This window comes from Stylophora pistillata, chromosome 2 (assembly GCF_964205215.1).
Source record: "Stylophora pistillata chromosome 2, jaStyPist1.2, whole genome shotgun sequence".
Classification (NCBI taxonomy): domain Eukaryota; kingdom Metazoa; phylum Cnidaria; class Anthozoa; order Scleractinia; family Pocilloporidae; genus Stylophora; species Stylophora pistillata.
The window spans coordinates 21,328,545-21,400,633 of record NC_142520.1 but is presented as its reverse complement, the minus strand read 5'-3'; the positions used below and the strand labels follow the sequence as shown (position 1 = coordinate 21,400,633).

At 38.2% G+C, this 72,089-nt stretch overlaps 1 protein-coding gene, 2 long non-coding RNA genes and 5 pseudogenes across 6 annotated transcripts; all 8 read right to left on the bottom strand.

Annotated features, from left to right (window-relative positions):
* Positions 1 to 5,140: 5,140 nt before the first annotated feature.
* Positions 5,141 to 6,912, bottom strand: LOC148737736 (uncharacterized; annotated as a pseudogene).
* Positions 6,913 to 6,961: 49 nt separating this feature from the next.
* LOC148737735 (uncharacterized) lies at positions 6,962 to 8,633 on the bottom strand (annotated as a pseudogene).
* Positions 6,962 to 12,653, bottom strand: LOC148737734 (uncharacterized). Of its 4 annotated transcripts, XM_088748240.1 has the most exons (7): positions 11,829 to 12,653; positions 11,621 to 11,724; positions 11,314 to 11,423; positions 10,994 to 11,049; positions 10,719 to 10,883; positions 9,783 to 10,567; positions 6,962 to 9,687 (listed from the first exon to the last, which is right to left on the bottom strand). In XM_088748240.1, the coding sequence occupies exons 1-5, from the start codon at positions 11,864 to 11,866 to the stop codon at positions 10,790 to 10,792; spliced, it is 402 nt and encodes a 133-aa protein (XP_088604366.1). In that variant the 5' UTR covers positions 11,867 to 12,653; the 3' UTR covers positions 6,962 to 9,687; positions 9,783 to 10,567; positions 10,719 to 10,789. The 4 variants fall into 4 exon arrangements, with proteins under 4 accessions (XP_088604366.1, XP_088604367.1, XP_088604365.1 ...); XM_088748241.1 differs by having other exon boundaries at positions 6,962 to 10,572; XM_088748239.1 differs by having other exon boundaries at positions 6,962 to 10,567.
* Positions 12,654 to 25,342: 12,689 nt separating this feature from the next.
* On the bottom strand, positions 25,343 to 29,690 carry LOC148737733 (uncharacterized). The gene is made up of 4 exons (XR_015996785.1): positions 29,683 to 29,690; positions 29,107 to 29,219; positions 28,469 to 28,609; positions 25,343 to 28,088 (listed from the first exon to the last, which is right to left on the bottom strand). It is a non-coding gene; the product is annotated as an uncharacterized LOC148737733 (long non-coding RNA).
* A 2-nt stretch (positions 29,691 to 29,692) lies between these two features.
* LOC148737732 (uncharacterized) lies at positions 29,693 to 32,672 on the bottom strand (annotated as a pseudogene).
* Positions 32,673 to 43,275: 10,603 nt separating this feature from the next.
* LOC148737731 (uncharacterized) lies at positions 43,276 to 45,703 on the bottom strand (annotated as a pseudogene).
* A 34-nt stretch (positions 45,704 to 45,737) lies between these two features.
* Positions 45,738 to 49,850, bottom strand: LOC148737730 (uncharacterized). The gene is made up of 6 exons (XR_015996455.1): positions 49,729 to 49,850; positions 49,521 to 49,633; positions 49,316 to 49,375; positions 48,883 to 49,023; positions 46,228 to 48,502; positions 45,738 to 45,942 (listed from the first exon to the last, which is right to left on the bottom strand). It is a non-coding gene; the product is annotated as an uncharacterized LOC148737730 (long non-coding RNA).
* A 344-nt stretch (positions 49,851 to 50,194) lies between these two features.
* LOC148737729 (uncharacterized) lies at positions 50,195 to 51,523 on the bottom strand (annotated as a pseudogene).
* Positions 51,524 to 72,089: the final 20,566 nt, after the last annotated feature.

The following is a 72,089-nucleotide window of genomic DNA, read 5'->3' as shown; positions in this document are numbered from 1 at the left end:
GATCTCTGTAAGTCAAAAGGGAAGACTATTCCTCCTAATTTTAATCCTACAGGCAATGTAAAAGGACAATGCACAGGGAAAACGAAAGTGTTGAAGAGATAGTTGTAACAGTTACTACACTGAAATTATCAGACATATTCACCAAAGTTAAAAAAAAATGTACTATTGTTTAAAATAAAATACCGATAGATAAGGCCACACTTTGTAGTCGTCAATCAGACAATCGTTATGATATCTGTATATATCAACCCAGTCCACAGGTTCTTAGCCTAGTTACCATGTAGTGTAAGTACTATGTAGTACCATGCAGTCATAAAATACATTCTGCTGCATAAAATTGCCTTATGGGTAAAACCTTAGTACTCCGGACACCCCTCTAAACCGGACAGTTCCTCCGGTCCCAACGGCGTCCGGTTTTGAGGGATTCCACTGTAATTGCTCATTATTAGAATGTGTCAGAAATTTTCGTCAGGAAATATAAGAAAATACACTTGCATAAATGTGCCCTCCGAAATTGAAAATAAATCATGGGTCGCGGGGATAAGTTTCCTCATTTTATGATCTCTTGGTGTGGTGTGCCAGGGGAGTAATCATCATTTGTGAAGATTTACGCCTTAGTAAGGTTCGAGAGATGATATTTAGGAAAATATTCAAATTATTGAAAATACTATAACGTGGCAGAATAGAGCAAGGAAATCATCGAAGATGTAGAGACTTGAGATCGGCTGTAATAAACTCATTACAATTTTCAACGCTCACGCAAAAAGAAAGGAAAAAAAAAAAGAACCTTCTTCCGTATTTCCAAAAGAAAAATCGAAAGGTTAGAGTCCTTATTTCGTGTTTTGTAACTCAATTATGCGAATTAATATGATGCTGGTGCTAAAAATGAAAAAAAAAACTATCCCGTTAACCATGAATTAGTCAAAATATCAACCGTTAGCCGTAAAAGCCATCACCCCATATAGCCACTCTTAAAAATGGACCTTCGCATTAGGGGTTAAGTGAATATCGCCCAGATCGAAAAATTCAATTATGCACAGTTCTTGAAAAGCCAATGAGGTTTCGATTAACTTTAGAGTAGGAAAGATTCATGCGCAAAGTTTTAACGAAATCGATTTTTGGACTCGAAATGACCCGGACCACTTCTTCTAACTGGGTGAATTGTACATCTTTATAAAGCCGCACCTACACTTAAAACTAGGAAATTCTAAAAAACATGCAATAGCTGAGAAAAATTCGTTCGCTACATACATCATCATAGAGTACAGATGAAAGACATTTGTAAATTCATTGCAAAAATTGCGAAAATATTATCTTTCCTTACATTTCATAATGGCAAAGAAAAAGCCTCCTTTCCACAGGGTTAAGCTTTTTATTTTGCACGACTGCACAGCGCCTTATTACGAAAAATTGATACGCTATTTCAAAGGCTCCTTGACAAAAAGAAAGGGAAAAAGGAAAGCTTCTGAATTACGCTTTTTTCTGACTCTTCAGTTACAGTGTAACCAGGACTTGGTTACCTTCTTTCCTTTTGTTACAAGTTATTTTGAAGTTTTCTAAGCTTTTTACTTCTAAGTTTTAATTTGACGTGGGACGGTGGGAACATTCAACGTATTCGAAAGGTGTTCAATATTGAACCAGAAATATTTTGTTAAGATTTAGATGAAAACTTAAAAAAAATTGTTTAAAACTAATAGTGGAAAGAATAGGATAGAATAGAATATGGTAGCAGCCTTCTCTAAAACATTCAAACTTTCAGCTTATTCCGATTTCGACAAATCCGTGTGCGAATAATCCTACTTATCCACCCTTAAAAATGAACATCACTAATCATAAAATATGCAAAGTTTGTCCAATAGAGCTTGAATGCAAGACTACTATGTCAGGTTTCTTTTGATTTTGAAAAGCTTCAGCTGATTCCTCAAAAGAGATACATATTTTATTCCGGCCTCCCTGTCTTGGGAAATAAGCCTGATCGTATCATATGAATCTGTGCCTGCACAATAAAACAACTTTTATGTAATCTTTTTAAGTTGAAGGATTGTGAGTACTTTTCAGCGCCACTGCAAAGTGTCGCGTCCTATACAGTACGGCAAGTGCATATTTAAATAGGAAAGGCACTCGCTTCTCAACAAGGCAAAGATGCCTTTGAAAAACATCAGGAAGGACCTAGTGCACAGACCTATATTGCCACTTCTCAGATTGCAGAGTAAAGAATTTAGGCGTTACCGTAGAGCTGGGCATTACGGTCTTCGAGAAAGGCTTCCCATTTTAGTGCTAAGCAGAAGGCCTTCCTAGAAGACAAATTTAAAATAGAACACACTGGAATCATAGCAGATCGAGCAGAGGTTGCTCAGGTTATGAGGCATGGAAATCATGAATATGAAGCCGCAGATCAGTCATTGTAGATGAATTCCTAGCACCCAAGCAAATGATGGTCAGTTGCCCAGGGTTTTCCTCCCGCGACCCTGATGCGCGCTGGCGCAGAAATTGCCAGCGGCAGTTGACACGAAAATTAAAGACTTCTTCAAAAGTGGCGGCAAATAATGACAGCGCGAACACATTAAACAATGTTTAAGGCATTTCGGCATGGAGGATGAACCAGAGAGAGAAGACCGGTTTTGGAATACCAAGGTGAAGTTTTCTGCGGAGAAACAAGGCGTAAGGAGGGTTCGTTTTGCAGAAAATAAACCCAACTATGTGATGAGAGAACAAGAATGGTGAGAAAGTCACGCTCAGTTTCCAAAGTCTCGACACAGCAGAGAAATTTGGTCTCCGGCGAGATTTAAGGGAGAGAAGTTTCTCAAGAAGCGGCACTTGGAGAAAATTCCTGAGGATGGTCGCGTGCTTCAAAGTTACAGCGTCGAGTCAATTATTGTTGTCACGCAAACTACGCCGCTTCAATTTATTTATTCAGTAAAACATCAAAGGGTAACAACCTCATTTTACATGTAGCGCTATGATCGAGGATTTGCAAAGGACTCAAATTTACAAAAGCTATTGAATTTGAATACGATCTAGCATGACAGTTAATTAGGTAAGTTTTTGGGCAGTTTTTGTTTTTTTTTTTCACTATTTCACTCATTTAGGCGGACAAAGAAATGGCTAAATTGAGTTGATCAAATCGCACCTTGGTACATGGCATGGGGTTATGCCAAGTTAATCCAGCGAGGGACAACGCTTCTTATTCACAAAAATCCAATAGAATTTTTGGGCTACTCAAGACTACGAAATTTTAGGACCCCAAATAAAATTGATACGGCGGTCAAAATACGCCATCATTTGTCAGGCAATTGGAGGTGAAAAATCAACAATTCGCGCGTTGAAAAGACACCAGGCCGTTTGGGGGCGAAAATAGTTTTTACACTCGATAGAAAGCTAATTTAGTTCAACTTTCATCGTTTCTGTTGGTCAGGTTACCTGATATTCAAAATGTTAGCGGTTATTTTACAAACAAAACAAGCCTAAGTGCAGAAGTGCAAAAGCGTCCTGTACGATACGGATACAATTTGAAACTGGTAACGAACCGTAAAATTAATGTGTTTGCCATATTTACAATCTAATTTTAGTATTGTTAATGAGTTTGTACATACCATGCATTAGCGCCAAACATAGATTGCGCATTCGCTTTACGAAATGTTGTCGTGAACTGCCTTCTGCTTCTCTCGGATTACACGACATGCGGACCCTCATGTCCTGGGCCACAATTGCAAAGCAAACGTCAGTTATCACAAACACTGGCATTCTTTCCTTATAATTCTTGCTCACTTTTACCAAATGTTAATTTCTCACGCGCGTTATTTATAGTCCTTTTTTATGGCCATATTTTTATCCTCTCTTTTTTTTTTGTTCAAACTGATGGGTTCAGAGAGGGATTCAGTCTTTCCCGACAATTATTTTTCTTTTGGAGAATTCTAAGACATCCTTTTGTTTGACAAAAAGCAGTCTCCTCTTCAAGAAAAGACAGAAGACATGGTTTAAGAAGAGAAGTTGCATCCATTGCCAACAAACACGCCGATCTTTTTTTCTTTTTAAGTTGAAGGATGCGTGAGTACTTTTTAGCACCACTGCAAAGTGTTGCGGCGTTTACAGTACGGCAAGTGCATATTTACAGAGGAAAGGCACTCGCTTCTCGACAAGGCAAAGACGCCTTTGAAAAACATTAAGAAGGATCTAGTGCACAGACCTATATTGCCACTTCTGAAATTGCAGAGTAAAGAATTCAGGCGTTACCGCAGAGCTGGGTATTGCGATCTTCGAGAAAGGCTTCCCATTTTAGTGCTAAGCAGTAGGCCTTCCTAGAAGACAAATTTAAAATAGGAGAAAACAGTGGAATCATAGCAGATCCGGCAGAGGTGGTTCAGGATATGGGGCATGGAAATCATAAATATTGAAGCGTAGATCAGTCATTGTAGATGAATTCCTAGCACCCAAGCAAATGATGGTCAGTTGCCTAGGGTATTCCTCTCGCAGCTCTGATGCGCGCTGGCGCAGAAATCGTCAGCGGCAGTTGGCACGAAAAGTAAGGGCCTCTTCAAAAGTGGCGGCAAATAATGACAGCGCGAACATATCAAACAAACTATGATTAAGGCATTTAGGCTTGGAGGACAAAACAGAGAGAGGAGACCGGTTTTGGAATACCAAGATGAAGATTTCTGCGGAGAAAAAATGCGTAAGGAGAGTTCGTTTTGCAGAAAATAAGCCCAACTATGGGATGAGAGACCAAGAATGGTGAGAAACTCACGCTAAGTTTCCAAAGGCTCGACACAGCAGACAAATTTGGTCTCCGGCGAGATTTAAGGGACGAATTTTCTCAAGAAGCGGCACTTCGAGAAATTTCCTTAGGATAGTCGCGTGCTTCAAAGCTACAGCGGCGAGTCAATTATTGCTGTCACGCAAACTACGTCGCTTCAAATAATTTATTCAGTGAAACATGAAAGGGTAACAACCTCATTTTACGTGCTGCGCTATGATCGAGAAGGATTTGGAAAAGACTCAAATTTACAAAAGCTATTGAATTTGAATACGATCTAGCTTGACAGTTACTTAGGTAACAGCAAGACTTGCTAATGTTTGGTAAGACCTTGTCACGAAACTTTCATATAGCAAAAGAATTACAACCCTGAATGTAATCTGAAACAAAGTTCTGAAGGAAATATGTTTATTGGTACAAGTATATATTTTAAATTTTAATCTTTATATCTTGTAGAAAGAAATACACTGGAGTAAATAAATAGAAGTATGGTTTTACCTAAACATAACAGCTAAAAGCTTGTTAATTATTTGACTAACAGTATGTCTGATTCATCTATGCAATTATCCTATCAGTATAGAGAATAATACTCCTTTAAAATACAAATTTCATTTATCTATGAAGACTTCATCCTGGTCTTAAAACTGTAACGTTTAATAAACCTCCTTTAATACAATTAGCGATGGCGACACTACATCAACACAACAAGATGGCCGACCCGATTTTCCCGCTCCCTTCCTTTTGTCCTGGGGCGAGACTAGCCTCGTTTCCTAGCAACGTTACAAAACTTTCAAGCTGCAACCTTTTGTAGCTTTTATTTAAGAGAAATCCATTACTAAAATAAATGCATTGTGTCAACATAACAAGCAAAATGCCGAGTCATTAGTTATTAACCCTTTGACCCCTAACAGTGACCAGCAGCTAATTTCTTCTTAAAATATTAACCCAAATTAAACATAAAGTCACAACAAAGAAGGAAATAATTACTAACTAAAGAAGCTCTTGATTGTTAAACAAATTCTTCTTGTCAGCACCTTGGAAAATGTATTGAGAACAGTATGGAGAATATTGATACTGTTGTTAGCATGTAAAGGGTTTAGTGGTCAAACCTTTATGTACAAAATTCTGTAAATATATTAGAGCAGAAACCCTGCCTCTAAAATGAAAGTCATTTAAAAAAAAATGGGTTTATAAAGTTTTCTATGTAATATATCAGTGCATACCAAGTGATATCAGTGACAACAGTACTTTTGTATTCCGACAGGTTTAACCTGTCTAGCAAACATAGCTAATTTAAACAATTCTGCACCAATCTTAAAATATTGTTCTTATTTAGTAGGCATATTACTCACATTACTGGTATACAGAATTTGTTGAGAGCTTAGTTATCATTCTCACAGTAAGTGTGCCTTATCGTGCACCAACTTGACCAAGAAAAATACACTTCACATCAAATATTTTGGGAGATTTAAACTGTTGATTAAAAAATAATTCAACTACCCTTCCCAAGCCAATGCACCTTCAAGGCGCTTAACTAGAATTTCCTTATTACCTGCAGTGCTTAATCCTCTACTATGTAAAGCTTCCTTTAAACCAGGTACTGTCATCAAAGTTGGATTGATAGCTACACTTCTTACCTCAGTGGCATTGCAGAACTTTAGATGAGACCACAGTGATAAGTTATCAGCAAAGTGAGTATTGCACTGTTTGCAGACAATGGGTTTTAGTGCACACAACACTGATTCTGTCGCGCCTCTGCTGCTTGCACAAGTCACCAGGTCAATACTAGACAAACAAACTTGACAACTGAGCAAATCATTTTCTTTATTTCCATCACAATTGCAAACATTTGGTTGGTAACAGTGTGGTGGAGAACATCATTGGTAGTGTGAGGTATAAGAAGAGGGCATTGGTTGATGTTCTGGGAGGTAAAATGACCTACATGTAACATAATTACTTCGCATTACTTGCCACCATTTACCAGTGGTGGTGCTTACATTTGACTGGTTAGTTAAGGTCAAATCTTCCCTCACTCCAGAATGTTTGGCCTCTTTAGCCTGCAAAGAGACAATGTCATAACCCACCCTATACCTTGTAAACACCAAATTTGCATGATAGGGAATGACATATCCAACTGTCCATGTTGTGACATTAACACAACAAATGTACCAAACTCATGGGGTACAATATAACTCACGTATTCGAAAATTGTCCTTAACAAATCCTGTTTTATTCTCCTCCTAGTTTTCACAATGTCTCTCTTAATTTCTGCTCTCACACACAAAAACTAATTTATCATCTCCCACGCGTCTCCTGTTACAACCTCGTGATCTAGCCTACACGTGCTTATGCAACTTTCGCATTACATCACCGCTGAAAGCATCTCCTGTGTGCTTATGCAATTTCTGTTCAACTGGATGAAAAAAGTAAAGACACCAATTTAAAATACATACTACACATTTCTTCCATCTCTGCAACCTGGGCAGAATTGGTCTCTATTCTATTAAAAAGTCCCCCTGCATTCTTCAGATACTCACCTATGATAATGGTAATATCAAGCCAATGCAATGGCTTGATTGCCAATAAGCCTAACTGGTAACTTGTTATACCTGTTCTAGCTTCATCACTAAAATGTTCTTTTACTCTTGAAGTCCAGTATCCTAGTTCACACACCCCCCCCCCTCCCTACCTGATGTATGCCTTACATGAGGAAAACTTCTCTTCTGCAGGTATTGCTTTAGGTCCACCTCTGATTTCTGTAACATCCCCTGCTTCCTAGCACGCTCCCCAACACTGTCTGTACCAGAAACCCTCAAAAGAGTCTCTATTCCCTATAGGTGCTCCCAGAGCAGAAACAAAAGGATGAAACTTTCCTCTTCCCACTGCCTCTAAGTACAGGAGATCAATATAATGTTGCCAGGCATTGATCTTACAATGCATGGGTTCTGGCCTTAACCTGTCTGGAAAATGCCCAATCCTAGGAAGACCAAACTGTTGGATGCCATTTTCAGCCGTGAACTGTAACTTTCTGGAATTTCTATTTTTTTCTGAAAGGTTTGGGGGAAGAGAGGCAAGAAAATTGTTTACCTTATCAGTATTAGAGGGTCTCATTTCCTTAGTGCAAGGTTTTCAGGTGTCATCTTTACCCACTCCAAAACTACCCCCATAGTGTTCATGTTTCCTTTATGAACATTTGCATTTGGAGAAAAATATGTAGCTGCCTGGTCGAGTTCATTAGCAGCCCAGCTCTGCCAGGACATGCCTGCTCCTGGCTGAAATTCAACAGTGCACCCTTTATCACAAACAGTCAAAACATTACCTTCAAACATTTTCATCTCTTCAGTGAGCTGCTTCCAGAGGTCATGCATTATTTGATCTTTGTCTTTTACACTTACACCTGATCACCAAAGTTCCAGCATACCATACTTCCAATTGACATTGTCAGCTCATTTGTTTCAGGAGCTCCATCATCTGAGAACTGAAAAATTAAATAATTTTCATTTTCATTGAACCAGACAAGTTTACAAGAAAGATGGGGAACTCTCATGTGCAAATCAATAATCATAAACACCAGGCCAGTGACTGTGCGAGAAACATCTGATGCCCCTGGGATCTGTGTGACATGACCAATGTCTAAACTTTTAAGAAACTTGTCAACATTATCATCTGAGAAACTGAGCTTGGGTAACCTTAAGTCAACTCCAAGACATTTAATGTTATGTACCAGCTAGACTTCTTTTTCAGTATTAAAAAGTCAACTTTGTGTTTTACAGACAAGATTTATATATTGAAGTGGCACAGACTGTTTCAGTACATCTTCTGAATATTGATAATAATTAATGGCTCTCTCAGAAATACCCTGAAGAAATTAGCCCCTCATAGACCACTTTCATAAATGGTTGCCAGATTAATATTCTTTCGTTTAAATTTAAATTAGCCTTTGTGGCCTCGTTCTCCAGTACAAAATTCAAAAGAATACATTATCTCAAGCAAGGCCAGAAAGGCTAATTTAAATTTAAACAAAAGAATATTAATCCGGCAGCCATTTATGAAAGTGGTCACTGGTTTTGTAGCTTGCATTGGCAGCCAAAAAATCCCATGCCCCATCCAATAGCGTATCTTTTGTAGAGGAGTCGTTTCGTGGAGCAGTCAGTCGAAAAGCCTGATTTTTCTTTCTTCTGCCATGGAAGTGAAAGGCCATAGCCACTCAATATATATATAAAAAAAAAAAGGTTGGGAAGCTTTATCCAATGTGAAATAAACGACTGAAAAAAGCTCTTTAGTATAGAGAAGCGCACATAGAATCTCGTGCGACGTCGTTAAAATTATAAGACCTATTAAAGATCTCTAAAGAAGTGTAGGCTCTGGAAAGACCCTCTTTACCATGCCAGAAAAGTGGAGCTTGGGGACCAAGTAAATGCAGCGTGGGAAAAGATGCCCAATTGTGTTATAAAAGATGTGAGGTCAAGGTTTCCTAACCCTCCAGGCATTCCTTACATGGGGCATACAAGGGAATAAGCAAATTCTCATACAAATGCCCATGTCAAGGAGAGCAATTATAAATAACAATTGAATATTAGTTCATGAAACATGCACAGTCATCAATAAAACTGCATGGAAAGTCCCTTGACTAATACCTAATACTCATGAATGCTTCACTACTTAGTACCAGCAGTTGCTGTAATTATTCTTCCCTGGTTACCTCACACCTTTTAGAAGACATTTGGGCTCACATTTATTTAGTTATCACAGGAAGTCAGAATCACTGGTAAGCAGAATGGATATTAGTTATTTAGATTAAAAAAGGTACACCAGATGGTTTCCCTAAATTTGAATGTTTTTGCAGTAAGCACCCTGATCTCTGCCGGACGATTCGGATGCCTGGCATGTTGGTACATCTGCTGGGACAATACTTCTCTATTCACATTTTCATTCTGCAAGAGAAATAAGTCAATAAGAAAGAGTAAGCATAGCATTCAAAAAGTGCCAAAGCAATTGTGCAGAATTAACAACAGCATAAGTCTTTTACCCAATCAAGAAAGCCTAGTTCCATGTGCATGTTGTAGGTGTCATCCCCATAATAGATCCCCTTAGCAGCATAAATGAGCATCACTGAATGGAGAGATTCAATCCAGTGTGTTTCCCTACACTGCAGAAGGTAACAGATTTTGAGTGGCTTTTTCTGTAACTGGAACATGCATTTTTTGCAACTCTTTCAAATCCTTTACTGCAACATGGTTAATTTGGAAAAGGCAAACTTTTTCACGCAGAAACAAAGACATACAGTGGCATGTGCCAATTAATTGCCCGCATGTAATCATAATTTATGCATCTCTATATATTGAGGTGCCCATAATGGCTTTCCTATATGCAGCTACAGCTTCAGGTTTAGGTAAAACCTTTTGCTCATTACGTAGCCATTCTGCTTGCACCGTGACTTCGCATGGCAACTGACATGATTTCCCTGAGTCATAAATAAAGAAAATTATAGAAAAACAAATTAATAGATCAGTATTAATAATAGTAAGTATAATGCTTCTGGTTTTCCATTTTTACAGAAAATTCTGTAATCTTTGAGTTCATGAATTATGCTATGTCTTGTTGGAATTACATAACACAATGTGTTCATAACAACAAAAATTAATAGTAATAATTTTGGTTTCGTGAAATCGTTCTTTTGAAGGAGTAGCCTGAGGAAAACTATTTGTACCTTATGACTACTACGCATTCTCTCAATAAACAGTCATTCAAATTACCTGATAATGGTCAGCAACAATCAGCAGGTTAGCATGGAATTCTTGCTCACTGAGTGGACTGTTCTTCATGCAGAAGTTCACATGAGAAATAAATAAACAAACAAAAAAAAAGTAGAATTACTTTAGTCACACTATAAAAGATTTTCCTGTCCTCCATACTCATATTACATCAATGGTAGGATATTATTGAGGATGCAAATGTATCATACCTTGGGTCTCAGTTAGAAAAGTCAGCAGCTCTTTTGTCATAGGGACTTCACTGCTCACTGCTGAAGTTTCACTAGTCTCCTTCGCAGCTGCTCGGGCCGGAGTCACGCAACGCTCCCCATCCCCACGCCCTACTCCAGTTTACGACCCCTAAAACTTTTTTGGTTCTAAACAGAATCAGTAAAAACAAAAATATTTTTTGGAAGAGCATTGAGTGTATCAAGGTTCAACATATCATACAAAGATTTTAAAAGCATCTTAATAGAAAGAGGCCTACACCGTGATGTCTGCTGCTGATCTACTCGAATCATGCCTTGCATCTGTAATAACACACTACAGGAAGAAATGGTAGATATCAAAACATAACATTGAACATATTTCTGTACTCACAAATCTCTCAGGGTTTGCAATTTGATATCAGATATTGTATGCTTAGATGTGCTAGTCAGCAGAAATTTGCAGAAGTCTACTAGATCCCATGCATCAAACTGACTGCTTGCAGAGATCCTGGCTTGCAGAAAGGAACAATTACACAAAACAAAGACTGGTGTATAAGTATGTGGCCAAAGACAAATTAAAATTGAAACCAACTTGTACCTCTCCATTTGCAACATAACCAGGGGTGTTTTTCACTTCTTCCTGGGCAGCAGACATGGACTGATTGCAAACCCTATTCATAATGGTTGCATAACAATACTTTTTCAAGACTGCTGAAGTAATTTAAAAAAGAGGTATTTTAGAATTCAGGTAAGAGAGAAACCAAATAAGAAACTGCTCAGTCCATTTGAGGTATTTTGGTGGAGAGATCATCATTTGGCTTCCTGTAAACTGTTGTTGACTGCCATTTGCTTGCAAGAAGAAATACAACACGAGTTTAGGAGCATTAGAGAAGTGCATTAATAACCTGTGTCAAAGGTTTTTTCTCCCTCTGACCCAATGTTGGCTACTCGAGAGAAACTTGTGTACTGTGGCTCTGTCACGCCACAGGACAATACTCCATGAATCAATCTATGAAAAAGAGAGGCAGATAAGAGACCAGTTACAACAAAACTCAAGAATACTGAGAGAGCGAATTTCAGAAAATTTCCCGCTGAAAACGAAAAGGTACTTACCTCAAATTTACATAGTACTTTGGAGGAGATCCTTCCATAATAGAGGAGGAGAGCCACTTGAATGAATCTCCACATGCACATGAAACTGTTAAGGACACAACATGACTTTGTCCATTGAAGATTAGTGAATCGCAATCGATGAGTTTTCCACAATAACAGCATACTGTGGAGAGAGTGTTACCAAAAAAAAGAATGCAAAGTTCGCAGAGCTCCCTCGCTGCAGAGATATATGGGGTCGTTCTCTGCTAAAGGCGCAGTGATCTACATTCTTTGTGGTGTATGTTCTGCATGTGGAGTGAAAATTGGAGAAACAGGATCAGAGAAAGGCAAAGAAATACGCGAAGATGGAGTGGAAGGCGCTAAAGGAAAAGAAAAGCGTGTGATAGATTGTGTAGAAACAAGAAAGGGGTCCGGACTAGCTGTGCTTCCAGTTGATGATAAGCTCAGTTGGCTCCATGCAAGTCCTTTCCTCTCCATTTTCTCCTCAAAAGCTAACAGAAGAGCCTCCATCAGCTCCACATTATGTGTACTTGAGGTCGCTTTTGTTAGATTTAACGCGCATTTTGCCATTTTGACTCAGTCTTTGACGCCAAGACGTCTAGTCTGCCCTCTTGAGTTCGAGGAAGCTCTATGTTGAAAGAGAACTGAAGAGCTCGATCTGTTGGCCGCTTTTTCTTGGGCATAGAAGGGTTATTTCCGTCAGCCTTGACGCACAAATTCCACAATAAATATCCTTCAAGCAGCGACACCTAAGAATGTTGCCGAACAACCACCAGAGTTGTGAAATTCTGGCTGCTAATCGCACTTACTTGCGAACTTATTCATTCTTTAGATGTATTGTCACAGACAATATTGCGCATGCAGTATTTATGACGCCGCTAGTTTCAATTTGAATAATCTGAAGGCTCAGCCAACCGATGTGTACAAGGGGCTTGGGGATGTAAGCCGAAGTTACACGGCGCGAATTTTGAAAAGACAACTGTACGACTGCATAGTCGACCGTAGATCGCACTTTGAACGGCCGAGCGATGTGTTGGTGCCAAATGAAATCAAAATAAGCTAAATTCTGGGAATGAGAGTCAACAAGACTCAATATATTCTAATTTTTGACCCAAAATAATACTTTTAGTGTCTTCCATGCACACCGTTTCTCTTATGGTGGGACCGTTGGTCGCAATATTGCATGATTCTTTCATTTGAGCTGAAATCAAGGAGCGGAGCCAACCTTTTTATAGCGCGCCTTCGAGTTTGAATCTGCTCAAGCCGTGAACGCCTCGTCACGTGAACTCTAACTCTAAGATAGTAACGTGAGAAATTGACCTAGCAACGACCATCGTATTTATATAATTAATAAATAAATTAATTTATTGAACGAAGATTATTTTTACTACTTTATATCTGCAACGATTACAATATTTCCGTTTAAAAATTCTGAAAATTATTCCAATCTTTTTTTTTTTTTTTTTTTTTTTTTTTTTTTTTTTTTCACATCAATATCTTTTAAGCACAAAAGCTCACGAATAAAATAGATACCGGGATAGTACGAGAGTGCACGGTGTGTAAAATATGAAACATTTATGCATTTTTTTTCATTGTCTCCTTACTCGGAACTGGTCAGCTCAGACGACCACCACAAACCGTATAATATTATCCAAACTTTAATGATTATTCAATGTAAGAGAAGTACATTTGTAATTGGAAATCAGCAAACGCAAATTTAGTCTTAGTCTCATGGCAAAACTCAAGAAAACATAACTGGAAAGTTACTTCTGTGGCGGGTCGTAAAAACAGGTTTCTCACTTCAGGTTAGCAGATTCGGGTAAGCGAACAGATACAAAAATCGACTTTTCTCTCTTACTGATTCTTCTGAAAAACTGGTTTAAATCACGACAAGCTTACACTTTAAATCGTTGTGAAGAATTAATGTAAATCACGAGTTGTGTTAATTAAAATATATCTATCATGATAGGCAACGCCTATTTACTAAACGAAACATTCAGAATTTATCATAATTGTATACCGTTCACCGTCCCCCATTCAATTCTTCATTTTAAAAATCCCTGTGGTATTTAGTAAATAAACCCCTTCGGGCGGCTGGTATGTCGGCTGATAATGTCTGCGACTGAGAGATTGTCCGAAAAATGAAAATTTAGCCGAGAAGCGAAACTTCGAGGGCAAATATGAAATTTTGAGGATAATCTCTCAGCCAACGACATTATCAGCCGACATAGCAGAAAGTCAGAACGGGGTTTATTTATTTCATAACCTTCCCATGATCAATTTTCATTAATTTTTGAGCAAGAGAGCGCAGGCGCGAGCCTGTGTTCACGTACGGTAATCCTCCGCAGCTTTTTAATCTCTTTCGCCATCTGATTCTGTGACTATGCTGACAGGAATAAAGAGATTGTTTGGATCTAACAATTGTCAAGGGTCTTCGACTCAGGCCTCAATGCATTTCTCCAGAGAAAGGCTTGATCTGAAAATTACTGGAGAAATGATTTATGTTAAAAAACAGAAAGTTTTCATATCTTCCTAAAAAATTCAACCGTCAAGGACCTAGAATTAAACCATCAACCATTAAAATAGAGAACGATTCATCGTAAATTGTTAAAGTTAACGTCTTCTCCCCCTTAATTACAACTCTTTGATACATTCTGTCACCTAAAGAAAAACTCCGTGAAATATTTACATTTGTACTACAGAGACGAAAGGATTCCACAGAACTTTGTTGTCTGTGAGGACGGAAAGTAATAAAGTTTACCTAAATCAATTACGGGTCAAGCAATCATAAATCCTAAGGGGAAAATAAGGCGATGTCCGCAGGTATCCGGAAAGGATACGATATCCTTATCCGGAAATGATACTTTAGAAAGGAATCTAAAGGCACCAAGTTTAGTATCAATATTGCTCTTTCACTTGACAAAGATTCGATCTACAAGATCGGTGATAAGTTCTAAACCGTAATAGCTTCTCCGCGGGGTCATTCAAATGTGCTCACATCCAGATGTATCGCCAGCAGCTGGGTTCATTTTATAAGGGTAGGAATTATCGTAGCCGTATACACTATCTTAAATCTGCAAACCTGGGGTGAACACTCTTGCACATGACCTTTTTATCTACTTGATTAAATTACAACTCAGTGTTAGAATGTGTAATAAATTCTCGTCAGGAAATATAAGAAAATACACTTGCATAAATGTGCCCTCCGACGAAAGGAAAATTTATATTCTAGATACATGTACGCCTGAATGAAATTCACTGTGTTTACTTTCCGGATTGATATATCAAGGAAATATCATATCAAATTTAAAAGAAAAATCATTTTCGCTGCAAATGTTTCTTTTGAAGCTGGAATTGAATCTCGAATTCCCGGGTTGATACACACACGTGCGATAGACCATGAAACCAAGGATCTTTCTTTCTTTCTTTCTTATCCTATTCTTTGGAACGTTCTTATATCAAAGCAGAGAACTGGAATCTATACTTGAAGAAAGTACCAGAGTATTGTGCGAACATATATAGTGTAATACACCGCGGTTAAATTGAAAACCGTTCACTGGCGTCGTTTACACACTGTCTTACTCTTAACCAATGAAGAACGACTGCAATAAATTAAATACATGCTACATGTATACATGCAAATCCGTGGGTACCGAGTGTATTACATCCCTTGCATTCGTTTCCACACGTGAATACTACTACACTACTCATAGATTTAAAAATAGTCTCGACTTTGGAAAAGAACAAGTGACAATTAAAGGAACCAAAAGAAAGGTAAAGTGTCGTTTTGAAACACTATGTGACATAATCATAAACTAAGTTACTGCTTACTGTTGCCCGTGGGTCTTGATTACTTTATCGAGAATTACGGTCTAAACTTGTCTTTTATTCCAAAAAGGAACTTCATTACACGGGGTCCTATCCTGAATTAAACCTTTAACTATCATTTTCTATCTAAAAAGCACTGAGTAAACACGGAAGTGTCAATCTAACCAAACTATCAAGAGACCAAAACGCGATTAGTAAAGTAAACAGCTCATTCGGCTTAAATAAAGACCTCGAAAACCTCATAAAATTCTAAATTAATGGATAAAAATTGGCGTAAACGAAAAGTCAAAAGGAAAAAAAGAAACCAAACTAACTCCGTAATACAATGTATATATGATGTTCATATATTTTTTTTTTTTGAACTGCGGTATTAAATACGTATGATGGACGATCCACGCAGTAGAGAGCGCTATTTATGCAATAGCGAAAATCAGACTTGATTTTCAACAACAACAACAACAACAATAACAGCAATCAAGAAACCTGGCAAACGTCCACGTCAGTTTTAATGTCAAGGTTAAAGTTCTTTAACGGAGGGGGACATAGGGGGTTCTGAATACCACAACACCGCAAACAAAATAGACTCTATTCTGTTTGCGGTATTCAGATCCCCCATTTGTTCGGAACAAACACCGCATCTCCGCAAGGGATATTATCAACACGCCGACAGTGTGATATAGTCACAGGTTTTACCTGATCCGGTTTCAATCATCTTTACCACGCGCTGGTCTGTGGCTGGCCCATAATGCGTGTTGCAGTGGTCCAGAGGTCAAGTAAGATATTAACGAACACAACCTGGGGTTAATCAGTCAACGTTTACTAAAGATTAGCTAGTTTTGCCCGACAATGAACTACAGGTTAAAAAATCTAAGGAAGTTATTCTCCAACACTGGAGCTTGCAACACTGGAAATGTTCTATTTTACCGAACACCGTCAATTTAAAATTACAAACATTGTACATCGTAAGCTTTGAGATCAGTGCAAAACCGCAATGTGAGTTGTTCTTCACCGCAATACAGCATTAAAAAAGGTCAAGACCGCAACACCGCAAACCCTAATGTCTCGGCCTTCTTAAAGTGATTGTTTGATTTGTACAATCACACGCACCATGCATGAATACGGAAATTGAGATTTGAGATTTAAATGTCTACACCTGCCATGATCCAGCTCAAGAAAAGGATTGCGTGGAGCGGACCTACAAAGTTCATGAATTTTTTTTACAATGAAGACCATTGAGAGTGCAAAAAAGGCGAAGAACAAAGAAAACATTAAACCACTCTCATGGGGCCTATTGCGTTACAAACAACCTCGTTCCGAGGGCCTTTTCCCTTTCTTGGGGGTGGGGCGGGAAAAGAGCCTGGTATCGGCCGGTCAGATCAACATTTTGATTGGTTGATTGATTTAAATAATTTATATAACGAGGCTCCGTTACAAACACTGTTTGATTTCTTTTCCGGCTCTCGAAGTAAACAACTCATTGGTTATTCTTATTATGTCGAACATTTTTTGCAACCTACCAAATCCGTTATTGACCAAATCTGTTCGGTCAAGATGGCTGGATATTGGCCTTATTCTTTTTTTCGCGTTTTTATGGATTTCAATTTTGTCTCGGTCCGCAAAAACGCAACAAATAAAAAAGGACGAGCAAAATATCCAGCCATCTTGAACGAACGGACTTGGTCAATAATGCATATGTATTCCAATGGTGAGGCAAGCATTTTTAAAGTTGTCATCACAATGAGGAGCTACAGCTTTTAAAAACTGATTTGAAACCTTAAACACCGAAAACCCCAACGACAGATTATAGCGAGATCGTTAACTGCGTTATCATGGGAGGTGTAAATAAGAATAACTTCCCAGCATGGCGCGACATTGCAAATACATCATGGGTCACGGGGATAAGTTTTCTCAGTTTATAATCTCTTGGTGCGGTGTGCTAAGGGAGTAATCGTCATTTGTGAAGATTTACGCCTTAGTAAGGTTCGAAAGATGATATTTAGGAAAATATTCAAATTATCCAAAATACTACAAACGTAGCAGAATAGAGCAAGGAAATTATCGTAGATGTAGAGACTTGAGAGTGGCTGTAATAAACTCATTACAATTTTCAACGCTCTCGCAAAAAAAAAGGAAAAAAAAAAGAACGTTCTTTCGTATTTCCAAAAGAAAAATCAAAAGGTTAGAGTCCTTATTTCGTGCTTTGCAACTCAATTATGCGAATCAATATGGTTCTGGAGCTGACAATGAAAAAAAAAATTATCCCGTTAACCGTAAATTGGTCAAAATATCAACCGCGCGTTAGCAGAGATACAGATTTCATTCCCTGTCTCTGTCTTGCGAAATAAGCCTGACCGTATCATGTGAAACTGTGCATGCACAACAAAATACGTTTTATGTAATCTTCAACAAACTATTTTCATAATATGACTATTCCAATATTTCCCGCTCCAAACCATCGCTGTTAATTTACTCACCGTTATCCCCTACTCAGTGTTGCTTGGATTATTATGAGGACTACAATACATGACAGTGTGTAATATTAAGCCTTATGTATTACAACAATGGGTAATAGGAAGAGGGTGAAAAAGCATTTGTAAGAATCAAGTTGTTTTCAGAGCCAAAAAATTTCAAATTTGTCTCAATTAAAATTGTCCCAGATTATAGCTTGTTATCCTCTCTTGTTATCCTGCCTTTAGGTATCAGATCAATGACAACATTGGTTTGATAACGAAGTGTATATTTTAGACCCTCGTATCAGTACATCAGGAATAGATTCAAGCACATTTACTCTGATTGAACTTTGTTGTCAAATACTATGTAATTGACACTACATTTACTAAATTTTGACAGGTGGCTGAACAACAACCAGTTGAGCAAATTACCATCAGGCATTTTTAGTAACAATACCCAGCTGGGATGGCTGTAAGTTTGGAGTCTTTCTTAATATTGGTATAGGAGGAACAAGTCAAATCCCACCCTCAAAACAGACATTCAAATGTGTGGGTTATATTATATTGCATGTTTCATGCATATCATTGGTCATGTCCCAATAAAGCCGCACTAAAACACAGACTAAGGAATTTCCTCTAAAACATGCATTGTATTCGTTCGCAAAAATGGATTATCGAAGAAGAATTTGTAAGGGAATTCGTTGAGGGATCATTCTAGGGTCAAATTTACCGTTAGACCCTTCCCCTCTTCTTTAAATATTCTCGCTATCAAGTCAAGAATATTCTATGTAGTTCAGTGTTCAAGGCTGTGTTTCATTCTTCTTGTGTTTATTCTTCTTTGCACGAAGAATGAATGAAAAAACAAAAAGAAAAAACAGCTTAGTGACACCTATAGTGAAAACCCAGTTTAAATGAAATTGTTTGGGGCTGCGTCGGTGGGAGTAACGAAGGGCTAACGCTCTAAACGTCAACTTTTGTAATCGTTACGGTGGCCAATTTACCACTTCAACTTTGTTGATATATCCAGTTTAAATGAGCCAGTCATTTAAACTTACAGTGCAATAGGTGTAAACGACTAATTGAAAATGTGTCGTTTCCCTTAATTTCTCTCCAAGCGTCTAGGAAACATTATCACGGTATACGCGAAATTTACAAATTTTGTTAATCTGAAAAAAAATGTTCAAGACTTTGCAACGTTCCACGAACCACGTTTCTTCAGCTCAATGAAGTAACAAAATACCAGTGGTGAACACCTCAGCTCTTTTCTCTGCACATTATCACAAACTACTGGACGGTGTTAGATACCTCACGAACCCCCACGGATTCTTTAAGGCCTTTATAGAGACACCCGGTTTCTTATAACCGTACTTGAATTTGACTGTTTACTGTTGTTTATATTTCTGTTAAACTGGATTAAGGGATGCGCTAGAATTAGGGTGCAATTGGGGTCTGTTGTGTTGTTTCCACTTTGTCCTTTTTCCAACTCTTTTAATTGAAAATTGTTTTTAAATCTGATAGAAATATTTCGTGGATGAGAAAAGTGTAAAACTTTGAACAGGAAGAAGCTCTTTTTTTTTTTTAAGAAATTTGAGGTTATAACTTCGGATATAAATACAAAGAAAGTAATAAAATAGCATCATTCAAAACAAACTTTTACATGGTGAGCGACTTTGGCCGAATTTTTTCGCAGATCAAATTAAACTTACTTACTTTAAAGCGGCCATCCCTAAATATCGCCTGGAGGTGTGCAATATAAAAAAGTCGAAAATCCCCAAGCTTTGCCAGAATATAGGTCTCGATGAACTATTTTTAGACAAAATGCTTTAAGTTCCATAACATTTTTATTTTACACGAACGGCGGGAAAATCGGTTTGGTGGCTTTCATATCAGAGTTCACTAGTATAGGTCCAGACAACCCACAATTTGAACGTCGGTTGAGAATAAACAAACCGGTAAATGTGACCAACGATTTTCTCAATGGAAAGAACACGTATTTACGAACAGTCTGAAGTGTTATCTGTCCAATTGTCGCGAACTAAGTTTTTGGACAATTTTTGTTACTTTCATTATTCCACTCATATAGGCGGACAAAGGAATGGGAAAAATTGAGAGGGTAAAATCGCATCTTGTGACATGGCCTGGGGTTAAACCAAGTTAGTCCAGCAAAGAACAAGGCTTCTTATTCACAAAGATGCAATAAAATATTTGGGCTACTCAAGACTACGAAATTTTAGGACCACAAACAAAAGTAACACAGAAAAGGTATCAGGCCGTAGTGGGGCGAAAAATCGTTTTAACACTGGAGAGAAAGCTAATTTAGTTCAACTTTCGTTGTTTCTATTGCTCAGGTTACCTGATATTTAAACTGTTAGCTGTTATTTCCCAAACAAAACAAGCCAAATGCAAAATCGTCCTGTACGATACGGATACAATTTGAAAATGGTAACCAACCATCAAATCAATATGTTTGCCATATTTACACTTTAATTTGAGTATTGTTAATGAATTTGTACATACCATGCATTAGCGTCAGACATAGATTGCGCATTCGGTTCACGAAATGCTGTCGTGAACTGCCTTCTGCTTCTCTCGGATTACACGACATGCGGACCCCCATGTCCTGGGCGATAATTGCAAAGCACACGTCAGTTACCACAAACACTGGTATTCTTTCTTTATAATTCTTGCTCACTTTTACCAAATGTTAATTTCTCACGCGCGTTATTTGTAGTCATTTTTTATGGCCATCTTTTTTTTGTTCAAACTGATGGGTTCAGAGAGGGATTCAGCCTTTCCCGACTGATACTTTTCTTTTGGAGAATTCTAAGACATCCTTTTGTTTGATAAAAAGCAGTCTCCTCTTCAAGAAAAGACAGAAGACATCGTTTAAGAAGAGAAGTTGCATCCATTGCCAACAAACACGCCGATCTTTTTTTCTTTTTGAGTTGAAGAATGCGTGAGTACTTTTCAGCACCACTGCAAAGTGTTGCGGCGTATACAGTACGGCAAGTGCATATTTACAGAGGAAAGGCACTCGCTTCTCGACAAGTCAAAGATGCCTTTGAAAAATATCAGGAGGGATCTAGTGCACAGCCCTATATTGCCACTTCTGCGATTGCAGAGTTAATAATTCAGGCGTTACCGCCGAGATGGGCATTGCGATCTTCGAGAAAGGCTTCCCATTTTAGTGCTAAGCAGAAGGCCTTCCTAGAAGACAAATTTAAAATAGGACACACTGGAATCATAGCAGATCCGGCAGAGGTGGCTCAGGATATGGGGCATGGAAATCATGAATATTGAGCCGCAGATCAGTCATTGTAGATGAATTCCTAGCACCCAAGCAAATGATGGTCAGTTGCCTACGGTTTCCTCCCGCAACTCTGATGCGCGCTGGCGCAGAAATCGTCAGCGGCAGTTGGCACGAAAAGTAAAGGCCTCTTCAAAAGTGGCGGCAAAGAATGACAGTGCGAACACATCAAACAAACTATGTTTAAGGCATTTCGGCATGGAGGATGAAACAGAAAGAGGAGACCGGTTTTGGAATACCAAGATGAAGTATTCTGCGGAGAAACAATGCGTAAGGAGGGTTCGTTTTGTAAAAAATAAACCTAACTACGGGATGAGAGACCAAGAATGGTGAGAAAATCACGCTCAGTTTCCAAAGGCTCGACACTGCAGAGAACATTTGGTCTCCGGCGAGATTTAAGGGAGAGAATTTTCTCAAGAAGCGGTACTTGGAGAAAATTCCTGAGGATGGTCGCGTGCTTCAAAGTTACACCGGCGGGTCCAACCTCGTTCCCAGGGTCTCTCATCTTCCCGCCCCCTGTAGCGAGCGAGGAGAGACCCTGGTTTAGGCTGGTCATGTGTCTCCCAGATTTTTTGGAGATTTCAAATTAGCGGTTTGAGGGAGGGGCAGATAAGTTGGATTTTCTCTCCACTTAGTCCACTTGCGAGCGTAGCTTATTGGCAATAAAAACGAACAACATTTATGGCCGGCCGTTGAGACAAGAAAAACTTTTTCCACATTTATTATGTAGTCCTTGAAAAGACGCTTGAAAAGTTTTATTTCTTTCAAAACGGTGATCAGTGAAAGTCAGAGTTTTATCGAAACGGTGAAGCGATGTACAGAAATATCACAATCTGTCTCACGCACCCTGGCTATGATGCAAGGGAATCTGACAGAAGCCGTCGCGGTCTAAATTTCGTAAAAGCACAAACACAGATGCAGTCTTTGGCTGGAAAAGAGGTAAACAACTGTATCTTCGATAGTGTTTTGCCAGATTTGTTTTTTGTTACGTCTCGACGGTCCCAGATTCTTCTTTGCCGCTTCTGAGTTGCGAGGATTTTTAGAAAGGTGACAAATTTCTTTCAGAATGAGCTACCTTCGATTGACTCAGCCGCTGTCAGATATGTTTGCGAAGATGTTGTCGATGACCAGGAAAATTGGTACAGATTTATTTTTTGTGCTCGTCTAACCGATCTCTCTTTTTCTAGTACCTATTTCCTTCAGAAGAGGAAAAATGTGCGCAGGCGATTGCACGTAACTGTTCGGTTTCCTTTGTTTACATAATTTGACGTGCCAGTGTTTAACTTCTCGAAGAGTGAAGAATTAAGAAGATGAAAAATCAAGGATTTACCGTATCCCGTCGGTAAAACGGCCACAACATCTCTGCCCGAATACATCGCTTCTAAACATAGGACTTGTTTGGGTCTTAAATTAAGGTTACAATACCAACTCCGACATATAGCGACTTGAAGGCTGCTATAAAACGTGGCGACCTGAACAACGATAGCGTCGATTTGAAGATGACAAAGGATATGGGGCAAAAATCCAGCAAAAAAACGACTCGTCCCTAAGGAATTTTTTTTGCTCTCTAAACACGTGACCAGCCTAAACCAGGGTCTCTCCTCGCTCGCTCCAGGGGGCGGGAAGATAAGAGACCCTGGGAACGAGGTTGCGGCGAGTCAATTATTGTTGTCACGCAAACTACGCCGCTTCAAATTATTTATTTAGTAAAACATCACAGGGTAACAATCTCATTTTACGTGCTGCGCTATGATCGAGAAGGATTTGGAAAAGACTCAAATTTACAAAAGCTATTGAATTTGAATACGATCTAGCTTGACAATTAATTACGAAACTTTCATATAGCAAAAGAATGACAACCCTGAATGTAATCTGAAACAAAGTTCGGAAGGAAATATGTTCATTGATACAAGAATATATTTTAAACTTTAATCTTTATATCTTGTAGAAAGAAATACACTGGAGTAAATAAATAGAAGTATGGTTTTACCTAAACATAACAGCTAAAAGCTTGTTAATTATTTGACTAACAATGATGTCTGATTCATCTATGCAATTATTCTATCAGTATAGAGAATTACTCATTTTAAATACAAATTTCATTTATCTATGTATACTTCATCCTGCTCTTAAAACTATCAAGCTGCAACCTTTTGTAACTTTTAGTTATTTCAAGAAATGGTGTTAGAATCTGGAATAGCTTGTCTTGTGAAGTGCGCCAGCTATCAAAATACAACTTTAAGAGTAAAACTCATTTCCTCCTCTAGAGACTCGAAAAATCTGACGTTATATTGATTTGTCTACTTTAATAGCACAACTATCAGACCCCACAGCTTGTTCTGTTTTCTTGCCGTATCTTAAATGTATATATGTAGTTGTAATTTGTCTAGAATTTTGAATCTCTTGCTTTGTAAATCTTTTTATTTTATATTTTATAATATACGTATTTAACACTGCCCCCCTCGACTGGCCTTTGCTACCTGCAGGCAGTGCATATTTTTTGTAATATTGTAAGATATCATTAATATATATCATTAAACTATCAGACTAAACTATCAATAGAAGACAAATCCATTACTAAAAGAAAAGCATTGTGTCAACATAAGCAAAATGCTGAGTCATTAGTTATTAACCCTTTGACCCCTAACAGTGACCAGCATCTAATTTCTTCTTACAATATTAACCCCAAATTAAACAAAGTCACAAGAATGAAGCAAATAATTACTAACTAAAGAAGCTCTTGATTGTTAAACAAATTCTCCTTGTCAGCACCTTGGAAAATGTATTGAGAACAGTATGGAGAATATGCATACTGTTGTTAGCATGTCAAGGGTTTAGTGGTCAAACCTTTATGTACACAATTCCAGAAATACATTAGAGCAGAAACCCTGCCTCTAAAATGGAAGTCAATTAAAAAAAAATTGGTTTATAAAGTTTTGTATGTAATATATCAGTGCATACCAAGTGATATCAGTGACAACATTACTTTTGCATTCCGACAGGTTTAACCTGTTTAGCAAACATAGCTAATTTAAACAATTTTGCACCAATTTTAAAATATTTTTCTTAGTAAGTTGGCATATTACTCACATTACTGGTACACAGAATTTGTTGAGAGCCTAGTTATCATTCTCATAGGAAGTGTGCCTTATTGTGCACCAACTTGACCAAGAAAAATACACTTCACATCAAATATTTTGGGAAAGTTAAACTGTTGCTTAAAAAGTACCCTTCCCAAGCCAATGCACCTTCAAGGTGCTTACCTAGAATTTCCTTATTACCTGCAGTGCTTAATCCTCTACTATGTAAAGCTTCCTTTAAACCAGGTACTGTCATCAAAGTTGGATTGATAGCTACACTTCTTACCTCAGTGGCATTGCAGAACTTTAGATGAGACCACAGTGATAAGTTATCAGCAAAGCAAGTATTGCACTGTTTACAGACAATGGGTTTTAGTGCACACATCACTGATTCTGTCGTGCCTCTGCTGCTTGCACAAGTCACCAGGTCAATACCAGACAAACAAACTTGACAACTGAGCAAATAATTTTCTTTATGTCCACCACAATTTCAAACATTTGGTTGGTAACAGTGCAGTGGAGAACATCATTGGTAGTGTGAGGTATAAGAAGAGGGCATTGGTTGATGTTCTGGGAGGTAAAATGACCGAACATAATTACTTCGCATTACTTGCCACCATTTACCAGTAGTGGTGCTTACATTTGACTGGTTAGTTAAGGTCAAATCTTCCCTCACTCCAGAATGTTTGGCCTCTTTAGCCTGCAAAGAGACAATGCCATAACCCACTCTATATCTTGTAAACAGCAAATTTGCATGATAGGGAATGGTATATCCAACTGTCCATGTTGTGACATTAACACAAATGTACCAAACTTGCGGTGTACACTCTTAACTCACGTACTCGAAAATTGTCCTTAACAAATCCTGTTTTATTCTCCTCCTAGTTTTCACAATGTCTCTCTTAATTTCTGCTCTCACACACAAAAACTAATTTATCATCTCCCACATGTCTCCTGTTACAACCTCGTGATCTAGCCTACATGTGCTTATGCAACTTTCGCATTGCATCACCTCTGAAAGCATCTCCTGTGTGCTTATGCAACTTCCGTTCAACTGGATGAAAAAAGTAAAGACACCAAGTTAAAATACATACTACACATTTCTTCCATTTCTGCAAGCTGGGCAGAATTGGTCTCTATTCTATTAAAAAGTCCCCCTGCATTCTTCAGATACTCACCTATGATAATGGTAATATCAAGCCAATGCAATGGCTTGATTGCCAATAAGCCTAACTGGTAACTTGTTATACCTGTTCTAGCTTCATCACTAAAATGTTCTTTTACTCTTGAAGTCCAGTATCCCAGTCCACATCCCCCCCCCCCCCAACTGATGTATGCCTTGCATAAGGAAAACTTCTCTTCTGCAGGTATTGCTTTAGGTCCACCTCTGATTTCTGCAACATCCCCTGCTTCCTAGCACGCTCCCCAACACTGTCTGTACCAGAAACCCTCAAAAGAGTCTCTATTCCCTACAGGTGTTCCCAGAGCAGAAACAAAAGGATCAAACTTTCCTCTTTCCACTGCCTCTAAGTACAGGAGATCAATATAATGTTGCCAGGCATTGATCTTACAATGCATGGGTTCTGGCCTTAACCTGTCTGGAAAATGCCCAATCCTAGGAAGACCAAACTGTTGGATGCTATTTTCAGCCATGAACTGTAACTTTCTGGAATTTCTATTTTTTTCCTGAAAGGTTTGGGGGATGAGAGGCAAGAAAATTGTTTACCTTTTCAGTATTAGAGGGTCTCATTTCCTTAGTGCAAAGTTTTCAGGTGTCATCTTTACCCACTCCAAAACTACCCCCATAGTGTTCATGTTTCCTTTATGAACATTTGCATTTGGAGAAGGATATGTAGCTGCCTGGTTGAGTTCATTAGCAGCCCAGCTCTGCCAGGACATACCTGCTCCTGGCTGAAACTCAACAGTGCACCCTTTATCACAAACAGTCAAAACATTACCTTCAAACATTTTCATCTCTTCAGTGAGCTGCTTCCAGAGGTCATGCATTATTTGATCTTTGTCTTTTACACTTACACCTGATCACCAAAGTTCCAGCACACCATACTTCCAATTGACATTGTCAGCTCATTTGTTTCAGTAGCTCCATCATCTGAAAACTAAAAAATTAAATGATTTTCATTTTCATTGAACCAGACAAGTTTACAAGAAAGATGGGGAACTCTCATGTGCAAATCAATAATCATAAACACCAGGCCAGTGACTGTGCAAGAAACACCTGATGCCCCTGGGATCTGTGTGACATGACCAATGTCTAAACTTTTAACAAACTTGTCAACATTATCATCTGAGAAACTGAGCTTGGGTAACCTTAAGTGAAATCCAATACATTTAATGTTACATAGCAGCCAGACTGCTTTTTCAGTATTAATAAAATTAACTTTGTGTTTTACAGACAAGATTTATATTTTTAAGTGGCACGGACTGTTTCAGTACATCTTCTGAATATTGATAATCATTAATGGCTCTCTCAGAAATACACTGAAGAAACTGGCCCCTCATAGACCACTTTCATGAATGGCTGCCAGATGAATATTCTTTTGTTTACATTTAAATTAGCCTTTCTGGCTTCGTTCTCCAGTACAAAATTCAAAAGAATACATTATCTCAAGCGAGGCCAGAAAGGCTAATTTAAATTTAAAGAAAAGAATATTAATCCAGCAGCCATTTATGAAAGTGGTCAAGGGTTTCATAGCTTGCATTGGCAGCCAAAAAATCCCATGCCCCATCCAATAGTGTACCTAACGTAGACAACTTGTTTCGTGGAGCAGTCAGTCGAAAAGCCTGATTTTTCTTTTTCCTGCCATGGAAGTGAAAGGTCATAGCCACTCAGTATAAAGAAAATAGGTTGGGAAGCTTTATCCAATGTGAAATAAATGACTGAAAAAAGCTCTTTAGCATAGAAAAGCACACAGAGAAAATCACGTGTGACGTCGTAAAGATTATAGACTTACTGGAGGTCTCTAAAGAAGTGTGGGCTCTGGAAAGGCCCTGTTTACCAGGCTAGAAACGTGGAACTTGGGGACCAAGTTAATGCAGCGCGGGAAAAGATGCTCAATTGCGTCATAAAAGATGTGAGGTCAAGGTTTCCTAACCCTCCAGGCATTCCTTACACGGGGCATAAAAGGGAATAAGGAAATTCTCATACAGATGCCCATGTCAAGGAGAGCAATAAAATATTATAAATAACAATTGAATGAGTTCATGAAACATGTACAGTCAAAAGAAAATTAAGAGGTGGAAACCTCAATAAAACTGCATGGAAATTCCCCCGAGTAATACCTAATACTCATGAATGCTTCACTACTTAGTACCAGCAGTTGCTGTAATTATTCTTTCCTGGTTACCTCACATCTTTTACAAGACATTTGGGCGCCCATTTAAAGTTATCACACGAAGTCAGAATCACTAGTAAGCAGAGTGGACATCAGTTACTTAAATTAAAAAAGGTAGATCAGATGGTTTCCCTGAATTTGAATGTTCTTGCAGTAAGCACCCTGATCTCTGCCGGAAGATTCGGATGCCTGGCATGTTGGTACATCTGCAGAGACAATACTTCTGTATTCAAATTTTCATTCTGCAAGAGAAATAAGTCAATAAGAAAGAGTAAGCATAGCATTCAAAAGGTGCCAAAGCAATTGTGCAGAATTAACAACAGCATAACTCTTTTAACCAATCAAGAATGGCTAGTTCCATGTGCATGTTGAAGGTGTCATCCCCATAATGGATCCGCTTAGAAGCATAAAACTAATGAGAATCACTGAATGGAGAGATTCAATCCAGTATGTTTCCCTACACTGCAGAAGGTAACAGATTTTGAGTGGCTTTTTCTGTAACTGGAACATGAATTTTTTGCAACTCTTTCAAGGCCTTTACTGCAACATCGCTAATTTGGAAAAGGCAAACTTTTTCAGGCAAAGAAACGAAAACATACAATAGCATGTGCTAATTAATTACCCGCTCTATGTCTATATATTGAGGAGCCTACAATGGCTTTCCTAGATGCAGCTACAGCTTCAGGTCTAGTTAAAACCTTTTGCTCATTAGGTCGCCATTCTGCTTGCACTGTGACTCTGCATGGCAATTGACATGATTTTCCTGAGTCATAAATAAAGAGACTTATAGAAAAACAAATTAATAGATCAGTATTAATAATAGTAAGTATAATGCTTCTGGTTTTCCATTTTTACAGAAAATTGTGTAGTCTTTGAGTCTATGAATTATGCTATGTCTTGTCAGAATTACATAACACAATGTGTTCATAACAACAAAAATTAATAATCATAATTTTGGTTTCGTGAAATCGTTCTTTTGAAGGAGTAACCTGAGAAAAACTCTTTGTACCTTATGACTACTACACGTTCTCTCAATAAACAGTCATTCAAATTACCTGTTAATGGTCAGCAACAATCAGCAGATTAGCATGAAATTCTTGCTCACCGAGTGGACTCTTCTTTGCGCAGAAGTACACATCAGAAATAAATAAACAAAGAAAAAAAAGAATTACTTTAGTCACACTATAAAGGAATTTTCTGTCCTCCATACTCATATTACATCAATGGTAGGATATTATTGAGGACACAAATGTACTGTACCTTGGGTCTCGGTTAGAAAAGTCAGCAGCTTTTTCGTCATAGGGACTTCACGGCTCACTGCTGAAGTTTCACTATCCCTACTCCAGTCTACGACTCCTAAAACTTTTTTGGTTCTAAACAGAATCAGTAAATATAAAAATATTTTTAGGAATAGCATTGAGTGTATCAAGGTTCAACATATCATACAAAGAGTTGAAAAGCATCTTACGAGAAAGAAAGGGCTGACACCGTCATGTGTGCTGCTGATCTACTCGAATCATGCCTTGCATCTGTAATAACACACTACAGGAAGAAATGGTAGATATCAAAACATAACATTGAACACATTTCTGTACTCACAAATCTCTCAGGGTTTACAATTTGATATCAGATATTGTATGCTTAGATGTGCTAGTCAGCAGAACTTTGCAGAAGTCTACTAGATCCCATGCATCAAAGTGACTGCTTGTAGAGATCCTGGCTTGCAACAAGGAACAATTGAACAAAACTCAAGCATGCACCTCCCCTACTCTAAGACTGGTGTATAAGTATGTGGCCAAAGACAAAATAAAATTGAAATCAACTTGTACCTTGTACCTCTCCATTTACAACATAACCAGGGGTGTTTTGTCACTTCTTCCTGGGCAGCAGACGTGGACTCATTGGAAACCCTATTCACAATGTTTGCATAACAATGCTTTTTCAAGACTGTTGAAGTAATTTAAAAAAGAGGTATCTTAGAATTCAGGTAAGAGAGAAACCAAATAAAAAACTGCTCAGTCCATTTGAGGTATTTTTGTGGAGAGATAATCATTTAACTTCCTGTAAACTGTTATTGACTGCCATTTGCTTGCAAGAAGAAATACAACAGGAGGATTAGAGAAAGTGCCTTGCCAATCTATGAAAAACGAAGGCAGATAAGTGACCAGTTACAACAAAACTCAAGAATACATAGAGAGCGAATCTCAGAAAATTGCAGCAGAAAACGAAAAGGTACTTAGCTCAAATTTACATAGTACTTTGCAGGAGATCCTCCCATGATAGAGGAGGAGAGCCACTTGAATGAATCTCCACATACACATGAAACTGTTACGGACACAACGTGACTTTGTCGATTGAAGATTAGTAAATCGCAATCAATGAGTTTTCCATAGTAACAGCATGCTGTGGAGAGAGTGTTACAAAAAAAAGAAGAAGAAAAACAAAATACAGAGTTCGCAGAGCTTCCTCGCTGAAGAGATACACCCTGTATATGGGGTCGTTCTCTGCTGAAGGCGCGGTGATCTGCATTCTTTGTGGTGTGTGTTCTGCATGTGGAGGGGAAATTGGAGAAACAGCATCAGAGAAAGGTAAAGAAATACACGAAGATGGAGTGGAAGACGCTAAAGGAAAAGAAAACCGTGTGGTAGATGGTGTAGAAACAAGAGAGGGGTCCGGACTAGCTGTGCTTCCAGTTGATGATAAGCTCAGTTGGCTCGATGTCAGTCCTTTCCTCTCCATTTTCTCCTCAAAATCCAACAGAAGAGCCTCCATCAGATCCGCATTCTGTGTACTTGAGGTCGCTTTTGTTAGATTTAGCGCACCTTTTGCCATTTTGACGCGGTCTTTGATGCCAAGAAGTCTGCTCTCTTGAGGAAGCTCTCTGTTGAAAGAGAACTGGACCTCGATCTGTTGGACGCTTTTTCTTGCACATAGATGGGTTATTTCCGTCAGCCATAACGCACAAAATTCACAATAAATATCCTTCGAGCAGCGACAGCTAAGAATGTTGCCGAACAACCACTAGAGTTCTGAAATGCAGGCTGCTAATCGCACTTAGAGGCATTGTCAGCGATAATACTGCGCATGCATTATTTATGACGCTGCTAGTTTCAATGGGAATAATCTGAAGGCTCTCTTAACCGATGTGTATAAGGGGCTTGGGGATGAAAGTCGAAATTACACGGCGCGAATTTTGAAAATACAACTGTACGACTGCATAGTCGACCGTAGATCGCATTTTGAACGGCCGAACGATGTGTTGGTGCCAAATAAAATCCAAATAAGCTAAATTATGGGAATGAGAGTCAACAACACTCAATATCTTCTAATTTTTTTATCCAAAATAAGACTTTTACCGCGTCTTCCATGCACACCGTTTCACGTACGGTCAGACCGTTGGTCGCAATATTGAATGATTCTTTCATTTGAGCTAATATCGAGGGGCGGAACCAACCTATTTATAGCGCACCCTCGTGTTTAAACCCGCTCAAGCCGTGAACGAGTCGTCTCGTGACCTCTAAGATAGTAACGAGAGGAATTTACATAGCAACCGGCCATCGTATTTATATAATTAATTAATTATAATTAGTTAATTAATTAACAATATTTCCGGGTGCAGATTCTGAAAACTGTTCCAATCTTTTTATTTATTAATTTTTTTTTCACACCAATATCTTTTAAGCACAAAAGCTCACGAATAAAATAGATACCGGGATAGTACGAGAGTGCACGGTGCGGGAAATATGAAACATTTCTGCATTTTTTTTTTCAGAATTTATCATAATTGTACACCGTTCACCGTCCCTCATTCAATTCTTCATTTTAAAATCCCTGTGCTATTTGGTAAATAAACCTTTTCTGGCCGGCGGCTGGTATGTCGGCTGATAATGTCCGCGGCTGAGAGATTGTCCAAAAAATGAATATTTAGCCGAGAAGCGAAGTTTCGAGGGCAAATATCAAATTTTGAGGATAATATCTTAGCCAAGGACATTATCATGACAAACCAGCAAGCTAGAACGGGGTTTATTTATTTTTCAACCCTCCCATTTATTTTCCATTAATTTTTGAGCATGAGAGTGCAGGCGCGAGCCTGTGTTCACGAAGGGTAATCCTCCGCAGCTTTTTAATCTCTTTCGTCACCTGATTCTGTGACTATGCTTTCGGGAATTAAGATATTGTTTGGATCTAACAATTGTCAAAGGAATTCGACTTAGGCCTCAATGCATTTCTCCGGAGAATTGCTTGATCTGAAAGTCACTGGAGAAATTATTTATATTAAAAAACAGAAAGTTTTGATATCTTCCTACTAAAAGTCAACTGTTAAGGACCTAGAATTAAACAAACAACCATCAAAATCGAGAACGATTCATCGTAAATTGTCAAAGTTAATATCGTCTCCCCACCCCCCCCCCCCCCCTCTTAAGTGGAACACTTTGATACAATTTTTCACCCAAAGAAAAACTCGGTAAAATATTTCCATTTGAACTACAAAGACGATGGGATTCCACAGAACTTGGTTGTCTATGAAGATGCAAAGTAATAAAGTTTACCTAAGTCAATTACGGGTCAAGCAATCGTAAATCCTTAGGAAAAATAAGGCGATGTCAACAGGTATCCAGAAAGGATACGATATCCTTATCCGGAAATCGGATACTTTGGAAATGAATACTGCCCTTAAAGGCTCCAAGTTTAGTATCAATATTGCTTTTTATCTTGTCAAAGATTCGATCTACAACATCGGCGATAACTTCTGAACCGTAAGAGCTTCTCCGCGGGATTATTCGAATGTGCTCAACTCCAGATGTATCGCCAGCAGCTGGGTTCATATTACAAGGGTAGAGATTATCGTAACCGTATGCGCTATCTTAAATCTGCAAACTTGGGGTGAACACTCTTGCACATGACCTCCTTATCTACTTGGTCAAATTACAAATAATTACTCATTATTAGAATGTGTCATAAATTCTCGTCAGGAAATATAAGAAAATACTCTTGCATAAATGTGCCCTCCGACCAAAGGAAAATCTATATTCTAGATACATGTAGGCCTGAAATAAAATTCACTGTAGTTTCAGTACTTTCCGGACTGATATATCAAGGAGATATCATACAAAAGCTAACAGAAAAATCATTCTTGCTGCAAATGTTTCTTTTTTAGGCTAGAATTGAATCTCGATTCCTGGCTTGATACACACATATGCGATAGACCGTCAAACAAAGAAACTTTCTCTCTTTCTTTTTTATCCTATTCTTTGGAGCGTTCTTATATCAAAGCGGAGAACTGGAATCTATACTTGAAGAAATTACCAAAGTATTGTGCGAATAAAGTGTAGTACACTGCGGTTAAATTGAAGAGCGTTTACTCGCGTCTGTTACACACTTACTCTTAACCAAAAAACCAACTGCATATCCTAGAATAGATTAAATACATGCGATATATATGCATGCAAATCCGTAGGTCCTGAGTGTATTACAAGTTGTTGCTTACTGTTGCTCGCGGATCGTGATTACTTTATCGAGAATTACGATCTACACTTGTCTTTTATTCCAAAAAGGATCATGATTACACGGTGTCTTATCCTGGACTAAAACTCTAACTATAATTTTCTATCTAAAAAGCACTAACTAAACACGGAGACGTCAATCTAACCAAACTATCAAGAGACCAAACAGCGATAAGTAAAGTAACCAGATCATTCGGCTTAAATGAAAACCCCGAAAACTTCTAAAAGTTCTAAATTAAGGGATAACAAATTGGCGTAAACGAAATGTCCAAACAAAAATATATTATCAACACACCGACGCTGTGATGTATTCACAGGTTCTACCTGATCTAGCTTCAGTCATCGTTACCAGGCGCTGGTCTTTGGCTGGGCCATAATGACATTTGTAAATTAATTGACAAAATTACAAAAATTGCGAAAAAATTATCTCTCCTTACATTTCATAATGGCAAAGAAAAAGCTTCCTTTCCACAAGGTTAGGCTTTTAATTTTGAATTACTGCGCAGCACCTTATTACCAAAAATTGATACACTGTTTCAAATGCTCCTTGACAAAACGACTGTGTTCTCAGTTCATTTCTTAATGCTAAAGGAAATGCCACCAAATAAAGCACGAACGCCCTGTGGATTCTCAAAAATAAGATTGGCCAATGGCTAATACATGTTACATGGATGGATGTCTGATATATCGGCTCCGCGCGATCAACGAAATGTAATAATGCAGTGGACACGTTTGGCTCAAAATATGAATCTCTTGCAGTATCAGTAGCTTTCCTTCTTACCCAAAACATTTCTCACCACTTGAAGGTATTGATGATAACGATAATGCATTTATATCAGCAATGCAGCTGAACGCTCGTTACACAAACTAACTGCCATCATTTGTTGACAGGTACTTGGAGAACAACCAGTTGGAGGACTTACCAAAAGAGATATTCATGAACAATACCAACCTACAGAACCTGTAAGTCAAAAATGAAGCCTATTCCTCCTAATTTTAATCCTACAGGCAATGTAAAAGGACAATGCACAGGGAAAACGAAAGTGTTGAAGAGATAGTTGTAACAGTTACTACACTGAAATGATCAGACATATTCACCAAGGTTAAAAGAAAAGATTACTATTGTTTAAAATAGAATATTGATAGATAAGGCCACACTTTGCAGTCTCCAATCAGACCATCGTTATGATACATGTATATCAACCCAGCCAACAGAGTCTTAGCCTAGTTACCCTTCGAGTTTTAGGTTGGGAGGAAGGAGGCGGGATATGGAAAGTTGCGTAGCCACTGGAGGCTTATTTCTTCCATCCTAGGGGGGAGGAAACTCGTCCACTTCCGCTTGATTCTGCCGGCGTAAACTCCCTAACGTCCTTTTCGCGGTAAAAAGCTTTACGGGTTACCAGGCTAAGAAATGAAATGAATGATAATCTTCTTTCTGCTGTGGATTCAAAGTATTTTTTAGGGAGCATGGGCGGAAGGTTGAAAGGAAAAGAGGCTGTAGACTAATATCCCTACCAATAAAAAATGAATTACGCTAATGAATAACGCTTCAGATATATTGTGACGAAATATATACGTAAGAACTATTTGAGACTTTAAATTCTACAAGAACAAAGGTGACTATGGTAAAAAGAGAATCAATTTAAATCAAATAAACCTATCTGAGACTCGCATGAGAAGAATATAATTAGTAATATAAGAGATATTGTTTAATAACATTTTCATTTCTCAACTTAAAGTCAGCCTAAGTACATATAATCAGGAGCAATGACACTTACAGTGTATATATCTAGTAGAATATCATCAAATGTTACAACTTTCATATTATATTAGAGCAGTGATACCGCGTGGGATATTTTGTTTTGGTTACAATGCGAACAATTTTTTGAATAATATTTCCTTACTTGCTAAAAAAAGTATTTAAAGTGATGACCGAAAAAAATACAGCGTGAGAAGATTAGTTGTTTTTGGTATCGGAGTTTTCAGAGGACACGGAAAAAAAGATCACCAATCATTTGGCTCGAGAAACTCGTATGGGGTGGAGAAGGGGAATTTTGCGGTTGGCAGAGCAGAAAAAGGTTACTTGTTTTCCAAAAAGAATGCAACATAGTGGCCCCGATAATGCTTGGGCAAAAGAAACGATAGTTGGCAATAGGAAAGCTTCTTGATTACACTTTTTTCAGACTTTTAACTTACAGTGTAAGAAGAGCTTGGTTACCTTGTTTCCTTTTATTATAAGTCATTTTGTTGTTTTCCAAGCCTTTTACTTTTAAGTTTTAATTTTGCGCGGGGCGATAGAAACATTCAACCTATTAAAAAGGTGTTTAATATTGAACCAGAAATATTTTGTTTAGATTCAGGCGTGAATTTAAAGAAAATTGTTCAAAACGAATAGCGGAAAAAAAAACCCAGGATAGAAGAAAATATGATAGCAGCCATATTTGAAACTTTTAAACTTTCTGCTTGTTCTGATTTAGACAAATCCGTGTTCGAATAATCTTCTTATCCACCCTTAGAAGCGGACATCACTAATCATAAAATATGCAGACTACTATGTCAGCTTTCTTTTGATTTTAACAGCTTCGGCTAATTCCTTAGCAGAGATAAAAATTTTATTCCCTCCGTCTTTCTTGCGAAAAAAGCCCGATCGTATCATATGAATCTGTGCATGCGCATGTACAATAAAACAGGTTTCATTTAATCTTCAACAAATCTATTTTCATGTGAAGGTGTAGTCTGATCGTCCGGGTGAGTGTAGTCCTGAGAAGGATTGTTATCGGTGGTAATGACTGACGTTTCGACAACCTGTGCGGAAGTCATCATCAGAGTCAAGTGAATGATTGTTGTGTCAGTAGAATGTTCTTATTGCAGTTCGTGTAAAATGATCGGTTGGTTTTGCCGTGATGTTATTGGCTGTAAGACTCAATTGACGTGAGTCGGTCGTGATTGGTCAGTTTCGATCTGTCGGTTAAGTTAGGTCGTTATTTTTCGGTCGTTTGTGATGTTTATGTCGTGAATGAGTCGTTTGTATGGAGCGTGTAGTTGTTGACATCTGTTTAGGGGAGTCTGTTCTAAGTTAGTAAACCAGCTTTCCAGAGTCAGTCGTTGAAAATAGTCAGTGCTGTAGGTTAGGCATTGCGCAGAGTCCCAGTCAATGTTGTGGTTGGTAAGTCGATGGTGTTCAGCAATGTGATTGCTGACATCACCTTTCCTCGTCGCCCGTCAGTGTTCAGTCAGTCTTGTTGTGAGGTTTCTGCCAGTCTCACCGAAGTAGGAGGCCTGGCAGTCGGAACAATTGATCTTATAAATCGTTCCCTGTCTGTTCCTCGGTTCGTCTTTGTCTTTAACGTTGGTTAGTAGCTGACGTAGTGTGGTGATAGGTTTGTGGGCGACGCGAATATTGAAGGGTAGTAAGATGCGCGAGATGTTTTCAGACATGCCTTTTATTTAAGGTATGGTTGCTGTAGTCGTAGGGGTTGCGGTGTCGTTTGTTTCGGTAGTGGTAGTGGGGCGTGAGTGTTTCGTCGGTTTAAGTCGTTGTTGTCGTTGTTCCTCGAAAAAACACGGTGAAGGTATTTTTTCTCGTCGGATAAGCTGTTTGTCGAGTCGTATACTAGTTGTGCGCGTCGTGTTAGAGTTCTGATAGTTGTGGTTTTGTGTGATGTAGGGTTGTAGGATGACTCGTCTAGTAATCTGTCGGTGCGTGTCGATTTCCTGTAAACTGTCGTCCGTAATGAGTTGTCGTTGTGGCTTACCGGGCAATCAACAGAGATACAGATTTTATTCCGGCCTCCCTGTCTTACGAAATAAGCCTGATCGTATCATATGAATCCGTGCGTGCACAATAAAACAGGTTTTATGTAATCTTGAACAAACTATTTTCAATATACGTTTTATATGAAAAATCCAATATTTTCCACTCCAAACCCGATTGCTGTTAATTTACTCACCCCTTATCCTCTACTCAGTGTCGCTTGCATTATTATGAGGACTACCATACATGACAGTTTGTAATGTCAAGCCTTGTGTATTACAACAATAGGTAATAGGAAGAGGGTGAAAATCATTTGTAAGAATGAAGTTGTTTTCAGAGCTAAAAAAATCCAATTTATCTCAATTCATAGTCACAGGTTATAGCTTGTTATCCTCTCTGGTGCCTTGAGATGTTAGACTAAAATGGAGGTATCAAATCAGTGACAACATTGGTTTGATGAAGTGTATGTTTTAGGCCCTCGTATCAGTACATGAGGAATAGATTCAAGCATATTTATTCTCCGACCTTTGTTGTCAAATACTATGTAATTGATACTAAATATACTAAACTTTGGCAGGAAGCTGCAGCACAACCAGTTGAAGAAATTACCATCAGGCATTTTCAGTAGCAATACCTGGCTGTCTTGGCTATAAGTTTGAGGTCTTTCTTAATATTGGTGTAAGAGGAACAAGTCAAATCCCACCTTAAAAACAGACATTTGAATGCGTGGGTTATATTGCATATTTCATGTATATCATTGCTTATGTCCCAATAAAGCCGCACTAAAATATAGACTAAGAAACTTCCTCTAAAACATGCATTGTATTCGTTCGCAAAAATGGATTATCAAAGAATAATTTGTAAGGGAATTTGTTAGACACTTCTCCTCTTCTTTAAGTAGTCTCTTTATCAAGTCAAGAATGTTCTATGTAGTTCAGTGTTCAAGGCTGTGTTTCAGACTTCTACTGTTTATTCTTCTTTACACGAACGAACGAATGAAAAAAACAAACAAACAAACAACCAAATAAAAAAAACACAAAAAGCAAAAAAACAAAAAACAACCTGGTGACACCTATAGTGACAATTCATTTTAAATGAGCCAGTCAGTTAAACTTACAGTGCAATCACGGTAAACATTGTCACGGTCTACGCGAAATTTAGAAATCTTGTTGATCTGAAAAAAAAGTTCAAGACTTTGGAGGTACGAATCCAGTGCACTAGTCCTTCCTAAATCCAGACCCCATATGCTAGTGTCTCTGAACCACGTTTCTTTATCTCAATTAAGTAACAAAATACCAGTGGTGAACACCTCAGCTCTTTTCTCTGCACATTATCAAAAAATACAGGACGGTGTTAGATAACTCACGAACCCCCACGGATTCTCTAAGACCTTTATAGAGGACATCCGGTTCCCTATAACCGTACTTGAATCTTATCATTTACTGTTGTTTATATTTCTGTTAAACTGGATTAAGGAATGCGCTAGAGTTAGAGTGCAATAGGGTCTGGTGTGTTATTTCCATTTTGTCCTTTTTCGAAGTCTTTTAGTTGAAAATTGTTTTTAAAATCTAATAGAAATATTTTGTGGATGAGAAAAGTGTACAACATTGAACAGGGAGAAGCTCCTTTTTTTCAGAAATTTGAGGTGATAACTTCGGATATAAATACAAAGAAAGTAATAAAAATTTAATAGCATCATTCTAAACAAACTTTTACATGGTGAGCGCCGGACTTCGGCCGAATTTGCTCGTAGATCAAATTAAACTTAATTAATTAAGAGCGGCGCTCCGTAAATAGCGCCTGGAGGTGTGCAATATGAAAAAATTGAGAATCCTCCAGCTTTGGCAGAATATACGTCTGGATGAATTCTTTTTAGACAAAAAACTGTAAGTTCCATTGCATTTTGATTTTACGCGAACGGCGGTAAAATCGATTTGGTGGCACTCGTGTCAGCTTCACTAGGTCTAGTTAACCAACAACTTGAACGTCGCTGGAGAATAAACGAAACGATAAATGTGACCAGCGATTTTCTCAATGGAAAGAACACGTATTTACAAACGTCCGTCGCGAACTAAGTTTTTGGGCAATTTTTGTTTTTTTTTCATTATTCCACTCATTTAGGAGGACAAAGAAATGGCAAAATTGAGAGGGTCAAATCGCACCTTGGTACATGGCATGGGGTTATACCAAGTTAATCCAGCGAAGAACAAGGCTTCTTATTCACAAAAATCCAATACAATTTTTGGGCTACTCAGGACTACAAAATTTTAGGACCCCAAATAAAACTGACACAGAGGTCAAAATACGCTATTCCTTGTCACGCAATTGGAAGTAAAAAATCAACAATGCGCACGTTGAAAAGACACCAGGCCGTTTTGGGGCGAAAAATCGTTTCTACACTGGATAGAAAGCTAATTTAGTTCAACTTTCGTCGTTTCTGTTGCTCAGGTTACCTGATATTCAAAATGTTAGCGGTTAGTTTACAAACAAAACAAGCCAAAATGCAAAAGCGTCCTGTACGATACGGATACAACTTGAAACTGGTAACAAACCATAAAATCAATATGTTTGCCATATTTACACTTTAATATGAGTATTGTTAATGAATTTGTACATACCGTGCATTAGCGCCAAACATAGATTGCGCATTCGCTTCACGAAATGCTGTCGTGAACTGCCTTCTGCTTCTCTCGGATTACACGACATGCGGACCCTCATGTCCTGGGCCACAATTGCAAAGCACACGTCAGTTACCCCAAACACTTGCATTCTTTCCTTATAATTCTTGCTCACCTTTACCAAATGTTAATTTTTCATGCGCGTTATTTATAGTCATTTTTTATGGCCATCTTTTTATCCTCTCTCTTTTTTTTGTTCAAACTGATGGGTTCAGAGAGGGATTCAATCTTTCCCGACAGTGACTTTTATTATGGAGAATTCTAGGACATCCTCTTGTTTGACAAAAAGTAGTCTCTTCTTCAAGAAAGACAGAAGACATCGTTTAAGAAGAGAAGTTGCATCCATTGCCAACAAACACGCCGATCTTTTTTTCTTTTTAAGTTTAAGGATGCTTGAGTACTTTTCAGCACCACTGCAAAGTGTTGCGTCCTATACAGTACGGTAAGTGCATATTTAAATAGGAAAGGCACTCGCTTCTCAACAAGGCAAAGATGCCTTTGAAAAACATCAGGAAGGACCTAGTGCACAGACCTATATTGCCACTTCTGAGATTGCAGAGTAAAGAATTCAGGCGTTACCGTAGAGCTGGGTATTACGGTCTTCGAGAAAGGCTTCCCATTTTAGTGCTAAGCAGAAGGCCTTCCTAGAAGAGACATTTAAAATAGAACACACTGGAATCATAGCAGATCCAGCAGAGGTTGCTCAGGATATGAGGCATGGAAATCATGAATATGAAGCCGCAGATCAGTCATTGTAGATGAATTCCTAGCACCCAAGCAAATGATGGTCAGTTGCCCAGGGTTTTCCTCCCGCGACTCTGATGCGCGCTGGGGCAGAAATTGCCAGCGGCAGTTGACACGAAAATTAAAGACCTCTTCAAAAGCGGCGGCAAATAATGACAGCGCGAACACATTAAACAATGTTTAAGGCATTTCGGCATGGAGGATGAACCAGAGAGAGAAGACCGGTTTTGGAATACCAAGGTGAAGTTTTCTGCGGAGAAACAAGGCGTAAGGAGGGTTTGTTTTGCAGAAAATAAACCCAAATATGGGATGAGAGAACAAGAATGGTGAGAAAGTCACGCTCAGTTTCCAAAGGCTCGACACAGCAGAGAAATTTGGTCTCCGGCGAGATTTAAGGGAGAGAAGTTTCTCAAGAAGCGGCACTTGGAGAAAATTCCTGAGGATGGTCGCGTGCTTCAAAGTTACAGCGTCGAGTCAGTTATTGTTGTCACGCAAACTACGCCGCTTCAATTTATTTATTCAGTAAAACATCAAAGGGTAACAACCTCATTTTACATGTAGCGCTATGATCGAGGATTTGCAAAGGACTCAAATTTACAAAAGCTATTGAATTTGAATACGATCTAGCATGACAGTTAATTAGGTAAGTTTTTGGGCAGTTTTTGTTTTTTTTTTTTCACTATTCCACTCATTTAGGCGGACAAAGAAATGGCTAAATTGAGTTGATCAAATCGCACCTTGGTACATGGCATGGGGTTATACCAAGTTAATCCAGCGAGGGACAACGCTTCTTATTCACAAAAATCCAATAGAATTTTTGGGCTACTCAAGACTACGAAATTTTAGGACCCCAAATAAAATTGATACGGCGGTCAAAATACGCCATCATTTTTCACGCAATTGGAGGTGAAAAATTAACAATTCGCGCGTTGAAAAGACACCAGGCCGTTTGGGGGCGAAAATAGTTTTTACACTCGATAGAAAGCTAATTTAGTTCAACTTTCATCGTTTATGTTGGTCAGGTTACCTGATATTCAAAATGTTAGCGGTTATTTTACAAACAAAACAAGCCAAAGTGCAGAAGTGCAAAAGCGTCCTGTACGATACGGATACAATTTGAAACTGGTAACGAACCGTAAAATCAATATGTTTGCCATATTTACAATCTAATTTTAGTATTGTTAATGAGTTTGTACATACCATGCATTAGCGCCAAAAATAGATTGGGCATTCGCTTCACGAAATGTTGTCGTGAACTGCCTTCTGCTTCTCTCGGATTACACGACATGCGGACACTCATGTCTTGGGCCACAATTGCAAAGCAAACGTCAGTTATCACAAACACTGGCATTCTTTCCTTATAATTCTTGCTCACTTTTACCAAATGTTAATTTCTCACGCGTGTTATCTATAGTCCTTTTTTATGGCCATATTTTTATCCTCTCTTTTTTTTTTTTGTTCAAACTGATGGGTTCAGAGAGGGATTCAGTCTTTCCCGACAATTATTTTTCTTTTGGAGAATTCTAAAACATTCTTTTGTTTGACAAAAAGCAGTCTCCCCTTCAAGAAAAGACAGAAGACATGGTTTAAGAAGAGAAGTTGCATCCATTGCCAACAAACACGCCGATCTTTTTTTCTTTTTAAGTTGAAGGATGCGTGAGTACTTTTTAGCACCACTGCAAAGTGTTGCGGCGTTTACAGTACGGCAAGTGCATATTTACAGAGGAAAGGCACTCGCTTCTCGACAAGGCAAAGATGCCTTTGAAAAACATTAAGAAGGATCTAGTGCACAGACCTATATTGCCACTTCTGAAATTGCAGAGTAAAGAATTCAGGCGCTACCGCAGAGCTGGGCATTGCGATCTTCGAGAAAGGCTTCCCATTTTAGTGCTAAGCAGTAGGCCTTCCTAGAAGACAAATTTAAAATAGGAGAAAACAGTGGAATCATAGCAGATCCGGCACAGGTGGTTCAGGATATGGGGCATGGAAATCATAAATATTGAAGCGCAGATCAGTCATTGTAGATGAATTCCTAGCACCCAAGCAAATGATGGTCAGTTGCCTAGGGTATTCCTCTCGCAGCTCTGATGCGCGCTGGCGCAGAAATCGTCAGCGGCAGTTGGCACGAAAAGTAAGGGCCTCTTCAAAAGTGGCGGCAAATAATGACAGCGCGAACATATCAAACAAACTATGATTAAGGCATTTAGGCTTGGAGGACAAAACAGAGAGAGGAGACCGGTTTTGGAATACCAAGATGAAGATTTCTGCGGAGAAAAAATGCGTAAGGAGAGTTCGTTTTGGAGAAAATAAGCCCAACTATGGGATGAGAGACCAAGAATGGTGAGAAACTCACGCTAAGTTTCCAAAGGCTCGACACAGCAGACAAATTTGGTCTCCGGCGAGATTTAAGGGACGAATTTTCTCAAGAAGCGGCACTTCGAGAAATTTCCTTAGGATAGTTGCGTGCTTCAAAGCTACAGCGGCGAGTCAATTATTGTTGTCACGCAAACTACGTCGTTTCAAATAATTTATTCAGTGAAACATGAATGGGTACCTCATTTTACGTGCTGCGCTATGATCGAGAAGGATTTGGAAAAGACTCAAATTTACAAAAGCTATTGAATTTGAATACGATCTAGCTTGACAGTTACTTAGGTAACAGCAAGACTTGCTAATGTTTGGTAAGACCTTGTCACGAAACTTTCATATAGTAAAAGAATTACAACCCTGAATGTAATCTGAAACAAAGTTCTGAAGGAAATATGTTTATTGGTACAAGTATATATTTTAAAATTTAATCTTTATATCTAGTAGAAAGAAATACACTGGAGTAAATAAATAGAAGTATGGTTTTACCTAAACATAACAGCTAAAAGCTTGTTAATTATTTGACTCACAGTATGTCTGATTCATCTGTGCAATTATCCTATCAGTATAGAGAATTATACTCCTTTTAAATACAAATTTCATTTATCTATGAAGACTTCATCCTGGTCTTAAAACTGTAACGTTTAATAAACCTCCTTTAATACAATTAGCGATGGCGACACTACATCAACTCAAGATGGCCGACCCGATTTTCCCGCTCCCTTCCTTTGGTCCTGGGGCAAGAGTAGCCTCGTTTCCTAGCAACGTTACAAAACTTTCAAGCTGCAACCTTTTGTAGCTTTTATTTAAGAGAAATCCATTACTAAAACAAATGCATTGTGTCAACATAACAAGCAAAATGCTGAGTCATTAGTTATTAACCCTTTGACCCCTAACAGTGACCAGCAGCTAATTTCTTCTTAAAATATTAACCCAAATTAAACATAAAGTCACAAGAAAGAAGGAAATAATTACTAACTAAAGAAGCTCTTGATTGTTAGACAAATTCTTCTTGTCAGCACCTTGGAAAATGTATTGAGAACAGTATGGAGGATATTGATACTGTTGTTAGCATGTAAAGGGTTTAGTGGTCAAACCTTTAAGTACAAAATTCTGTAAATATATTAGAGCAGAAACCCTGCCTCTAAAATGAAAGTCAGTTAAAAAAAACTGGGTTTGTAAAGTTTTCTATGTAATATATCAGTGCATACCAAGTGATATCAGTGACAACAGTACTTTTGTATTCCGACAGGTTTAACCTGTCTAGCAAATATAGCTAATTTAAACAATTCTGCACCAATCTTAAAATATTTTTCTTATTTAGTAGGCATATTACTCACATTACTGGTATACAGAATTTGTTGAGAGCTTAGTTATCATTCTCATAGTAAGTGTGCCTTATCGTGCACCAACTTGACCAAGAAAAATACACTTCACATCAAATATTTTGGGAGATTTAAACTGTTGATTTAAAAAATAATTCAACCACCCTTCCCAAGCCAATGCACCTTCAAGGCGCTTAACTAGAATTTCCTTATTACCTGCAGTGCTTAATCCTCTACTATTGTAGAGTTGTTTAAGGCAGCCATTCTTCCGTATTTAACATACAGCCATCTTGTCTGGCATTTTTGTAGGGCGAGTGATACTAGAAAATTGGAACGTATTCAAGAAAGGGCACTTAGGGCAGTTTACTGTGATAAGGGGAGTAGTTATGATAAATTATTAGACATGGCTAACCTAAGTACACTGCAGAACAGAAGACTACAGGATATAGCCATTCTTATGTATAAGGTAAAGAACAATTTATCTCCTAATTACATATGTAGCCTTTTTCAAATTCCACAACTTAGGTACACACTGCGTAATAATGATTTTGGTATACCTAGATTTAATACTGTCACTTTTGGAAAACATTCGCTTAGATATATGGGACCCAAAATATGGGCAATTGTACCAAGAAATGTAAGAGAACTGACATCCATATCATCTTTTAAATGTAACATACGTAGAATAGACCTTGTTTCTAAATTGACTGATAGTAAATGTGAAAACTGCCTTTTATGTAAGACTTAGGTTAGATTTTAAATTGTACATATATATTGTTTTATTTTTAAATTTCTTAAATTTTTAGGTAGTATTTAGTGTCCCCAGTTAGTGGTTGTATAACTGCTATTTTAGATTTGACACATAAATAAAGGTTGTTATTAAAAGGTTGTTATGTAAAGCTTCCTTTAAACCAGGTACTGTCATCAAAGTTGGATTGATAGCTACACTTCTTACCTCAGTGGCATTGCAGAACTTTAAATGAGACCACAGTGATAACATATCAGCAAAGTGAGTATTGCACTGTTTGCAGACAATGGGTTTTAGTGCACACTCACTGATTCTGTCGCGCCTCTGCTGCTTGCACAAGTCACCAGGTCAATACTAGACAAACAAACTTGACAACTGAGCAGATCATTTTCTTTATTTCCACCACAATTGCAAACATTTGGTTGGTAACAGTGTGGTGGAGAACATCATTGGTAGTGTGAGGTATAAGAAGAGGGCATTGGTTAATGTTCTGGGAGGTAAAATGACCGAACATAATTACTTCGCATTACTTGCCACCATTTACCAGTGGTGGTGCTTACATTTGACTGGTTAGTTAAGGTCAAATCTTCCCTCACTCCAGAATGTTTGGCCTCTTTAGCCTGCAAAGAGACAATGCCATAACCCACCCTATACCTTGTAAACACCAAATTTGCATGATAGAGAATGGTATATCCAACTGTCCATGTTGTGACATTAACACAACAAATGTACCAAACTCATGGGGTACACTCTAACTCACGTACTCGAAAATTGTCCTTAACAAATCCTGTTTTATTCTCCTCCTAGTTTTCACAATGTCTCTCTTAATTTCTGCTCTCACACACAAAAACTAATTTATCATCTCCCACGCGTCTCCTGTTACAACCTCGTGATCTAGCCTACACGTGCTTATGCAACTTTCGCATTACATCACCGCTGAAAGCATCTCCTGTGTGCTTATGCAACATCTGTTTAACTGGATGAAAAAAGTAAAGACACCAAGTTAAAATACATACTACACATTTCTTCCATCTCTGCAACCTGGGCAGAATTGGTCTCTATTCTATTAAAAAGTCCCCCTGCATTCTTCAGATACTCACCTATGATAATGGTAATGGTAATATCAAGTCAATGCAATGGCTTGATTGCCAATAAGCCTAACTGGTAACTTGTTATACCTGTTCTAGCTTCATCACTAAAATGTTCTTTTACTCTTGAAGTCCAGTATCCTAGTTCACACACCCCCCCCCCCCCTCCCTACCTGATTGTATGCCTTACATGAGGAAAACTTCTCTTCTGCAGGTATTGCTTTGGGTCCGCCTCTGATTTCTGTAACATCCCCTGCTTCCTAGCACGCTCCCCAACACTGTCTGTACCAGAAACCCTCAAAAGAGTCTCTATTCCCTATAGGTGCTCCCAGAGCAGAAACAAAAGGATGAAACTTGCCACTTCCCACTGCCTCTAAGTACAGGAGATCAATATAATGTTTCCAGGCATTGATCTTACAATGCATGGGTTCTGGCCTTAACCTGTCTGGAAAATGCCCAATCCTAGGAAGACCAAACTGTTGGATGCTATTTTTAGCCGTGAACTGTAACTTTCTGGAATATCTATTTTTTTTTTCTGAAAGGTTTGGGGGAAGAGAGGCAAGAAAATTGTTTACCTTTTCAGTATTAGAGGGTCTCATTTCCTTAGTGCAAAGTTTTCAGGTGTCATCTTTACTCACTCCAAAACTACCCCCATAGTGTTCATGTTTCCTTTATGAACATTTGCATTTGGAGAAGGATATGTAGCTGCCTGGTTGAGTTCATTAGCAGCCCAGCTTTGCCAGGACATGCCTGCTCCTGGCTGAAATTCAACAGTGCACCCTTTATCACAAACAGTCAAAACATTACCTTAAAACATTTTCATCTCTTCAGTGAGCTGCTTTCAGAGGTCATGCATTATTTGATCTTTCTCTTTTACACTTACACCTGATCACCAAAGTTCCAGCACACCATACTTCCAATTGACATTGTCAGCTCATTTGTTTCAGTAGCTCCATCATCTGAAAACTAAAAAATTAAATGATTTTCATTTTCATTGAACCAGACAAGTTTACAAGAAAGATGGGGAACTCTCATGTGCAAATCAATAATCATAAACACCAGGCCAGTGACTGTGCAAGAAACACCTGATGCCCCTGGGATCTGTGTGACATGACCAATGTCTAAACTTTTAAGAAACTTGTCAACATTATCATCTGAGAAACTGAGCTTGGGTAACCTTAAGTGAAATCCAATACATTTAATGTTACATAGCAGCCAGACTTCTTTTTCAGTATTAATAAAATTAACTTTGTGTTTTACAGACAAGATTTATAATTATATTTAAGTGGCATGGACTGTTTCAGTACATCTTCTGAATATTGATAATCATTAATGGCTCTCTCAGAAATACCCTGAAGAAATTGGCCCCTCATAGACCACTTTCATGAATGGCTGCCAGATGAATATTCTTTTGTTTAAATTTGAATTAGCCTTTCTGGCCTCGTTCTCCAGTACAAAATTCAAAAGAATACATTATCTTAAGCGAGGCCAGAAAGGCTAATTTAAATTTAAAGAAAAGAATATTAATCCAGCAGCCATTTATGAAAGTGGTCAAGGGTTTCATAGCTTGCATTGGCAGCCAAAAAATCCCATGCCCCATCCAATAGTGTACCTAACGTAGACGAGTTGTTTCGTGGAGCAGTCAGTCAAAAAGCCTGATTTTTCTTTTTCCTGCCATGGAAGTGAAAGGTCATAGCCACTCAGTATAAAGAAAATAGGTTGAGAAGCTTTATCCAATGTGAAATAAATGACTGAAAAAAGCTCTTTAGCATAGAAAAGCACACAGAGAAAATCACGTGCGACGTCGTAAAGATTATAGACTTACTGGAGGTCTCTAAAGAAGTGTGGGCTCTGAAAAGGCCCTGTTTACCAGGCTAGAAACGTGGAACTTGGGGACCAAGTTAATGCAGCGCGGGAAAAGATGCCCAATTGCATCATAAAAGATGTGAGGTCAAGGTTTCCTAACCCTCCAGGCATTCCTTACACGGGGCATAAAAGGGAATAAGGAAATTCTCACACAGATGCCCATGTCAAGGAGAGCAATTAAATATTATAAATAACAATTGAATAAGTTCATGAAACATGTACAGTCAAAAGAAAATTAAGAGGTGGAAACCTCAATAAAACTGCATGGAAATTCCCTTGAGTAATACCTAATACTCATGAATGCTTCACTACTTAGTACCAGCAGTTGCTGTAATTATTCTTTCCTGGTTACCTCACATCTTTTACAAGACATTTGGGTGCCCATTTAAAGTTATCACATGAAGTCAGAATCACTAGTAAGCGGAGTGGACATCAGCTATTTAAATTAAAAAAGGTAGATCAGATGGTTTCCCTGAATTTGAATGTTCTTGCAGTAAGCACCCTGATCTCTGCCGGAAGATTCGGATGCCTGGCATGTTGGTACATCTGCAGAGACAATACTTCTGTATTCAAATTTTCATTCTGGAAGAGAAATAAGTCAATAAGAAAGAGTAAGCATAGCATTCAAAAGGTGCCAAAGCAATTGTGCAGAGTTAACAACACCATAACTCTTTTAACCAATCAAGAATGGCTGGTTCCATGTGCATGTTGAAGGTGTCATCCCCATAATGGATCCGCTTAGAAGCATAAAACTAATGAGAACCACTGAATGGAGAGATTCAATCCAGTATGTTTCCCTACACTGCAGAAGGTAACAGATTTTGAGCGGCTTTTTCTGTAACTGGAACATGAATTTTTTGCAACTCTTTCAAGGCCTTTACTGCAACATCGCTAATTTGGAAAAGGCAAACTTTTTCGGGCAAAGAAAGGAAAACATACAATAGCATGTGCTTATTAATTACCCGCTATATGTCTATATATTGAGGTGCCTATAATGGCTTTCCTATATGCAGCTACAGCTTCAGGTCTAGTTAAAACCTTTTGCTCATTAGGTCGCCATTCTGCTTGCACTGTGACTCTGCATGGCAATTGGCATGATTTTCCTGAGTCATAAATAAAGAGACTTATAGAAAAACAAATTAATAGATCAGTATTAATAATAGTAAGTATAATGCTTCTGGTTTTCCATTTTTACAGAAAATTGTGTAGTCTTTGAGTCTATGAATTATGCTATGTCTTGTCGGAATTACATAACACAATGTGTACATAACAACAAAAATTAATAATCGTAATTTTGGTTTCGTGAAATCGTTCTTTTGAAGGTGTAACCTGAGAAAAACTCTTTGTACCTTATGACTACTACACATTCTCTCAATAAACAGTCATTCAAATTACCTGTTAATGGTGAGCAACAATCAGCAGATTAGCATGAAATTCTTGCTCACCGAGTGGACTCTTCTTTGCGCAGAAGTACATATCAGAAATAAATAAACAAAGAAAAAAAAGAATTACTTTAGTCACACTATAAAGGAATTTTCTGTCCTCCATACTCATATTACATCAATGGTAGGATATTATTGAGGACGCAAATGTACTGTACCTTGGGTCTCGGTTAGAAAAGTCAGCAGCTTTTTCTTCATAGGGACTTCACGGCTCACTGCTGAAGTTTCACTATCCCTACTCCAGTTTACGACTCCTAAAACTTTTTTGGTTCTAAACAGAATCAGTAAAAATAAAAATATTTTTACGAATAGCATTGAGTGTATCAAGGTTCAACATATCATACAAAGAGTTGAAAAGCATCTTACGAGAAAGAAAGGGCTGACACCGTCGTGTGTGCTGCTGATCTACTCTAATCATGCCTTGCATCTGTAATAACACACTACAGGAAGAAATGGTAGATATCAAAACATAACATTGAACACATTTCTGTACTCACAAATCTCTCAGGGTTTAAAATTTGATATCAGATATTGTATGCTTAGATGTACTAGTCAGCAGAACTTTGCAGAAGTCTACTAGATCCCGTGCATCAAACTGACTGCTTGCAGAGATCCTGGCTTGCAACAAGGAACAATTGAACAAAACTCATGCATGCACCTCCCATACTCTAAGACTGGTGTATAAGTATGTGGCCAAAGACAAAATAAAATTGAAATCAACTTGTACCTCTCCATTTACAACATAACCAGGGGTGTTTTGTCACTTCTTCCTGGGCAGAAGACATGGACTCATTGGAAACCCTATTCACAATGTTTGCATAACAATGCTTTTTCAAGACTGTTGAAGTAATTTAAAAAAGAGGTATCTTAGAATTCAGGTAAGAGAGAAACCAAATAAAAAACTGCTCAGTCCATTTGAGGTATTTTTGTGGAGAGATCATCATTTAACTTCCTGTAAACTGTTATTGACTGCCATTTGCTTGCAAGAAGAAATACAACATAGGGGGATTAGAGAAAGTGCCTTGCCAATCTATGAAAAACAGAGGCAGATAAGTGACCAGTTACAACAAAACTCAAGAATACAGAGAGAGCGAATTTCAGAAAATCTCCGGCAGAAAACGAAAAGGTACTTACCTCAAATTTACATAGTACTTTGGAGGAGATCCTCCCATGATAGAGGAGGAGAGCCACTTTGAATGAATCTCCACATACACATGAAACTGTTACGGACACAACGTGACTTTGTCGATTGAAGATTAGTAAATCGCAATCAATGAGTTTTCCATAGTAACAGCATGCTGTGGAGAGAGTGTTACAAAAAAAAAAAAAATACAGAGTTCGCAGAGCTTCCTCGCTGAAGAGATACACCATGTATATGGGGTCGTTCTCTGCTGAAGGCGCGGTGATCTGCATTCTTTGTGGTGTATGTTCTGCATGTGGAGGGGAAACTGGAGAAGCAGCATCAGAGGAAGGCAAAGAAATACACGAAGATGGAGTGGAAGACGCTAAAGGAAAAGAAAACCGTGTGGTAGATGGTGTAAAAACAAGAGAGGAGTCCGGATTAGCTGTGCTTCCAGTTGAAGATAAGCTCAGTTGGCTCGATGTCAGTCCTTTCCTCTCCATTTTCTCCTCAAAGGCTAACAGAAGAGCCTCCATCAGATCCGCATTCTGTGTACTTGAGGTTGTTTTTGTTAGATTTAGCGCACCTTTTGCCATTTTGACGCGTACCTTGATGCCAAGAAGTCTGCTCTCTTGAGGAAGCTCTCTGTTGAAAGAGAACTGAAGACCTCGATCTGTTGGACGCTTTTTCTTGCGCATAGATGGGTTATTTCCGTCAGCCATAACGCACAAAATTCACAATAAATATCCTTCGAGCAGCGACAGCTAAGAATGTTGCCGAACAACCACTAGAGTTGTGAAATTCTGGCTGCTAATCGCACTTACTTAGAGCCATTGACAGCGAAAATTCTGCGCATGCAGTATTTATCACGCCGCTAGTTTCAATGGGAATAATCTGAAGGCTCAGCCAACCGATGTGTGCAAGGGGCTTGAGGATGTAAGCCGAAGTTACACGGCGCGAGTTTTGAAAATACAACTGTACGACTGCATAGTCGACCGTAGCTCGCACTTTGAACGGCCGAACGATGTGTTGGTGCCACATAAAATCCAAATAAGCTAAGTTATGGGAATGAGAGTCAACAAGACTCACTATCTTCTAATTTTTGACCAAAAAAAAAAACTTTTAATGTGTCTTCCATGCACACCATTTCACTTATGGTCAGACCGTTGGTCGCAATATTGGATGATTCTTTCATTTCAGCTGAAATCAAGGAGTGAAATGGTACAGAATCCTTCACCTGGACCTGGCCGTCCAAGGAAGTATAATTGTAGTGTTGATCATTGTCCAGTAGCCATTTCACCAGAGGGACTTGACAATAAATCCACTAAGGCTTCTTTGGGCAGAAAAAATTGTAAGCTATCTTATGAGTTTGACAAGAAGCAAATGAAAACCCCCTGGCAGTGTGCAGTTTGTAATATTCCCCTCTGCCTTCAACTTGATCGTAATTGTTTTCAGAGGTGGCACACTGCTGAATGTGATCATTTAAGTGATTGATATATTTGAGAGCCCAAGTTTTAACATGTAATTGGGTTTTTCGTTAATTAAACTGCACTTAATTCAGACAATTATCTTTTGTTGTCATTGAGTTTGGGTGTTGTGTGACACTCTATCCAGCTTGCTCATCACAAATTTTATCTTTTTTTGGTGCAACTGAACCTTAGTAAGGTGTATATTGGTAGGGGAAAATACCCTAGCATATTTTACAGAGTTTTCAACTCATTATATTGCCAATGAGGCATTTGAAAGTTGCATATGTTACATAAGTTGTAAAATGAGCATGGAAAGCGTGACAAATTGGATGTCACCTGTCAATCAAATAGAATACTGTTGAAATCTGTGAGATGTTTTAACTTAATTGCAAGACCCTAAACTTACATTCTTGAGTCTAAAATCCCCTTCAGCCACTAAACTCTCGACCACAGGAGAGAAATATTCTCAAATTTTACTTGGTTGAGCATGGCTTTAACTGTATATATGACGTGAGAACTCTGCAGGAGGCCGCCCGTCAATCAAAAAAATTTCTTAGTTGGAAAGAAAATTTTATCTTCTTAAGAACCATATAAAGTTTTGTATACTTCCTCCATTGTTTGTTTCCTGGAAATGGGTTATTTGCTAGTCACCCCAAAAAGCTCAATTAAAAACAAGTTATAATAGGGTTAGGGGGTAGTTTATTTCCGCATACGTTTTAAGGCACCAACTTTTTGTGAGAAGTGTTTCTTTATATGGCAAATGTGCTTCGACCATGACAAACGTAAAGTGAAAACCGAACTTTCGGACTTCAAGCAGGGCGTAGCGACGATTTGACGATTCGATGGCCCGGTATATATATTTTGTTCGAGTAACAATGTGTTCAAAAAGTATTGTTTAATAGAAGATTTCGCGTCAAATCGAAGTTTTTTCAGAATTTCCAACATAACGCTGCGCAAATTCTGGCCTTCAAGGCAAGTAAACAACTATCTAAGCATAATGAATTTTACCGCGTGGGCTTTGTACACGTAAGAAATTCGTACGTTTTTCACTTCTAACAGCAAATCAAAAACTGTTTTGAATAAGTCTGTAGTCCCGAAATATTTCTTGGCCATTTTAGTCTTACTTCCTATTGACAGTTTCTATCTAACTTGAGATCTCTTCACTCACGGACAAATTGCATTTTGAAATATGATGATCCACGGGAGGTATAAATAAGAATAACTTCCCAGCATGGCGCGACATTTCAAATACATCATGGGTCACGGGGATAAGTTTTCTCAGTTTATAATCTTTTGGTGCGGTGTGCTCAGGGAGTAATCATCATTTCTGAAGATTTACGCCTTAGTAAGGGTCGAGAGATGATATTTAGGAAAATATTCAAATTGTCGAAAATACTATAAACGTAGCAGAATAGAGCAAGGAAATCTTCCAAGATGTAGAGACTTGAGATTGGTTGTAATAGACTCATCACAATTTTCAAAGCTCGCGGAAAAAAGGGAGAAAAATAATTAAACATACCGTATTTCCAAAAGAAAGATCGAAGTCTTAAGAGTACTTATTTCGTGCTTTGCAACTCAATTATGCGAATCAGTGGGTTCCACTGCCGACAATGAAAATAATATGTATCCGTTAACCGTAAATTGGCCAAAATATCATCATAGAAATCATGAGAAAGACATTTGTAAATTAACTGCCAAAATTGCCAAAAAATTATCTCTCCTTACATTTCATAATGACGAAGAAAAAGCCTCCTTTCCACAGGGTTAGGCTTTTAATTTTGCATTACTGCGCAGGACCCTGTTACGAAAAATTGATACGCTATTTCAAATGCTCCTTGACAAAATGACTGTGTCCTGAGCTTATTTCTTAATGGTAAAAGAAATGCCACCAAAGAAAGCACCGACGCCCTGTAGATTTTTAAAAAATAGAATTGGCCAATGGCTAATACATGTTGCATGGATGGATAACTAATATATCGGCTCCGCGCGATCAAACGAAATGTAATAATGCAGTGGACACGTTTGGCTCAAAGTATGAATGTCTTGCAGTATCAGTAGCTTTCCTTCTTACCCAAAACATTTCTCACCACTCGAAGATATTGATGATAACGATAATGCATTTATATCAGCAACGCAGCTGAACGCTCGTTACACAAACTAATTGCCATCATTTGTTGACAGGTGGTTGGACAACAACCGGTTGGAGGACTTACCAAAAGAGATATTCATGAACAATACCAACCTAAGATCTCTGTAAGTCAAAAGGGAAGACTATTTCTCCTAATTTTTATCCTGCAGGCAATGTAAAAGGACAATGCACAGGGAAAACGAAAGTGTTGAAGAGATAGTTGTAACAGTTACTACACTGAAATTATCAGACATATTCACCAAAGTTAAAAAAAATGTACTATTGTTTAAAATAAAATACCGATAGATAAGACGACACTTTGTAGTCGTCAATCAGACAATCGTTATGATCTCTGTATATATCAACCCAGTCCACAGGTTCTTAGCCTAGTTACCATGTACTGTAAGTACCATGTAGTACCATGCAGTCATAAAATACATTCTGCTGCATAAAATTGCCTTATGGGTAAAACCTTAGTACTCCGGACACCCCTCTAAACCGGACAGTTCCTCCGGTCCCAACGGCGTCCGGTTTTGAGGGATTCCACTGTGATTGCTCATTAGAATGTGTCAGAAATTTTCGTCAGGAAATATAAGAAAATACACTTGCATAAACGTGCCCTCCGAAATTGAAAATAAATCATGGGTCGCGGGGATAAGTTTCCTCATTTTATGATCTCTTGGTGTGCCAGGGGAGTAATCATCATTTGTGAAGATTTAGGCCTTAGTAAGGTTCGAGAGATGATATTTAGGAAAATATTCAAGTTATTGAAAATACTATAACGTGGCAGAATAGAGCAAGGAAATCATCGAAGATGTAGAGACTTGAGATCGGCTGTAATAAACTCATTACAATTTTCAACGCTCACGCAAAAAGAAAGGAAAAAAAAAAGAACCTTCTTCCGTATTTCCAAAAGAAAAATCGAAAGGTTAGAGTCCTTATTTCGTGTTTTGCAACTCAATTATGCGAATTAATATAATGCTGATGCTAAAAATGAAAAAAAAAATTATCCCGTTAACCATGAATTAGTCAAAATATCAACCGTTAGCCGTAAAAGCCATCACCCCATATAGCCACTCTTAAAAATGGACCTTCGCATTAGGGGTTAAGTGGATATCGCCCAGATCGAAAAATTCAATTATGCTCAATTCTTGAAAAGCCAATGAGGTTTCGATTAACTTTAGAGTAGGAAAGATTCATGCGCAAAGTTTAAACGAAATCGATTTTTGGACTCGAAATGACCCGGACCACTTCTTCTAACTGGTGAATTGTACATCTTTATAAAGCCGCACCTACACTTAAAACTAGGAAATTCTAAAAAACATGCAATAGCTGAGAAAAATTCGTTCGCTACATACATCATCATAGAGTACAGATGAAAGACATTTGTAAATTAATTGCAAAAATTGCGAAAATATGATCTTTCCTTACATTTCATAATGGCAAAGAGAAAGCCTCCTTTCCACAGGGTTAAACTTTTTATTTTGCATGACTGCACAGCGCCTTATTACCAAAAATTGATACGCTATTTCAAAGGCTCCTTAACAAAAAGAAAGGGAAAAAGGAAAGCTTCTGAATTACACTTTTTTCTGACTCTTCAGTTACAGTGTAACCAGGACTTGGTTACTTTGTTTCCTTTTGTTACAAGTTATTTTGAAGTTTTCTAAGCTTTTTACTTCTAAGTTTTAATTTGACGTGGGACGGTGGGAACATTCAACGTATTCGAAAGGTGTTCAATATTGAACCAGAAATATTTTGTTAAGATTTAGATGAAAACTTAAAAAAAATTGTTTAAAACCAATAGCGGAAAGAATAGGATAGAATAGAATATGGTAGCAGCCTTATCTAAAACATTCAAACTTTCAGCTTATTCCGATTTCGACAAATCCGTGTGCGAATAATCCTACTTATCCACCCTTAAAAATGAACATCACTAATCATAAAATATGCAAAGTTTGTCCAATAGAGCTTGAATGCAAGACTACTATGTCAGGTTTCTTTTGATTTTTAAAAGCTTCAGCTGATTCCTCAACAGAGATACATATTTTATTCCGGCCTCCCTGTCTTGGGAAATAAGCCTGATCGTATCATATGAATCTGTGCGTGCACAATAAAACAGCTTTTATGTAATCTTTAACAAACTATTTTCAATATACGTTTTATATGACTAATCCAATATTTCCCACTCAAAACCATTGCTGTTAATTTACTCACCCCTTATCCCCTACGCGAAATTTAGGAATTTTGTTGATCTGAAAAAAGTGCTGAAGATTTTGGAGGAGGTACAAATCCCGTGTACTAGTCCTTCCTAAATCCAGACTCCATTTTCTAGTGTCTCTAAAGCACGTTTCTTTATCTCAATTAAGTAACAAAATATCATTGGTGAACACCTCAGCTCTTTTCTCTGCACATTATCACAAAATACAGGAAGGTGTTAGATAACTCACGAACCCCCTATTCTCTAAGGCCCTTATAGAGGACATCCGGTTCCTTATAACTGTACTTGAATTTTATCATTTACTGTTGTTTATATTTCTGTTAAACTAGATTAAGGGATGCTCTAGAATTAGGGTGCAATAGGGGTCTGGTGTGTTGTTTCCATTTCGTCCTTTTTCCAAGTCTTTTCGTTGAAAATTGTTTTTAAAATCTAATAGAAATATTTTGTGGATGAGAAAGTGTACAATATTGAAAAGGAAGAAACTCCTTTTTTCAAAAAATTGAGGTGATAACTTCGGATATAAATACAAAGAAAGTAATAAAATAGCATCATTCTAAACAAACTTTTACATGATGAGCGACTTTGGCCGAATTTTTTCTTAGATCAAATGAAACTTAATTACTTAAGAGCGGCCCACCCGAAATAGCGCCTGGAGGGGTGCAATATGATAAAATTGAAAATACCCTAGCTTTGGCAGAATATACGTCTGGATGAATTATATCTAGAAAAAATACTTTAAGTTCCATTGCATTTTGATTTTACCCCAACGGCGGTAAAATCGATTTGGTGGCTCTCATGTCAGCTTCACTAGGTCTAGATAAACAATATTTGAACTTCGCCTGAGAATAAACCGAACCATAAATGTGACCAACGATTTTCTCAATGGAAATAACGCGTATTTAGGAACAGTCTGAAGCGTTATTTGTCCAAATCCGTCGCGAACTAAGTTTTTGGGCAATTTTTTTTTTTTTCATTATTCCACTCATTTAGGTGGACAAAGAAATGGCAAGACATCCTTTTGTTTGAAAAAAAAGCAGTCTCCTCTTCAAGAAAAGACAGAAGACATCGTTTAAGAAGAGAAGTTGCATCCATTGCCAACAAACACGCCGATCTTTTTTTCTTAGGTTGAAGGATTGTGAGTACTTTTCAGCACCACTGCAAAGTGTTGCGGCGTATACAGTACGGCAAGTGCATATTTACAGAGGGAAGGCACACGCTTCTCGACAAGGCAAAAATGCCTTTGAAAAACATCAGGAAGGATCTAGTGCACAGAACTATATTGCCAATTCTGAGATTGCAGAGTAAAGAATTCAGGAGTTACCGCAGAGCTGGGCATTGTGATCTTCGAGAAAGGCTTTCCATTTTAGTGCTAAGCAGAAGGCCTTCCTAGAAGACAAATTTAAAATAGGAGAACACACTGGAATCATAGCAGATCCTGCAGAGGTGGCTCAGTATGGGGCATGGAAATCATGAATATTGAGCCGCAGATCAGTCATTGTAGATGAATTCCTAGCACCCAAGCAAATGATGGTCAGTTGCCTAGGGTTCTCCTCCCGCAACTCTGATGCGCGCTGGCGGAGAAATCGTCAGCGGCAGTTGGCACGAAAAGTAAAGGCCTATTCAAAAGTGGCGGCAAATAATGACAGCGCGATCACATCAAACAAACTATGTTTAAGGCATTTAGGCATGGAGGATGAGACAGAGAGAGGAGACCGGTTTTGGAATACCAAGATGAAGTTTTTATACGGAGAAACAATGCGTAAGGAGGGTTCGTTTGGCAGAAAATAAATGCAACTATGGGATGAGAGACCAAGAATGGTGAGAAAATCACGCTCAGTTTCCAAAGGCTCGACACAGCAGAGAAATTTGGTCTCCGGCGAGATTTAAGGGAGAGAAGTTTCTCAAGAAGCGGCACTTGGAGAAAATTCCTGAGGATGGTCGCGTGCTTCAAAGTTACAGCGGCGAGTCAAATATCGTTGTCACGCAAACTACGCAACTTCAAATTATTTATTCAGTAAAACATTAAAGGGTAACAACCTTATTTTACGTGCTGCGCTATGATCGAGAAGAATTTGGTAAAGACTCAAATTTACAAAAGCCATTGAATTTGAATACGATCTAGCTTAACAATTAATTAGGTAACAGCAAGACTTGCAAATGTTTGGTAAGACCTTGTCACGAAACTTTCATATGGCAAAAGAATGACAAATCTGAATGTAATTTGAAACAAAGTTCTGAAGGAAATATGTTTATTAATACAAGCAAATATTTTAAAATTTAATCTTTGTATCTTGTAGAAAGAAATACACTGGAGTAAATAAATAGAAGTATGGTTTTACCTAAACCTACCAGCTAAAAGCTAGTTTATTATTTGACTAACAATGATGTCTGATTCGTCTATGCAATTATCCTATCAGTATAGAGAATTACTCCTTTTAAATACAAATCTCATTTATCTGTGTAATGTCAAGCCTTCTTTAAAAAAAAAAAATGGTAATAGGAGGAGGGTGAAAAAAGCATTTGTAAAGAATCAAGTTGTTCTCAGAGCTAAAGAGATCGAATTTGTCTCAATTTATATATATTGACACAGATTACAGCTTGTTATCCTCTCTGGTGCCTTGAGATGTCAGACTAAAATGGAGATATCAGGTCAATGACCACATTGGTTTGATGAAGTGTATGTTTTAGGCCCTGGTATCATGCAGTACATGAGGAATAGATTCAAGCACATTTCTCTCTGAAATTTGTTGTCAAATACTATGTAATTGACACTACATTTACTAAATTTTGGCAGGTCTGTGAGCAACAACCATTTGAAGAAGTTACCATCAGGCATTTTCAGTCACAATACCCAGCTGAGTAGGCTGTAAGTTTGGAGTCTCTCTTAATATTGGTGTAAGAAGAACAATTCAAATCCCACCTTCAAAACAGACATTTGAATGCGTGTGTTATATTGCATATTTGATGTATATCAGTGGTCATGTCCCTTGTAAAGCCGTACTAAACATAGACTAAGAAATTTGTTTCTAAAGCAGGCATTGTATTCGTTCGCAAAAATGGATTATCGAAGAAAAATTTGTAAGGGAGTTTGTTGAGGGATCATTCTAGGGTCAAGTTTACCGTTAGACCTTTTCCCTCTTCCTTAAGTAGTCTTGTTATCAAGTCAAGAATGTTCTATGTAGTTCAGTGTTCAAGGCTGTGTTTCAGTCTTCTTCTGTTTATCCATCTTTGCACGAACAAATGAAAAAGCACAAACAAAAAAAAGAAACAAAAAAAAGAAAAAGAAAAAAAAAAAGAAAAAGCAGCTTATATAGTGACACCTATAGTGACAACCCAGCTTAAATGAGCCAGTCATTTGACTTACAGTGCAATAACTGTAAACGATAATGTCATTTCCCTTTATTTCTTTCCAAGCGTCTATGAAACATTATCATAGTATACGCGAAATTTACAAATTATTTGGATGTGAAAAAAATGTTCAAGACTTAGGAGCTAGGGGTACGAATCCCGTGTACTAGTCCTTCCTAAATCCAGAGCCCCCATTCCAGTGTCTCCGAACCATGTTTCTTTAGCTCAATGAAGTAACAAAATACCAGTGGTGAACGATTCAGCTCTCTTCTCTGCATATTATCACAAAATACAGGAAGGTGTTAGATAACTCACGACCCCCACCGATTCTTTAAGGCCTTTGCAGAGACTCCCGGTTCCTTATAACCGTACTTCAATTTGACTATTTACTGTTGTTTATATTCTGTTAAACTGGATTAAAGGATGTGCTAGAATTAGGGTGCAATGGGGGTCTGGTGTGTTGTTTCTATTTTGTCCTTTTTTCAAGTCTTTTAGATGAAAATTGTTTTTAAAATCTGATAGAAATATTTTTTGGATGAGAAAAGTGTACAACATTGATCAGGAAGAAGCTCCTTTTATCAAAAATTTGAAGTGATAACTTCGGATATAAATATAAAGAAAGTAATAAAATAATGTCATTCTAAACAAACTTTTTCATGGTGAGCGACTTTGGCCGAATTTTTTCGTAGATCAAATTAAACTTAATTTCTTAAGAGCGGCCCTCCCTAAATAGCGCCTGGAGGTGTGCAATATGAAAAAATTGAAAATCCCTTAGCCGTCTGGATAAATTATATTTAGACAAAATACTTTAAGTTCCATTGCATTTTGATTTTGCGCGAACGGCGGTAAAATCGATTTGGTGGCTCTCATGTCAGCTTCACTAGGTCTAGATAACCAATGATTTGAACCTCATTTTACGTGCTGCGTTATGATCGAGAAGGATTTGGAAAAGACTCAAATTTACAAAAGCTATTGAATTTGAATCCCTGTCTCTTTCACGAGTGACCTGTGCCCTTTACCAGAAGATTGTTCTTTAAAAGCGCGCACTAGTAGGATCCTCATTTCCGTATAACTTAACAGCTGACTTGATTTTAGGCTGCTTGTATTCAGCCTCCACTGACTTAACACCACCCCCCTCTCCCACATGTCTAGGGAGATACAGCGGGGAAGTTGACCTAAGTGGGTGCTTCCCGCCATTCCCGCAGATGATTTTACGATATTATCTGTCGATGTTACGAAGGTCAGTTACACACCATTGCCGAGATGTCATAAGATATGACAACACCGGAAATGCAAGCTGGTTAGTGGCCATGACTCTGTTCTTACGATATAATAGCCCTTCGTTAGCCCTTCGTCGGAGCGAAGGGCTAACGCTCGAAACGTCAGCTTCTATAATAGTAACGGTGGCCAATTTACCATTTCAACTTTGTTGATATATTCAAATTATTAGGCTTGGACATAGCCCATCCCCCTGTGGGAGGCCTCTGTTGAACCGTATGGGTGGTGACAGCTCGTTTCCCTTCACGGTGTGTGCCGCAGTCTTTGTGTTCCAGCTATCGCACAGCTTACTGACAACCTCAAAAATCCATTTCGGAAACTTGTGAAGCCACATGATCTTCCTCAACCAATCATGGTCAACACAGTCATATGCATTGCGCACATCTATTCATGCGACACTGAGGTTACGCTTGTTTCCATGACAGTCCAACGTAATCATACGATCTATCATAAGATTATCAGTAGTTCCACTACATTTCGCTTTCGCTCCTCTCTGACTCTTTTCCATTAGCTCATCCTTGTCCACGTGTTCATCCATAGGACCCAAGACGCATGAGGCGAAGCACTTGTATGATGTATTGAGGCACGTGACAGAGAGCTGAACTTCACTTGTGAACTCGGTTAGCTTCGGTAACTGACTGGTCTTTCTCTCTGTAAACCATTCAGGGTATGTTGTTGAGGTATCTGCAACTGCTTTAAATGCAGATACCATGCCTTCGTGTAGTGAGTATGTGCTTTTCCACCGATAGTTTACTACCCTATCCGGGCCTGGTGCATTCCAATTCTTATTTTTCAATATGATCTTAAAATATTCCATTTTCGTTTGGCCTTAAACCTCCTCTGGTAGACGGGAACGCGTTCACTAAATGCAATCTCCACTTCCTCAAGGCACTCAGCAATTTCATCTCCAGACCCATTCTCTTCCCAAAACGTTCTCCAAAACTCCTCGGCTTCAGTAATGTCACTAAACACGCCCTTATTTACTCTATCCTGGTCTTCACATTCCTTCTTGTATTTTGGTCCAGCATTGCCTGGATCTTCCGCTGCCATCTTTGTGATAGTTGTATGTACGCGGCCAGGGCACTCTTCTGTAAACTTGCGGTTTAGTTCTTTGGGTTTCTCTTGCCTTTACCTTCTACTAAAACTAGCCTTTAGTTTTAGAAGCACTGATTTCTGCCTAGCTATCGATATCGCTCACAAGGGATGATGCTCTCAACAAATCACATTCTTTTTGCAAAAGAGCGCGGTTTTTATTTCCCTTTTTGTTCAACTTCCAGTTTTTCTTTAGCCTCTCCAACTCAGCTGTTGCTTTAGAAATACTTTCTCTCCCATCTCTAACACTCTCTAAATAAGTTCTTTTGAAGGTGTAGTCTGATCCTCCGGGTGAGTGTAGTCCTGAGAAGGACTGTTGTCGGTGGTAGTGTCTGACGTTTCGACAACCTGTGCGGAAGTCATTTGACTCTGATGATGACTTCCGCACAGGCTGTCGAAACGTCAGTCACTACCGCCGACAACAGTCCTTCTCAGGACTACACTCACCCGGACGATCAGACTACACCTTCACATGTTACCCCCGGGTTCAAACCATTTACTGCAATAAGTTCTTTTCTAGTTCTCACTCGGCTACCCCGAATTTACTTTGTCGCTTTGTCCTTTGGGTTCTTTTTCCATCCTTTCAACACGAAAAATGCCGCTACCACAGAGTACAGAATACATTTAGCAAGCTATATGTACATGAATGGACTGTCCGTAGGTGTCGCTTTTTCCCTCACCCTTAGCATAATGATCGCATAAATGATGGACTTTTAGTCGCTTTTAGTTGGCTTTTGTTTTATGCACGTATCTATTGTCCGGTTTGAATATTTACCCTCACGCGGGTTTACTAACGCGAGTAACAGTGACGATTGTTCCAACAGCTCCCATTGGGAATCATTCAAGGTGTTCATCATCTCTTCACACTGATCTTGTGTATGCAAATAGTCCCCTTTACAGTTGTGTGCTTGGTTGTCAAGCCTTTGAACAGTAGTGAGGCTAAAGGTGACCTTGTTATGATACAAACCTTGTTGCTTTTCAAATGTAAATCAGTTTGTTATCATGCTAACTAGATACTGGTCTCTATCACAACAAGGTCACCTTTAGCCTCACTCTGAATCAAAGGCTTGGCAACTAAGTACACAACTGTAAAATGGCCTATTTGCAGGATATTCTCGTCGCGGCTCGCTAACTTTAGTCCTGTTTTCTAGCAAATTAGTATTTCGTATCTCAGCAGTGATATCATCATGATTCAAGTCTTCCAATAAACTCGGTTTACTTTGCGCTGGCTCGCCTCTTACGATCACTGTACGCACCGTATATACAACACTACCGAGGAACTTCTCGAGTCTGGCGGCCTGATCCCTTAGATTCTGTTTGGTCAAAGCCAAATTACCATATCCCTTCTCTATCCACTGAGCACACATCGCTTGCATATAACCCATCTTTCTCCCACTTTCCAACCGTGGTGGGCTGTCCGACTTCACAAATTCCAAGGCCATCTTTTAACACTCCAACAAATCTCTGTTCATCTGCACACCTCACCGCAACCTTCTGCTTGCCTGGTGATGTAGTCGTCCTTCTACCATAATAAATCAACTCTCAAATCCAACAAAATTAAATGTAGCTGAAAATTTCAATTCAGAGACACTTCACAGTCTAGCAAAACTGCTCGACACACAGCAAAGTTTCCTAATCACTTCTCGCAATATGTTTTGGCGCTGTGAATTTGGCTTGCTTTCGATAGGCGCGGACTTTAATTTAACGGATAAACTTAAAGCACGTCTGCACTACTTGCCACCATTATTATTATTATTATTGTTATTATTATTATTATTGTTATTATCATCATTATTTCTTAGCTCGCTAGCTACTCTAAGTCTATATATATATGTATTGGGGTTTCTTCTATACAAGCCCAACATGGGACGATGTTTCTGTGCACTCTACCTTGTTGACAGTAACCCTAAATCAGCATTCCGGCGAGGAAATCTACCTGATTCTCAGAATTAGTTCGTCTTGACCATTTTACTTTAATTTTGAAGACAAGCAAAGGCTGAGAAAATTTTAAAAGTTAGAGGGCATAAAGTTTCTTTAACTTATTACCGCTGACGTATACCCCATTACGACTTTTTCCTTCCCGCGTGGCTTTTTACGCCAGTGGACCGATCGATAGAAAGTGCGGTCTTTTGCTTTAATTTTGAACTCGCTTGCACCACTCAGAAGTACAACGTTTAATTCATGGAGAACTTTCAGAAGCAAAGAAACGGATATTTACTAAGGCAGTCGACGCAGAAATTCGAAATAACTTAGTGTTCTTTTCAACCTTTGCAAAAAGAGCAACCAGGAGGCAAAAACAAGATTAACAATCGAATATCATTGATGCAAAGGACCGGTTTACAAAACATGCTTTAACTTGCTAGGGGTAGGAAAATTTCGACCTGTCTAATCCCGACCAATCATAGCGAAAAAAGTCCTCACGAAGGACATGAACTATTACACTAGCTAGATCAGCTCACGATTCTCGTTAATTTTAATCTTGACATGTGTCAAAGTTGGATTGATTCCTTCGCAACTTATTGTAGTACCCTAATTTCCTTACATGATTGGCATGAGGGACAGTATTCTAATTCGTGCAAGCATACCCCAGTTCTCTGATCTAGTTGGTACTTGATTCATACTCTAATGCGACAATCTGACTGGTTTGTGATACACCAAAAATGCGGCAATCTGATTGGCACGTGATATATACTCTTATGAGACAATCTGATTGGTTTGTGATACACCAGAAGTGCGGCAATCTAATTGGTATGAGTGACATACCATCCTTAACGCTGACATAGAGTTTCTTTTTTTTTGATAACTCAAAAATCATAAAAGTCAAAATTTTCACCGATTTAGTGAAATCGTGAATTACCTTTCTATGTAATACTTTTACCAAAGAGTTTTATCATGGCTACTTGTTTGGAGAGTCCTTCATATTAATCAAAAACCCTTCCTTCAAAGCTAATCGAGCAATGTTATTTGTCTCAGATGAGATAGGAAATCATAGTTAACTGATATTTGGTAACGTTAAGGCCCATCCTTACCATTTACTTTGAAGTGAAGATTAAATCAGCAACTTTTTTAGCCCTCTCCACCCGGTGAGGGTCATGTAAAGTTTTCAGCATTATTTAACAATGTAAATCTAACTACCTGATGGAATTATTTCTTGTTGACAGGGACCTGTCCTATAATCAGTTTACCTTACCCCTGTTAGTTTTGAAAAGGATTGCATGGCTCAAAGAACTGTAAGTACCAACCCACGTAAATCTTTATTTACTGCTGTTACATCCAGGTGAGTAATGGGAGGGACTGAGGTGGTTTCGGGCAGAATTCCACTACTTGAAAATGAAAAATATAAAGTCGGGGGAGAAAAAAAGTCAACGCACGGCGAGTGATAAAACACCGCCGGTCTAACTCTACATCCCCGCCCCAAAGCCCCCAGTCCCTTTTCACAAACCCTATCTCTCCACCAAACGAAGACGAGAAAGTCTGCACCATAAACGTTTGCAGTACGAACTCTATGCAACAGTTTAGAGCCTGGTTGTTCTGGATTGTTGAATCCCAATGGTTAAATTTCCCTGAAAACAATCCACTATTTGTCAAGAAAGTTGGCACTTATTTCAGGTTTCATCAAGGCGAGAGAAACCGATAAAAAAGTATCGTATTCCTCGTTTGGTGTGAAAAAAGAACATCAAAAAGGTGATTTTGACCGAGCTTTGTAGTTTCTAGAGCTATGTCTTATTGAACATAGACCTGCCAGAGGCGATCACTGATTGTAACCGTACACTGGATATGATTATCACAAGAAATGATAACCACACCGTCTGTTCGGTATATGTCGACCGCGATATAGGGATCTCAGACAATATATGAAAAAGAGCGCACAGCACGTTATGGCGATTTATGGCGAAACATCACTTGAAGTCGATAAAGAACTTGTTGGAAACACTTACACTGCTACGCAGAGCTTCGACGGCTTTCTTGATTTTATTGAAAATATTTAGACTGGAACGAGACCCAAATAATTTCTTTTTAAGGTAAATGGAACCTCAAATAGACGACCTTATATAATTCATAGGTTACTTTAATATATGATAACAGTCCGATTCGATTCAGTCTAGTGAATTCCTTTCCCCTCTTGATCCCCATCTCAGAAATAATTTAGCTCGGGTGCCGTACGAATGTAGCCTGACAGTGACATTCATTGAAATCTTAGACCGGCCCTCCAAGATCAGAGTTTATCATTTAATTACATTTTTGCGAGTGTTTCTCGCAATTTCAGCGGTGGTCCTTTATCTAGCAACAGATTCGTTGGGAAGCGTTTTGAAGTTATAAAATAGAGAATCCAAACCACCGGTAACTCCATTGTCCTTTCTAATACAATGACGCGTGGTTTTTAAACTGTGGCTGATTGACATCTGTCCTTACCGAAATACTAGTTGGAGCCTTTTGGTTTCTCAAATCAGCAATCCTACAAAAACAATATTGCAATTCTCTTGGAATTTGACCGTCATGACTGTTTCGGTTTTGGAGACTAGCAAATAGCTGAGTAAGTTTAAAAAAGTTAGATAGCATGACTTTTCTTTTGAAATCCCAGAGACACGTGCCACTTTATTCGCTGAGGAGATGACATACACCCTGTCTGAGCGATTTCCTCGTATGCTAGGCAGAGAACATTCCATTTTTAAGGAGTGAAAAGACGGTCACTCAATGAAATGTGTATGTGTTTGGGTGAAAATTGTAATACTGAGAATGATTTTAAAGTTAGTATATTTAGAAACATTTGGAGACTGGCCTCGCAGTCCGTAGATCCAAAGAGTCTTCGAGATCCAGAACCGATGAGCAGTAAAAATAGTGAGATCTGAAAGACCTTAATTGAAGCTATTTGACGGTCACTGATAGGCTCGGATGAAGTATACCAGCATAAGTTTGTGTATAATGCTGTTGCCAGAGGATCGAGTATGATTCCAGCATAATTACTTATGCGTAAATGCGTCAAACTGCGTTGCAAAAATCTTGAATTATCTGTAAATGTAATAATCCTATCAGGGAATTATATCTTGAAAAGTTGCATGGCATCTGTTAAACCAAATCAACTAGTTCTGTTTAACGTACTTCCTCGAATTAACGCCTGGGCACTTCTTTAAAATCTCGGTCAATAAAAATGCAAAAACAGAATTCGGCCAATATCCAGCCCTCTTGACCTCACGCTTGGTTAATAACGCATATATCTTAAACTTAGTTATTTCCATTCCTTAGGTACTTTAATGGAAATAAAGTCAAGGAGCTACCACCTGGAGTCTTCAATAACAACTCCGAGTTGACTCACCTGTAAGTAATACATTCATAAGTTAATGTTTGATGGATTGTTTAGAATATGACCTCAAAATCTCTTCATTAACAGTGCAATCTCATTAAGATTGATGTTAAGCTCCTTTTTTGGTTTCTTGCATCAGAAAGAGTTTGTAAAGCTACAGTTTTTGTTAAAAGCTGGGTCGTAAAGTATTTAAGTTCAAGGGTCTCCGATAGCCTTAATACCTTATTATAGGAAATTAACAATGCATGTAATTAACGCGAATTTCAAAAATTCGCGTTAATTTTATGTATCTTGAATTACCTCATTGTTAATTAAAATGACGTTAACTAAAAGCATCGTTATTTAAAGACACCTTTATTATAAGCAAAGCCACAATTCCTCTACGTCACCGTCAGAGTCGGTTAACGCATCATCCTTTACTATTAAGTTCAAAATGTCCTTAGATTCATCAGTGTACCGATCGTCTTCTCTGAGGGGATAACTCACTTCTTCAACTTTCTTGCGCAAAATGTCTATCGCATTTTTGTCATCTCATTTCATTTCTTATGTTTTTTACCGGAAATAGAGAGCAAATTTTGTTGCTGGTCGTTGTTGTTTTCTAACGAGATGAGTGCGAAAAATATTAAATTCACGTCTTAATCATGCAACATACCGCACGGAAATTCGCGTTAATTAAATGTATGTAAACATAACTTTTGGAAAATTCGCGTTAATTTTATGACGCGTAAATTTTTTTCGCGTTATTAACATGCTTCGTTATATTCCTATAATAAGGTATGCGATTAAAAGAGAGTGGCATGACTGTTAGAGTGTGTGAGTTAAACAGAGGCGTGTCTTTTCTCATCAGTTTCTGGATACTTAAATAAGATTTCTAACCATGATAGGTGACGAATTCCGCTCTTTGAGGACATCTATTTCGTTTTCATAAGGGAACACATGTTAATGACCATTGACAACGAATTATTCTAGAAAAGAAAAGAAAAATCATTTCAAAACCCCAATGAACGTTTACGCACAACATCAAAAAAACTGCGTAATGATTTATCCATTCGATTTTTCGAGCTGTAAGAGTTTTGCGTGAAAAAACATCCATTGCGTGCTCCACGACACAAAATTTTTAGGGATTAATACTGATACCATCACAGGCTTAAAACATCTGAATTGACTCAAATCATTTACCAAAAATGCGATTCCAAATTTTGATTCAAATACGTTTCTCATTATCAGCAGTACCACACCTTTCAAAAAAAGTTGTTGAAGGGACACTATTTACTTTTATTAATCTAATTTATTCAACCCATGTCATCACCTGATCAAAAGTTATAATATCACTACGATACCTCTAAAAAACTGTTCTGAAATCCAAATTTACCTTAATCTTCAAATCACGGCTCTGTATTTACCAGAAATGCGATTTCAATCGTAACTAAGTTATCTCATTTAGTTTCAAAACAAATCATAGGAACACTTTCCATGTGGTTTTTCCCTCGACGCGAGCAATCATGATAAAAATAATTGAATGCTGTGGACTTTTTGCATACAATGAATGCATATGCTGAACTGAAAAAAGTTGGCTATTTGAAAAATTGATCTAAGTAATGTTTCTCCAAACTCCAGTTCCATGCAGCCTCAGCTGCATTAAGGGACTTCATAAAAATTTTGAAATGATGTTACTTCAGTGCTCTCTTCTCAGTCCCGTAACAGGCTAGGGGGTAACTGTAGTTACTGGTTTCTCTCTTTTCCCGTGCGAAAATAGATCAACCTCTGTCCCCTCGTCCTAGTTCCTATTTACTCTTTTAGAACGCTCACTAGCACGTTATATTATTGATATCTGTGGCTCGGAGACTGAGAACGATACGACAATAATTTATGACTGGAACCATTAAAGCTAATACAAATCAAGCCCTAGATATAACTGGTTACAACATCACGTGTCCAATCGCCTTACTTCATCATCGGCAAGACTGGTTAGACTTTTCACAAAAAATGGACTGAACACAAAGGACCTGCAAGAATCAAAACATTTATGCTGATATGAATAGTCACATAAATATTAGTAATCATTGTGCACTTACAGATTAGGTCTCTGTTAAATTTTATCGCAAGATGACTTTGAGTGGTTTAAAAACTTTCGTCAAATCTTAAATTCTTGGCACTCTCTCGACTTTACTATTTAAGCAGAGATCTCCACAACAATAATCAGGCTCGATAGGCTGGGGAACTTATCATTCTCGAGGGAAGGAAATAAAAACTTTGGATCCACCGAATTAAAATGCACGCAGTTAAAAGACCACATATCAACATTTGTTTCGTGGTAAGAAATGATTCGCTGCGCTTTTCAATGGCGAAATGTACTGCTTATGTATGTTTTGCGTAGTTGGGCTTCTCGTTTTAGTGGTAAAGACTACTTGCAGTTAGTTGGCATTTTCTCATTGTCAAATACTCTAGAATAAGTGTACCAGACCAAAATGTATCAGGGGTGCAGATGTTTTGCAAGGTTCAAGGAATGCTCAGTCAGACATCTTTAGCACCAAAGAAAAGATAGCCATTCAAGGTGGAAAAACAAATATAACAGAAGAGAAACAAAATCAAAAACAAAACAAAACAAAACGCAAAAAAACAAAACAAAACAACAAAAAAAACAAAACAAAATGTTGAATGCGCACCTAAGTTATTATTCTTGCTATTGGGATTTGGGTTCCAATCAGTACCTCAGCCTACTGTAGCTATTTAACGACGTGTGTTATCCCCTAAAATATTTTGCTAAAATTTCCATACGCACTCAGAACGTTAAGACAAAATTCATGATGTCTGATTTGCGAAACTATTCAGCCTGAGTAGTCTGTAAGTTATTAACTTTACATTAACTATTTCAGAACTATACCGAAACACATGCCCTTTCGCGAGTAATGTATCCCACAAACTTGTAATATTTGGTCTATGAATATACAGAATCAAATTTTCAGCATCTTTATTGGCTGACAAAGCGTCAGTTGATCATTAATCCCAAACAGCCTCTACTCTTTGATTCGCTCCCAACGTCCCACATGATGAAGAACTGGAAATAAATTTGGGATTATTTTCTATTTTGAAAGAATTTTTATAAGAAACACTTTAAATGTGTTAAAAATGTTAGGAGTTTACTAATTTGCTACATTTTTGTTCATTAAGTGAATTCGTAACACTCCTCCAATGGTACTTTGACCCATACCCAATTTATCTAACCCAAGTTTTAGAAAAAATGGTGAAAAGGACTGAATTACATCGACTAACTCCTGGAATCGAGGACAGATCTTAAATTAGGCTATCTCCATTTCTTAGGTCCTTGAATGATAACCAAATTAAGGAGCTACCACCTGGAGTCTTCAATTACAACTCCAAGCTGTATCACCTGTAAGTAACACATTCATAAGTTAATATTTAATGGATAGTCCGTGCTCCAGCTCTATGCAGCTCTAGCCGCATTAAGGGACTTCATAAATCGTTTTAAATGATGTTTAGATGTAGTACATTACTCAGTTCCGCGCCAGGAGATATCTGTTTCGCTAGTTCCTCGTTTCGCTCTTTTCTTTCACAGAAATAAACATATCTCTGCTCTCTCGCCGCAGTGCCTTTTTACTCACCTAGGACAGAGGGTCTGAATGGGGGTACTTCAATAACACTAAACACTTATTTTTTCGGCTAAATAACATTAAAATCCCAAACAGCCTCTACTCTTTGATTCGCTCCCAACGTCCCACATGATGAAGAACTGGAAATAAATTTGGGATTATTTTCTATTTTGAAAGAATTTTTATAAGAAACACTTTAAATGTGTTAAAAATGTTAGGAGTTTACTAATTTGCTACGTTTTTGTTCATTAAGTGAATTCGTAACACTCCTCCAATGGTACTTTGACCCATACCCAATTTATCTAACCCAAGTTTTAGAAAAAATGGTGAAAAGGACTGAATTACATCGACTAACTCCTGGAATCGAGGACAGATCTTAAATTAGGCTATCTCCATTTCTTAGGTCCTTGAATGATAACCAAATTAAGGAGCTACCACCTGGAGTCTTCAATTACAACTCCAAGCTGTATCACCTGTAAGTAACACATTCATAAGTTAATATTTAATGGATAGTCCGTGCTCCAGCTCTATGCAGCTCTAGCCGCATTAAGGGACTTCATAAATCGTTTTAAATGATGTTTAGATGTAGTACATTACTCAGTTCCGCGCCAGGAGATATCTGTTTCGCTAGTTCCTCGTTTCGCTCTTTTCTTTCACAGAAATAAACATATCTCTGCTCTCTCGCCGCAGTGCCTTTTTACTCACCTAGGACAGAGGGTCTGAATGGGGGTACTTCAATAACACTAAACACTTATTTTTTCGGCTAAATAACATTAAAATCCCAAACAGCCTCTACTCTTTGATTCGCTCCCAACGTCCCACATGATGAAGAACTGGAAATAAATTTGGGATTATTTTCTATTTTGAAAGAATTTTTATAAGAAACACTTTAAATGTGTTAAAAATGTTAGGAGTTTACTAATTTGCTACATTTTTGTTCATTAAGTGAATTCGTAACACTCCTCTAATGGTACTTTGACCCATACCCAATTTATCTAACCCAATTTTTAGAAAAAATGGTGAAAAGGACTGAATTACATCGACTAACTCCTGGAATCGAGGACAGATCTTAAATTAGGCTATCTCCATTTCTTAGGTCCTTGAATGATAACCAAATTAAGGAGCTACCACCTGGAGTCTTCAATTACAACTCCAAGCTGT

What these genes read in the sequence shown, in the direction of transcription:
- LOC148737734 (XM_088748241.1), bottom strand. Translation starts at nt 11,866, where the DNA reads ATGGAAGGATCTCCTCCAAAGTACTATGTAAATTTGAG. An exon ending in AGAAAAAACCTTTGACACAG is followed by an intron (nt 11,424 to 11,620) that starts GTTATTAATGCA and finishes TTACTTCAGCAG; the next exon opens with TCTTGAAAAAGTATTGTTAT. An exon ending in GTTATGTTGCAAATGGAGAG is followed by an intron (nt 11,050 to 11,313) that starts GTACAAGTTGGT and finishes TTCTTCCTGTAG; the next exon opens with TGTGTTATTACAGATGCAAG.